Source organism: Cornus florida, unplaced genomic scaffold, assembly GCF_030987335.1.
Source record: "Cornus florida cultivar Cherokee Brave unplaced genomic scaffold, ASM3098733v1 CherokeeBrave_3.0.0_Hap2_Chr11, whole genome shotgun sequence".
Taxonomy (NCBI): Eukaryota; Viridiplantae; Streptophyta; class Magnoliopsida; order Cornales; family Cornaceae; genus Cornus; species Cornus florida.
The window spans coordinates 124,091,051-124,163,139 of NW_026775581.1; the positions used below are offsets into that span (position 1 = coordinate 124,091,051).

Sequence of the window (72,089 nt, forward strand, 5' to 3'; positions counted from 1 at the left end):
ACTAGGTAATAAACCTTCTTTGACCAATCTTTGAATCTCATTTTGATTGATTACAACCCAAAAATTGACACCAAAAACTACAATGAGTCAGGAATAACAAATTTTCTCTTAACATTCAATCTAGAGATGCAACATTAGTTTCTACATCCTGCAAATCTTAAGAGTTTGTGATTATAATATATTAACCATATTTCAATGCACCAGAAGCAATCGCATATCTATTCAATTTTATAAAACCAATTTTACAAAATAACAACATAGTTTTTATAAACCACAAGTGAAACAAGAATAAGATAGCGTCTAACTTCTGTGCATAAAGATAGTTCTCTAATACTAATATTCTCATACTCTCTAATTTCAGATGTAAAACTCCCACTGACTTAGCTATAACCTTGACATCAGGTCAGGTACAAATATATTCTATATCATCGAGGCTTCTGGACTCCTGAAATCCTTGCAACGAATTGCAAAAATGTTTAGTGGCTCCAGAATCTATCCATCAGGAATTAATAGATACAACCACATAACATGGCTCAATGATTAAATATATATTTTCCTATGCCACGTCATTGCTTAGACAGTTCGTCCTTTAGTGTCTTCGTTAGCAGCAAAAGAAACAATTTAATTTGCCCTCAACATACACTGCATTATTCCCTTTAACCTTTTGGATACCCATGTTTTGTGCTAACCTAGTCCTATTATCATCCTTCTTCTTTGCTTTGCCCGTCCACTTGGGCTTAGAAGAAGATGGTATAGACTAGGTTAGATTGATAGGAACGCCCATACTCTTGATTATCCCTTCATCTGTTACCAATTCTATAAGAATATCAGCGAGTGTGAACTCAAATTGATTCCTTATTTAGTTCACTCTAACAGAGTCGAACGAGTTTGGTAACAAAGCAATAATCATGTCAACTTGAAACTTACCACCCAAGTCAGCCCTATTAATCTCCAGCTAATTTTTAAATAATAAACAATCATTTTCCAAAGTTCCATTTCATACTGGAGTTCCTTAGGCTATCTTAATGCTATTCAAGTCTGACATAGTACTTTGGCATACTCTCTATCTAATCTCACCAAAACATCTTATTGACATTTAACATGATGCTTCAAGAGAAATAAAATAATGTAAATGTTAGTTTTGGAGCATATTCGAGGTAAACTCTAGAATATTACACCAAGTCATCTCATTTGCCCTATTTCACTTATTCAGAGCATTAATATTCTCTTGGGTATCTTAAAGTAAAAGGATTAGGTTTAGGAGTAATAAATACATTTGTACCCTTACGTTATGAATAAAATATCTAAGTTCCTTTCCCAGTCAATATTAATGAGATCCAGTTACATTGAATATGTAAGCAAGCAGATAAACTGGATTAGACATAATTAATCTTAATATAAATGCATTCATACAATATGCAAGGTGAATTATTAATACTGTCATGCATATTTAAAATTAAAATGAGTTTGTTTACCACATAATATAATAAATCTCAATCGAACAAGAGATCATTATCATTATTGGTGAACAATCATTTTTAATTAATGCGGGTCCCTCAACTCTATAGCATAATAAATCAACCAATCAATATGTCAATAACTTATCCTGTTGGAGGAGTTCATTATTACTATTGTTGAGATTCATTTACTATTAGGCAAGCACTTCCATTAAAATAGTATGTGGGTCCCTTAACCACTGCATGAAAAATCGGATAACCAATACGCCAATAACTTATTCGGTTGGCGAAGTTCATTATTGCTATTGGCAGGCAAATCTTATCATCTCCATATCTCTTAAGACAATGCCTTGTCTATCTATATGAAATGATTTCCGATTATGTTTAGCCTTTCTAAAATCACCTAGTGTAGACCACTCCGTTGGGGAGCCAACACTATTGATTTTAGATTGAGTGTATAACATTATTAATGCTCTAATGAAAAATAAAACATTAAATATCTTGTCATTATAATCTAGACTCTTTAAATCATGCGTAGGGCCTTATTTTTAAAGATCTAATTACAATGAACATTTAATATTTTTATTTTCATGAGACAACCATTCTTGTAATATTAAGACTCTTCAAATCATGCGTGGGGCCTTATTTTTGAAGATCTAATTACAATGGTGTTAATAACGAAGGCCATGGGGCAATGTATAAAAATCCCCGCTCCCACTCAATTTTTTTAATCATTCATAATTAGGGTTTTCATTTTATTCAAATACATGATATGATTCATGCTAAACGTCTTGATTTTAATCCAATTAAATTTAGAAAATATTTGGACTTAAATGATTCACTAATATTTTATTTGAGGCACACTTCAAAAATAATTTTTCGTTTCCCAATAAGTGCCCTCTAATTAATTAGTAATCAAATCCAATTAATTTTCATATTTTAACTAATATAAATCAAGCCATTTAAATTAATATCATGGATCCAATGCATGAACAATAATAATTAGTATTAAATTATTCCATGCATCACATATATAAATAAACCACAGATAAAGCAAATTAAATGGCCAATGTATTCAGCTTTTAACATTTAAAAACTATTCTTGCTGTGCGGGCGTCCTTCAACAGTCTGTAAACATCAATAGGAAGCTTGTACGCGTTAGGAGAAGTAAAATACTGCTTGAAACGAACCCCGAGGACCCCACATGCGTTCACACGCGCCTGAAGCAAGCAGAAAGACAACACACGAGCCCCCACGTGCTGGCACGCGCCAGGGGCACGTGGGACGCGCCTCCACGCGCCTGCACGCGCGTGGAGGAGTGTGGCTTTGGCTGGCGCGTGCATCTCACGCGCCAGCATGTTCTTTAAGTCCTTTCTCTTGGCGCGTGCTCCTCACACGCCAGGCTCACCATCCCTGCGCCACATGTGATTCTAGCCTCCTCCGACGCCTTTTTTCGCCGCCGGCGAAGCTTCGGTCACCGGAAAAATGCCGAAAAATTCCAGAAAAATCAGAAAAATTCCCAGAAAATTAAATTAAGACCAAAAAAATTCCAGAAAAATTCCAGAAAATTCAGAAAAATTCCAGAAAATTACTGAAGCATGATTTAACCCTTTTGGACCTTCTTGAAGCTTCATAGCATCCTTTAATGAATATTACATGGCTTCAAAAATATTTATAACTTGAAATACAATGAAAAAAAATTAAATTACATCATTGAATTTTCAAACGGCTAAATCAAAACCTTAATTACATTCATCTAAAGATAAAATTACATTCCAATAACCTATAAGCTTCATCCATGGCCCAATCATAAATCAACATTCATCCAATCACAAATATACATACATCATGATAATATATAAAAATATATATACATATGCATATATAACTTTGGATCCATGAATGATGATTTTCATAAAATCATGATCTCTAGTGATGAATCAAACCATGCTCTGATACCACGGTTGGGAAACGTGCAATATTTAAAAACTTTTCGAGGGATTTTAAATTTATAAATCTTGATTCATCATATAGAGACAAGTTTTATGCAAAAATAAAACATGATGTATCATTCAATTAAAAGATTGAATACTTACATCAAGGTTTGAGTAAACCTTAGATCTCTCCTCTAAAGTGAATGTTTTCACTTATTGTAGATCCCTTTTGCTAGACACCTTTTCCATGGATCTCTATCTTCTTGGTAATAGTCTTACCTTTAGAAATCACTTATAAGCCTCCATGAATGACCTTGGAAAATTAGGCTTATGGGAGCCTCCATTAGATGAGAACACTAACCCTAATTTTCTAGAGAGAGAAAATTTATTCCTTTTTCCTTCTTCCAAAAATCACCCACAAAATATACATAGACCATGTATATTTATAGGCAACATAAAAATAAAGAAAAGGAAGCAACAAATCCTTCTCAATCTCTAATTTATATGTCTCAAATCTAATATGATTCCAATATCAAGTTGGGGCTATGAGTGAGAATCCATTGGGCCTATTATTTTATTGGCTACAATGAATTAATAATTAGCCCGGTCCATGGACCCAATTCAATTAATTCATAAATTAATTTCTACTCCACTAAAAGAAATTAATTAAACTCCAATTAAATAATATATAACATTTAAGTCAATATTGCACTTTGACCCCTCTATTCTTAATTAGTTATCGGATAAATAAAGCCATCAATCTGATTACTTAATTAATATATTTATTTTGGTACCATTGATTATTTCTGGCTCGATCACAATAAAACATTTGTTTGACAAAAATAATAATTTAAATAAATAAATATATAATAAATCATTTTGTCTAAAAACACACGAAGGCCTTCGAATTTATTTTGTGATCAATCATAATCAATACAAAATAAATACAAGTAACAATGATGCAAATATTGAAAATATAACCCTCTAACTATTAATTACATAACTACCCAAAGTGTCGGTCTAAGGATCCCGAAAAATCCGCCGAACAAATCAAAGTAATTATTAAATAATAAAAGAGTCTATAATTTTCTCATGCTTAAGAGTCAAATGTCATGACGGTGATAGGGAGCAATTGCATACGACGGCTCTCGCAATATATCTCAACCTAATGCAGATCCAGTTCAAATCTTAATTAATTATGAGTCCATCCATAATTACCGACTATGAACCGTTTATGATTACTATTTATATATCATGCATTGATTGCCATCACATACATATATAAATATCTATTGTAATCAAATTGACACTATCAATTCTATAATGAATCAAAATATAATACATTGAATTCACCAATTGTATAAAACATAAATATTTCAGAAACGTCAGGAACATATGTCACTTTAATCCAAACAGGAATTTGCTATGCCTAGGCATATAAATCCCAACAAATATATGAGAATATATATATATATATATATATAATGAAAAGTAGAACAGACAACTAGTGGTTTTAAATTTTCAATCACATAATCAAAGTGATATAACTACGATGGATAATCAAAGTCAATATACAAGCGTGCAAGAACCACTTTTGCTCCGATTGGGCTTCAAGACATGACGGGCCGGCAATATATATATATATATATATATATATATATATATATATATATATATATATACACACGTATATATAGTAACAGTACAATTCCAAAGATTTAAGTAGTTAGTATGTTATATTTAAATACTTTATAAAAGTTCAATAATAATATTTAAAGAAGAATAACCAAAGCCTGATGGTTTAATCTCCTCGTTCTCAAAGAAGAGGTGAGGGATTTGAGCTAAATATTCATTTTCTTAGTTTAAGGGAATAAAAAGAAGAAAAATATCACCCGGACCTACCCTCAACAAATGTGATGGGTTCCATAGCTCAGTGGTGGTAGTGGGAACCACCACCCTTAGGAGTGATCCGTGCCTAAGATCCAGAAAATAATGTTATTTACACTTAATAACATAGCAGAGAGTAGAAATATTAATTTTTTAATGAATTGGAGGAAGAGTAATCAATATAATACTTCCGTCACTATATCTTTAATATATTTCATTTTGGATAATACTTAAATTTGGTGGGATGTGAATTAATGACAAATGAAGTAATATATAAGAATATATATAATATATATATTATAATTCATTTTTTTGATTTGATAATTATATTTTTTTATATATATTCTTATATATTACTTTTATCTTATATTTAAATAATTATTTCAAAAATAATGAGTCAAATTTTTTGAAATAGATATCTAATAATGAATGGAGGTAGAATATATTTTCAATAATTTCACTCATGTAGGGGCAAGATTGTAGTGTTTATATATATAAGTTAAATAAATATTTATTTATTTACTTGTGGGGCCCGCATGAGTTTTAAGTCAATGACTTAAGAGTCATTGTATAGCCTTTTATTCTGCTCTCTCTCTCTCTGTGTCCAGACTTTTTTTTTTTTTTTTTTGCAATTTCAAGCTTTGATCTAGCTCTATCCCTTTGAAATTTGGTAGAACCTTGTGAAGCAAAGTCGGAGAGCTTGTCAAGGCCTTCAATTTGATAGGAGCCAATCATCATTTGGTGCACTCTAGGGAGTTCAAAATTCTAGGGTTCTTGGGCTTGGATTTGGGGATTTTGGGAGTTTTCACTTCCATTGAGGTAGGGGTGTTCTAATCTACAATTTCTTAGTTTTTTTGTGAATTTTTCTCCTTAAATTTGATCCTATGCATGCTAATTTTGATTATCTAGTTTGTGGTTGAAGTATGTTTAATTAAAATGCTAAATGTGTTCCATGTGTTATTTGAATTCATATATATGACTAGATTTATTACGGTGATTGAGCATGTTTGGTGTTGACATATTGTATGTCCCAAGATTATGTATTTTATTTATTTATTTATTGCTTTGAAAGAAAATGATGCTATGGTCAATAAATAAATAAAAGAAATGATTGCTTAGAAATTTCTATTAAATTGTGATAATGATGTAAATGAAATGTGTGAGAACCTATGGTTGAATTGATAAATCGAAACATGCACATTCATGCATTCATTGGGAAAATGAAATTATTTTGAGGAAAATATTTTTTTAAAGGAGTTTGCGAAAATCGGACGCCTAGGAGGCGCCTAGTGGTCCGTGGTGTTAGTGTAGTCTAGAAGGGATCATGGTTGAGCTAACTAGGCCGGATGCGACGCCTTGGAGGTGCCTTGTGGTTGTGGATAGTTAGTCAACCCTCCATTCGTGACGCCTTGGAGGTGTCTTGGGTCGGATTACACTAACGGTTTTGGAAGTTGAAACGGAAATGTTTCGGAAAATGGGGAGTAACATTTGCATATTACACTTCATGACATTGTGGTTAACTTGTGATTGGGTGGTATTTGTTACATACTTGTTATTGTATTTGAGAGTGTGTGTTTCCTTATAGCATGATCCCTTTCACTTTTTATCTATTCATTGTATGGATTCACGGGGATATAAGAAGTGTGTCTTAGACACTTCCTACTGAGCTTATGCTCACCTTATTATTTCTAACATTTTTCAGGACATGGAAAAGAGGTGGCGGACGACGATCCACCACGATTCTAGACTAGCACGGAGACCTATTTTTATTTTTTTGTTATCTTTTGTATTAAAACTCTCTAATATTTTGTAAATGTAATATTAACTAACTCTTAAAACTTTAGTTTAATTAGTATAATGTTGTAAGCCATGGACTTTTAAATTCTAACTACGCTTTTTGGACTGTAACTTGATGTAACCAAAGTATGTTCCTTGTTGGATGAGATAAAGGAATGAGATTTTGTATGTATGTAGTCACTTTGGAGATGTGATATAATATATGTATATTGCGTTGGGACAGGATATGTTAGATTTAAGACCCAGTGAGGCCATTGTATTTATTTTTTTTTTTTTGTATTTCAACAGGTTGTTTAGAGACATTTTCTGCGGAGGTCATGCCGAAATTTTTTATAGATTTTTATTATTATTTTGGTATCCTTTTGGGTCGTTACAAAGATGATCCAAATCTCTATAAATTTATTATTGATATATTGGATACTCCTTTATGTTCATTTTTTTTTATCCCTCGGTAACAAGCCATGCTACGCAGCTGTTCTCATGTGACCCACATGCACTTATTTCACTCCCCGTTGATTACATCCACATGTAAGCCACTACCACAAATATGTGTGTGTGTGTGTGTGTGTGTGTGTGTGTGTATATATATATATATATATATATATATAGACACTGTGTCATACTGTCATGCATGATGCAAAAGTCCAACAACTAAAATTATCAGAATAACTTCCCCAGACCCCATTCCTGATTTCATGGAGGTCAAAATGAGTAGATCCATCTATTAAAATTTTCAAGTCTTTGTTGAGGTTTTATCTTTAATAGTACCGTTGTAGGATTGAAATATTTCCTTCCTGATTTAGAGTTAATTGATAGGTAATTAGTTACTTATTTTAGTTAGGTCCTATTCTATAAATTGGATGTAACACCATGAGTAAAAGGGATTGAATAGAGTTTTTAATTTTCATATTCTTTCTCTAAATTTCAAGATGGTATCAGAGCCCAGGTTGAACCGTACTTTTGAATCTCTTTGAATTTATTTTTTATTTTTAAAATTCTTTGACCGATACACATACGCATACATTCATACCCCATACCCATATAAACAGACCCATCACTGTTCTCACCGTCGACAAACATCGCTGGATCTGTCAGCCGCTGCGCATCCGAGCACATCGCCGGATCTCCATCTCGGCCTAAGTCGATCTCATCCCAAGCCGAAGCCGATCTCTGCCGAGATTGATTCCGATTGTCGGTCCCGCCGATCTCCTCGGTCACATATAGAGCCCACTACTCTCTACCATCCGCAGTCGCCATTCAAAAAGCCGCCGTTGCCGTCAGTTTGTCAGGCCGAGCCCGTGCTTCGCCTGTTCATTCTACCATCGTTCATAAACGGACCGTCCACAGCCGAGTTTTTCAAGGAGAAGACGATGCTGCTCGTTGCCATCATAAACCACTACCGTCGCCGGATCTTTCTACCGTCGCCGGTTCTCTCTGCAGTTGCAGCCATCCAGATTCCAGTTGAATCTGTTATTTTGCATTTTTTGTTATTTTGTTTTCATTTACATATATATATATATATATATACACAAAAAAAAAAAAAAATCAAAACCCTCTATTTGGCTACAAGTGTAATACTATTCCATTTCTGGATTAGTTCAAAACTAAACCAATTTTGTTACCTTCTTTGAAAAACTGGTTCTGTGATAAACCAGTTCAAAAAAAAAAAAAAAAAAAATTGGATGAAAAAAAATATTGAATTATCTGGAGCAGACAAATCTACCAACAAACACTACAAGAAAATTGACTTTTACAAGAAGCCATTTGTGTTGTAAAAAGTAATTTACAACATACAAGTAGTATGTTGTTGAATCCCTTGTTGTAAAAAGTACCTCGTTTTTATAAGATGTGAGACACCTTGTAAAAAAGAAGGATACCCCTTGTAAAAGTATTATCTACAACATTCCTTGGTATGTTGTAAATAGTTTCTATATTCACAAGGTGTTTTGCATGTTGTAAATAGTATTTTCAACAAGGTTTCTAGCCTTTTGTAAATAGCCCAACAAACAATTACGAGATTTATATGTTTATTGTAATTGCACTATTCACAAGGTCCTATGTCACATTGTAATTATCTTAGATGGATATTTACAAGGCTCACTTGCATGTTGTAATTTTTTCTTTTTTAAAAAATAAAAATAAAAAAAAAAACTAATTTCGCCCATTATTTTCCTCCTATACAAACTTTAACCTTTAACACGATAATAGTAATTGAGAAAACCAATCAAATAACCATACATAAGCATAACAAACAACAAAATACATGATACACAAAAAAAATTAAAAAAAAAATTTCTTAAACATGTACTTCACATTAATGCAAACAATTAACAATTTAAATTTTAATTCAAGATCAATTACAATGAAAATCAATATCTCAAATTACAACAATATATATATATATATATATATATATATATATATATATATATATATATAGTCAGCTAAAATCATGTCGAGTGTTTCTGGAACTTATTAGCTGGTCTTCTTATGCAACCACGACCTTCAAGAGCTTTAAAATGGGTGATCATGTTCATGCAAAAAGAATGATATAATAATTCAACCAACTTAATATAATATAAAAAAATTTCCAAAGAAGTTCGATCATCAACTTGATATAACATAGTCAACATATATGTTTATAATCAACATATTACTAATACTGCAATAGATTTCCTCAATCACATACTGCAACAAGTGTGTGTGCTTCCTTTAATCTCCTACAGCCACCTTAATTTTTGGATTCTCAACTTTTCAAACATAAATAATAATAATAATAATAATAATACAATATACTAATTAATAATAATAAAAAGGTCATTAGCCTTTTTTTCTTTCATTTTTTTTTTTTTTTTTTTTTTTTTTTTTTTTTTTTTTTTGTTAATCTAAGATGTTAAGAGAGTGAACTAGATTAAAATATATGTATCCTAATATGTTTGGATCATAAGTTTCTGTACAAGACTTAATAGATGTGGGAAGAGCTATAGACTTGGGTGGATTAATTATGTGAGGCCTGACCTCAAGCATGATGAGTTCACACCCCATGAAGAACAGCTTACGTGATACCCCCAGATTTTCGAATGCGGGGCCCATGCCCGATTACCCGAGGATATTAAACCAATTAGCAATAATCGAACACAGAATAATTATATCAAAAGAGATAAATAAAATTTGCTGAAATGAAAACTAAAAGAGTAATCCAATATTTGAAACCTCAGAATAAATAACTCCATTGATAAATAAGATATTTCAGATACAACTGATTCACCACGAACACATATCGTTCTCCAACTTATACAACTTGGGAATCCATCCAGTGGACCCCTAAAATAACCCACTGAACTCAAAAGACTGGAAACAAAACCCAAGTCTAAACACAAAATATATTCCAATGTCATCGGTGGAGTGAACAACTATATCTGCTCAGCACGATTAAGCTCTGCAGCCTGGAACTGATGAACACCTGTAAAGAATAATAGAAGAGTGGGTTAGGCCCACAAGCAAGTTCTAATCTAGCTGTAATCCATACAGTGACCCGATACGCAGATACATCGTAGATACCTCACAATATCTATCTAGTCCATACATATATATATCCACACTATGGGACATTCACTGAACTACAATAGGGGTCTCAACCTGAATAGAAGGCAACATGCGAAAACGCACCCAAAGGTGGGCATGAGTACCTAGACCTAACAGGGTACACCTCAACCTACTATAGCTAGCTACGCATCCACTGCATATATACGTCCTAACCAACGAGTCTGAGACTCAAGCTCATCTCGTGGTACCATAACCATATATTTAAAGTCCATTCAAATCCATCCATAGGAACTCCAATAAATCGTTCAGCTTATTCAGCTGCACAGACTTATATAAGAGATCCAGTAAGTTGTTCAGTTTATTCAACTACACAGACTTAAATATAAGGAGAATTATGTTTTTATAATTCGTACCCTTCTTCCCAAAATAGGTAGGACTGAGTATTTTGAATCAGTCTGTCCCTAGTATGTCACCGTCCCATACCGGTACATACAATCCACAAAATCCACCGTCCCATACCGGTACATACAATCCACAAAATCCATATAATTGATAGAACAGGCAAAGCTGTTCACCAATTAAAATCCATAAGGTAGGAATTAGCATTTTGAGCTAAACCATACCTAGTATGCCACTGTCCCATACCGGTGCATACAATCCTCCATATCCATGTAAATTACAACATTCAAATGATAAGCAAGTAATTTAGAATGCAAAACCAAACCCAGATAATTGACAGAATTTTAATGTGAGAATTCAGCAATTAAAATCCAATACATAATTCCAAATAATTGGCCAAATTTAATATAAGAATTCAGCAATTATAATCCAATATATGATTCCAAATAATTGACCGAATTAAGTATAAGAATTCAACAATTATGTTCCAATACATAATTCCAGGTAAATTACAAGGCATAAATAATAAGCACGTAATTTATAGTCCAAAACCAACCATCCATATCATTGCAAAATAGTATTTAGTATTTCAACAACGTAAAACCAAGCATTAATCCATGTAAAGTTTAATATTCCAACAACCACCTCCAAAACCATAATCCAACTCCAAGCCAAAATCCAGTTAATTGCTTAACTGTGTGTATATTACCCCAATTAAATCCTACAATACCATTCCGTTCAAAACCATGCAAACTACAGATTTATAACAGAGTAGTTTAGTAACCAAAATCTGAAACATGCATAGGACCAACTCTGTTCACTAGAAGACCCTAATATGCATTTAAAACAAGTTTTAAATTCATGCTATACTAATTAAATCACTAATTTAGAATTAGGTAATTTAAATCTTTTCCATCCGTTAATCGCATGCAAAATAGGTTTAATTCCGTATTATGCATTTTACTTGTCTACCTGTATAAACCACGCACGGAGAACCATTAAGAACACCCAAGTGACATGTTAAACACCTCAGTTTACTTCCAACTCAGTCCCAGACTCACAACCCTCCAACAGTAACAGGTAATTCGTAATAAAAAAAAAAAAATCAAAAATGAAATTCCAAGAGAGCCTGCTCAATTTTTGGAAAGAGCAGGCTCTTTTAGAGCCTTGAGCCAGCTCCATTACTTCATAGAGCAGGCCCTTTACCTAGAAAAGATGAGGGAGCCAGCTCCCTCATTCCATGGAGCCGGCTCTCTCCCCTTCTAAGAGCCGTCTCCAACCTCTGCAATTCCTGCGACTCTCTGCTTTGCTTTCGGTCACTTTCCACCTCTACCAGCCTTTCTATTTGGCTTTAAAACAAATCCTAATAGTCTTAATAACACCCAATAACATCTCAATGGTTTGTTTACAGTTCGTTGGAATCAATTACAGAGATTGGACTTTCAACAGTTTTAATAGGTATACAGAACCAACACTGAACCCAGATTTGCAACTACTGTAACAGAGTTATTTTAACACATATAGATTATCAAAATATCATATAATAAACATGTATTCTCAATTAACAATGAATTAAACCCTAGAGAACATCTAGGTGCACAGAACACAGGTCAGGGGAAAGAGGAAGAAAAGAACTCGCCTTTACAATTTTGGATGAAACCATGTCGCCGTCTTTCTAAGTTTTTCCGGCGATCTCGACTGCCGTCAAGGACTCTCCTACTCCGGTTCTAACCCTCGAATAGCCCTCAACCATCATCCTTGGTCCAGCCCAAATCCCTTGTGCCAAAACCTTCATCCCCTTTTCTTTAAACTCTCTGTTTTTCTCTCTAACTTATAGGTACGTGCAAACAGTTTTGCTAACCCTAACAGACCACTTTATTCTCTATATATATGCTAGAACAGAACCCCGTCCATATATAATTAGAGTAAAACCCTAATTAAATCCTAGTCGGCCCATAGAGCAACCTAGGTAACAATACTCAGCCGCCTATACTTGAATTGCTATCAAAACTATAATTGAACTTAAATAAACTAACTTAATTTTAATTAAACTAAATAAAGAATAACACAATTAATTAAAATAAACAAACAAATAAAGAATTACACCTTTAATTAAAATAAACAAACAATTAAAAAATAACACAATGAATTAAAATAAACAAACAATTAGACACATAAGCATATAGATACAAAATCAATTTAAAATGCACAAAAATAAAATTTAAATTCCATTTTATACCCTTTTGAAATTAGGGGTATTACAGCTTATTCTTGAGTTTCATAAAGCTATAGGAAGCAGGTGGGTATCTCTTTCTATATGTGTGTGGGTGTGTGTGTTTTTGGTTCTCCCATTTATTTTATTTTTTTATGGGGTGTTATGTTATTTGTTTGTCAACATTTTATTGAATTCAGAGGAACTAGAAGTGAAATCTTGGAAATACAAAAGCCCTGCCCAGATTTATTTTCAGTTTTCGAAAATAATTTTCAGAGAATAAAAATAGAAAATAATTTTTAAATTTTAAATTTTGATTAATTGAAAAAACTACAAAACTATTTTTAGAGAACAAAAACTCAGATATTTGTTTGGTTTTTTACCTACTAAAAAAAAAAAATTGACCTAAGAAAATTACACACCATTTATTTATTTATTTATTTTTGAGATGTTAACTTATACAATAAATTTTTTTATTATTATTCTGGCAAACTAGGGGGGAGGAGACTCGAACACGGGCACACCCATTCGAGAAACTAAATAATCAATCTACCATAGGCGCACCCGTTCAAGAAATTAGGCACTCTACCGACTAGGCTACTAAGTGATGACTAAAAAAAAGAGGTACATTATTAGGATGCGCATATATTGTGTTGCAAACTTGAACCTCTCTTCTATTTTGGGGCTTCTTCCATTCATAACATTAAATGAATATAGTGTTTACGTACATAATTGCGTGTAGTTTTTTTGTTTCCTTGAAAGGACAAACTAAACACTTTGCTAGCTTATAACTGGTAGCAAATTTTCTTTTTAAAGCTCATATAACAATCAAGGGAATTCCCAAAAATAGCCTACAAAGGGCATTTCCCCAAAAAAATAAATACAACTCATGAAAACTGTAATACCCCTAATTTTAAAAAGGATATTCCTGGTATTTAATGGTATTTAATTTATTATTTAAGTGCATTTTATTTGATTATGTGTCATTATTTTTTTTATTAGGTGCTTAATTGTTTTCTTTTGTGGTGATTTAATTTATTTAAATGATATTTATTTTTAGTTATTTGATTGGAATTACTTGTTAGTGTTTTAATTATTTAATTCGCATTAATGGTTTAAGTGTAATTGGTTTAGTTATTTGATTGGATTTACTTGTTAGTGTTTTAATTATTTAATTGGCATTAATGGTTTAAGTGTAATTGGTTTAATTATTCTATGTGTGTCTTATTTTATGTGTGTCTTATTTGGTTTAATTGGGTTTACTAATTATTATTTTGTTCAATTAGATTATTTGTTAAGTTAGGGTAATTAGGTAAATACATCTAACTAGGGTTTTAATTACAGTATAAATTAGGGTTTTATATTATAGCCGTCGTAGGTTTCTACGTTAATTGGATGGGCCGGTTAGAATTGTGAGTTGGACTTAAATGAACCTAGGGTTTAGGAAAACTCTATAAGTATAAGGTAGACGTCTGTGTAGGGTTTTTTTAAACAAAGCACACGTTTTGTGAAAGTGGAGAAGGAAAAACGCAGTTTTTCACATTCTGCCAAGGTTTAATCAAAGCTCCGATCCCGCTTCGTCCGTGGTCCGATCGAGCTGAATTTTGGAGGAGAGGTTCATGACTCAGTGACGCACAATCTGAACGGTGAAGATCAGAGTTTGACCTCGGGAATAGTGATTCGTACTCGTGAACAGTAACTGGGTCGCACGGGTTTTTTTTCCATTCTGCCCAGATTTCATCAAACATTCGATCCCGCTTCGTCCGTGGTCCGATCGAGCTGAAATTTGGAGGATAGGTTCATGACTCAGTGTCGCACAATCTAAACGGTGAAGATCAGATTTTGAGTTCAGGAATAGTGTTTCGTACCCGTGAACAGTAACCGGGTTTTGGAACTCGCCGGGATTTTTAAGAAGACGACGTTGAAACTTTGAACAAAAGTTTCTGTGGCAAGATTCTATCCTTACTCTTTCCCTTAGGCTTCATACTCTTTGCACTCTTAAATGATTCCAGGATTAATGAAGATTAAACCAAACTAAAATGATATCTGTTTTGCTATGAAACTGGTAGTTACAGTAGTGTTGTATGCTTGTTCAACCTAGACTAAGCATGTTTGTGGATGCATTGTGGTTCTGTGGTTCACGTTTTTCCTTACCACTGCTAGTATAAATTATTGGAAGGATGGGTCTAGATGATAGCTATCTTAACTTCTGTAATAACAACTGTTGGAACTTAAATACTAGGAGGATTTGAGTTTAACACTAGATCGGTTTTGTGGAACACTATAATTTGAGCATGTCTACATACATACTGTGAATATTGTTTTGATGCTTACATTATCACAGTTAGTATCAACTGTGGGGGTTAGGATTTTGTGATACATACCCTACATATCTGTATGTCATTTGTAAGGTGTTTAATGGAAGTTTTAATTAATTCTGTCTTTATATCAGACTAAAGGGAACAACTTAAATTGGGCATGTATATGTTGTTGTTGTGACCCTGTTTATCAATGCTTATTTTATCACTACTAACATTGAATGTTGGATGTTGGAATTTAGTTGATATATACTTGATTTATTGGTATTATTGACTACTGGAGGATTGGAAAGTAGGCACCGGTATGGGACGATGGCATACTAAGGATGGGTTTGGTTTTTAAATCAATACCATTACCCACCTACTTGGAATAAGGATGGGATTAACTAAAAGTTAAGTCCCGTGGATTTGTATTGTCATGGCAACTACTTGTTGAGCGGCAATATCAAGGATTTTGGATGGATTTTATATATGTACTATTATGGTGCCTCGGTATGAGCTTGAGCCTCAGGACCGATGGCTAGGGAGCGTATATGCATCGGGATGTGTAGCTGGCTATGATGGTTGGAGGTGTACCCTGTTTAGGTATAGGTACATATGCCCACTTCGTGTGCGTTTTAGCATGTTACCTCTATTCAGGTTGAGACCGGCCTGTAGTCTAGTGAGAGTCCTTTAGTGTGACTATATATATATATTTACGGACTATTAGCTACTGTTGAATTGTTTAGGATGTACATGCGTATCGGGCCTCTGTTTGGATTGTAGTAGTATAGAACTTGCGCGTGGGCCTGACCCACTTCTATTTTTCAGGTACACGACAGTTCCAGGCTTAGACGTGTTCGTGCTGAGCAGAGGTCTCTATTCACTCTTCCGACGATGTAGGGCTCTCTCTATAGTTTTATTTCTGGACGTTTATTACAGTTGTTCTATCTTCCGGTTGGATTTTAATAGGGGTCCACTAGAGATGGATTCCCAAGTTGTAAACTGATGGAGTTTTGGAGTTTGGGTTTGATGAATTTTAATAATTATAATATTTTGCGGATTCTATTTTTAGTTCCTTCAAGCTTTAATTTCATTTCTTAATTTATTTTGTATTCTGTGTTCATTATAAAATATTAATTGTTTGATATTCCCATGGGTTTGGGCCTGGGCCTGATCAACCCGTGTCTCGGATCCGAGGGGTATCACAGTTGGTATCAGAGCACTCCAGGTTCAAGTGTCTCTAGGATGTTTTCGTATTAAGTCTTCCGCGTAGCGTTTTCTCTTGAATAGAGCTTAAGTTAGGATTCATTGTATTCCTTATGGTTCGTATAGAAAGGGTACTGACGTCTGTCTTTTCGTGTTAACAGATGGTTAACGCTAGAAATGGACAGAACATGCAAGGAACTAGGAAGGAAAGGAGAACGACACGTAGGCAACAATATCTCCTACGACGTCAGCAAATGGAGGAAGAGCAGCAAAGGCTTGGGTTTCATGATGACATGGATCAGTTTCAGGAGGAACAGGAGAATGTTCAACAGACTCTGGACCAGGTCAGAGATCCAGAGATTCCTCCTCACCTCAATGACCTCGTTGCTCGGGCTATAGAGGCTAGGGTAACAGCTGCACTTCGAAATCAGCCTCAGGTACAGCCGGCACCTGTACCAGCACCAGTGGTTCAGACGGATTCTTGGGGAAAGGCTAGGAGCTCTTTCACAAAGGGGAGTCCACCTGTGTTCTCAGGCTCAACCGATGCGAGAGCAGTTCACCAGTGGAAACAGGATATTGAGCGTCATCTTCGTTTGGTTCAGTGCACGGAGGTTCAGAAGCAGATGCTTGCTACTTTCAAGCTAGTTGGGGATGCACTACAGTGGTGGGAGTCAGTTACCACCTCAGAGGAGAGGATGACATTGTCTTATGATGAGTTCAGTGCTCGCTTTGATGAGAAATATTTTCCCTATGCAGTCAGGGCAGCTATGAAGACCGAGTTTCTAAGTCTGCAGTAGGGAAACATGACAGTGGCGGAGTATGAGCAGCAGTTCACACGCTTGTCTCTCTTTGCACCGGAGGAGGTGGATACAGAGGAGAAGAAGCGCAACAGTTTTGTCAAGGGACTGATGTGGTCTATCAAGAGAGCTATTACAGATAGTCCAACCTATACTACCTATGCTCAGGTGGTAGACGCCGCTCTACAACAGTATCAGTTGACTGTGGACATCAAACAGGCTCGTGGTGAGAAGCGGGGAGATAAAGACTTTACTAATCAGTCAGCTGAAAAGGGGAATGGCAATGGTCACCGGCAGAATGACAAAGGCAAGTTCCAAGGATAACAGCCTTGGAAGAAGCACAAAGGTGGTTCAGATGCTCACCGGAATAGGGCACCTATTCAGAAGCAACAGAATGGGGGACCACAGGCAGGACAGGGTCAGCCACCGGCGAACCGACAGAGGAGGCCATTTGGTACTTTCCAGGGTAGTTGTTACACTTGTGGAGAGTATGGTCATACCACCAGGCAGTGTCCTAAAGCAGGACAAGGACAGGGACAGAGACAGTATGTGCAGCAGGGACAGAGGGCGCCAGTGCCTCTACTAGCTCCACAGGTTCCACGGATTCAGGGACAGACACATCTGGCTTTACCGGCACCACCGCACACTCAGGGACAGGCACCACAGCAGTTGCACTATGGCAGGGTGTATAACCCCATGCCACAGGATGTTCAGGCACCTTAGACTATTGAGGGTAAGTTTCTTATTCATGGTTTGCATGGACGTGTTTTATTTGATACGGGTGCTACACACTCATTTGTAGTTAGGACTTTTGTTGCTTTGTCTGGGATGAGGACGAGGGTATGCACTAGACCTCAGGGTATTTCTATACCATTGGGTGATACAGCTATTATACATGAGAGTGATGGGCCTGTGACACTAGATATTGGCAGACTCAGATTTCTATCCAATCTATTGGTCCTGGACATGCACACTTATGATGTGATACCTGGGATGGATTGGTTGTCTCATTACCATGCCCAAGTTGTTTGTTTTGATAGATCTATTATTTTTACCATACCTGGTCAGGATATGTATGTAGTAGCTATGCCACGTTCTAAAGGGGGCGATAACACCTATTTGTTCCATGTGGAGGAGGAAAATAAGGAGGGGATTACTGTGTCATTGGATAACATACCAATTGTACAGGATTTCTCGGATGTATTTCAGGAGATTCCAGGGTTGCCACCTAGTCACGAGATCGATTTTGTGATAGACTTAGCTCCAGGCACTGCGCCTATTGCTAGGGCACCCTATAGGATGGCACCGGTAGAGATGAGAGAGCTGAGGGATCAGATTCAGCAGTTACTCAGCCAGGGTTTTATTCGTAGGAGTACATCACCTTGGGGAGCACCGGTTCTGTTTGTAAAGAAGAAGGATGGTTCGCTTCGTCTGTGTATAGATTACAGGGAGTTGAACAAGGTTACGATTCGTAACAAGTATCCTTTGCCCAGGAATGATGACTTGTTTGATCAGTTAAGGGGAGCCACATATTTCTCCAAGATTGATCTGCGTTCTGGGTATCATCAGCTGAGGGTCAAGGAGCAGGATGTTCCTAAGACAGCATTTCTCACGCGATATGGTTCTTATGAGTTTCGAGTTATGCCGTTTGGGACAACTAATGCACCTGCAGTATTCATGGACTTAATGAATAGAGTTTTCCGGGCTTATTTGGATCAGTTTGTTATTGTCTTTATTGATGACATCTTGATCTATTCTCAGTCGGAGGACGATTATGCTAGACATTTTCGCATAATCTTGCAGACGCTTCGTGAGCACCAGTTATATGCCAAGTTCGAGAAGTGTGAATTTTGGCAGCGAGAGGTGAAATTTCTGGGTCACGTGGTGTCAGAAAAGGGGATAGCAGTGGATCCGGCCAAGGTTTCAGCGATGGTTGAGTGGGGACAGCCTACATCACCTACTGAGATTCGGAGTTTTCTCGGTCTGGCAGGATATTACAAGAGATTCATCCAGGGGTTCTCCAAGATAGTAGGACCACTCACTCATCTAACTAAGAAGGGTGTATAGTTCGTGTGGGATGAACACTGTCAGCGAGCTTTTGATGAGCTGAAAAGGAAGCTGACTTCTGCACCGGTTCTGGCTACTCCACAGAGCGGGATAGAGTATCTTGTTTACACGGATGCTTCGTTGCAGGGTCTTGGATGTGTATTGATACAGGAGGAGCGACCGATTTCTTATGGATCTCGGAAACTTAAGCCTCATGAGCTTAATTATCCAACACATGATTTGGAGTTGACAGCAGTGGTCTTTGCCTTGCGTATTTGGAGGCATTATCTGTTGGGTGAGTCCTTCAGATTATTCAGTGATCACAAGAGTCTGCAGTACTTGTTCACTCAGCGGGAGCTAAATATGAGACAGCGCAGGTGGTTGGAGTTTGTAAAAGACTATCATTTTTCTATACAGTACCATCCAGGGAAAGCGAATGTAGTGGCGGATGCACTCAGTCGCCGACCTGTTGGTAGTCTTTCTGCTCTATTCACTATTGAGTGGAATGCTTTAAAGAGTGTGGATGAGTTATCGGATACTTTTATGGCTTGCATGGTGGTTACACCTTCCATCATTCGCAGGGTTTTACAAGCACAACTCACCGATCAGCAGTGTGTCGACAAGGTCGCAGAGATAGCTTCCGGAGAGGTTCCATTCTACTATGTTGAGGCTGATGGAGGTTTAAGGTATAAGGGACGGTTAGTGGTACCTTCTGCTGATAATTTGAGGAAGGATGTGATGACTGAGACTCATCACTCTGAGTTCTCTGTTCATCCAGGAGGCGATAAGATGTATCAAGATATGAAGCGGCAGTTTTGGTGGGCAGGTATGAAGAGGGACATTGCTCTTTTTATTTTTCAATGTAGTACTTGTCAGATGGTTAAGATTGATCATCAGAAGCCGCCAGGAGCTCTACAGCCACTACCAATTTCGGAGTGGAAATGGGAGAGCATATCTATGGATTTTGTGGAAGGGTTGCCAAATTCTTTCAAGGGGCATAATTCCATATGGGTCATTGTGGATAGGTTGACCAAGTCAGCTCATTTCTTGCCTATTTGCACTGGCTACACTTCGAAGCAGTTGGCGAGGCTTTACATTTCAGAGATTGTGAAGCTACATGGCATTCCATTGTCTATTATATCGGACAGGGATTCGAGCTTTGTATCTGGATTTTGGAAGAGTTTTCAGCAGGCTTTAGGTACGGAGTTACACCTTAGTACTGCTTATCATCCTCAGACTGACGGACAGAATGAGAGGGTGAATCAGATTATGGAAGATATGCTTCGGTTGTGTGTTCTGGATTTCAAGGGCCACTGGGAGGAATATTTGCCACTTGTGGAGTTTGCTTATAACAATAGTTTCCAGAAGAGTATTGGTATGGCACCATTTGAGGCATTGTACGGTCGACCGTGTCGGTCACCTGTTTGTTGGATGGAGGTTGGAGAGAATCGATTCTTAGGTCCTGAGTTCATCAAGGATACCTCTGAAAAGATTGCTCTTATTCGAGATCACATGCGTACTGCCCAAAGTAGGCAGAAGAGCTATGCTGATCGTCGTACTCGGGCTTTGGAGTTTCAGGTTGGGGATCAGGTTCCACTCAAAGTGTCTCCTATGAAGGGTGTTATGCGCTTTGGGAAGAAAGGGAAGTTGTCACCGCGATTTGTTGGTCCATTCATGATTACGGATCGCATTGGAGCTGTTGCTTATCGATTAGCACTTCCGGATACTTTGGATCGCGTCCACAACGTGTTTCATGTTTCCATGTTGCGAAAATTTCTTCGAGATGAGGATCGGTATCAGCATATCGATGTTGGGGAGATTGCGTTGCAGCCGGATGCAACTTATTTAGAGCCACCGTGTCGTATTGTCGACCGACGAGATCAGATTCTTCGTAATAAGATTATTCCTTTGGTTCGTGTTCAGTGGAGTCATCACAATGAGTCTGAGTCCACTTGGGAATGAGAGGATGTCATTCGCTCACGGTTTCCTGAAATATTGGAAGAAGGTAAGAGTGAATTCCGAGGACGGAATTCCTTTTGTTAAGGGGGAAGAATGTAATACCCCTAATTTTAAAAAGGATATTCGTGGTACTTAATGGTATTTAATTTATTATTTAAGTGCATTTTATTTGATTATGTGTCATTATTTTTTTTATTAGGTGCTTAATTGTTTTCTTTTGTAGTAATTTAATTTATTTAAATGATATTTATTTTTAGTTATTTGATTGGAATTACTTGTTAGTGTTTTAATTATTTAATTGGCATTAATGGTTTAAGTGTAATTGGTTTAGTTATTTGATTGGATTTACTTGTTAGTGTTTTAATTATTTAATTGACATTAATGGTTTAAGTGTAATTGGTTTAATTATTCTATGTGTGTCTTATTTGGTTTAATTGGATTTACTAATTATTATTTTGTTCAATTAGATTATTTGTTAAATATTTAATGGTGAATAGGGTAATTAGGTAAATACATCTAACTAGGGTTTTAATTACAGTATAAATTAGGGTTTTATATTGTAGCCGTCGTAGGTTTCTACGTTAACTGGATGGGCCGGTTAGGATTGTGAGTTGGATTTAAATGAACCTAGGGTTTAGGAAAACTCTATAAGTATAAGGTAGACGTCTGTGTAGGTTTTTTTAAACAAAGCACACGTTTTGTGGAAGTGGAGAAGGAAAAACGCAGTTTTTCACATTCTGCCAAGGTTTAATCAAAGCTCCGATCCCGCTTCGTCCGTGGTCTGATCGAGCTGAATTTTGGAGGAGAGGTTTACGACTCAGTGACGCACAATCTGAACGGTGGAGATCAGAGTTTGACCTCGGGAACAGTGATTCGTACTCGTGAACAGTAACTGGGTCGCACAGGTTTTTTTCCATTCTGCCCAGATTTCATCAAACATTCGATCCCGCTTCGTCCGTGGTCCGATCGAGCTGAAATTTGGAGGATAGGTTCATGACTCAGTGTCGCATAATCTGAACGGTGAAGATCAGATTTTGAGTTCGGGAATAGTGTTTCGTACCAGTGAACAGTAACCAGGTTTTGGAACTCGCCGGGATTTTTAAGAAGACGACGTTGAAACTTTGAACAAAAGTTTCTGTGGCAAGATTCTATCCTTACTCTTTCCCTTAGGCTTCATACTCTTTGCACTCTTAAATGATTCCAGGATTAATGAAGATTAAACCAAACTAAAATGATATCTGTTTTGCTATGAAACTGGTAGTTACAGTAGTGTTGTATGCTTGTTCAACCTAGACCAAGCATGTTTGTGGATGCATTGTGATTCTGTGGTTCACGTTTTTCCTTACCACTGCTAGTATAAATTATTGGAAGGATGGGTCTAGATGATAGCTATCTTAACTTCTGTAATAGCAACTGTTGGAACTTAAATACTAGGAGGATTTGAGTTTAACACTAGATCGGTTTTGTGGAACACTATAATTTGAGCATGTCTACATACATACTGTGAATATTGTTTTGATGCTTACATTATCACAGTTAGTATCAACTGTGGGGGTTAGGATTTTGTGATACATACCCTACATATCTGTATGTCATTTGTAAGGTGTTAAATGGAAGTTTTAATTAATTCTGTCTTTATATCAGACTAAAGGGAACAACTTAAATTGGGCATGTATATGTTGTTGTTGTGACCCTGTTTATCAATGCTTATTTTATCACTGCTAACATTGAATGTTGGATGTTGGAATTTAGTTGATATATACTTGATTTATTGGTATTATTGACTACTGGAGGATTGGAAAGTAGGCACCGGTATGGGACGGTGGCATACTAAGGATGGGTTTGGTTTTTAAATCAATACCATTACCCACCTACTTGGAATAAGGATGGGATTAACTAAAAGTTAAGTCTCGTGGATTTGTATTGTCATGGCAACTACTTGTTGAGCGGCAATACCAGGGATTTTGGATGGATTTTATATATGTACTGTTATGGTGCCTCGGTATGAACTTGAGCCTCAGGACCGATGGCTAGGGAACGTATATGCATCGGGATGTGTAGCTGGCTACGATGGTTAGAGGTGTACCCTGTTTAGGTATAGGTACATATGCCCATTTCGTGTGCGTTTTAGCATGTTACCTCTATTCAGGTTTAGACCGGCCTGTAGTCCAGTGAGAGTCCTTTAGTGTGACTATATATATATTTACGGACTATTAGCTATTGTTGAATTGTTTAGGATGTACATACGTATCGGGCCTCTATTTGGATTGTAGTAGTATAGAACTTGCGCATGGGCCTGACCCACTTCTATTTTTCAGGTACACGACAGTTCCAGGCTTAGACGTGTTCATGCTGAGCAGAGGTCTCTATTCACTCTTCCGACGATGTAGGGCTCTCTCTATAGTTTTATTTCTGAACGTTTATTACAATTGTTCTATCTTCCGGTTGGATTTTAATAGGGGTCCACTAGAGATGGATACCCAAGTTGTAAACTGATGGAGTTTTGGAGTTTGGGTTTGATGGATTTTAATAATTATAATATTTTGCGGATTCTATTTTTAATTCCTTCCAGCTTTAATTTCATTTCTTAATTTATTTTGTATTCCGTGTTCATTATAAAATATTAATTGTTTGATATTCCCATGGGTTTGGGTCTGGGCCTGATCAACCCGTGTCTCGGATCCGAGGGGTATCACAAAAACCCTACACCCACCAATTTTTTGCAAACCAAAATAGAGCCCAAACAAAAGAACAAGACCAAAAAAAAATAAATGTAAAAAAATAAAATAAAAATAAAAAAAAGGTCTAGAATGACTTTTTTTTTTTTTATTGGCAAGAAACACATACTTTTTGCCCAGAATGGGCTCGAACCCCTATCATTCTCTTTGAGGACGGGGAGATTATACCACTAAGCTAAATGTCCTTTGGTGTTTAGAATGACTATGAACCAAGTAGCAAGGAGAATTCAGCAAATAAAGCCAACAAAACATCCCAGTGACAACAACAATAGGTTATAGCACAACATCCAGTAGAAGACTGAGCAACACTTCCAATACCACATTGTAAATACAACCTCCTCTACATAAAACCACCAAACTCAACTTTTACACACAAAAAAATCACCAACAGTCAAAGTGTACCATACTTCCTCATATGTAGTCATCCCTTAAAAACCTAACAACCGAAGGAACAAAACTTGGCAAAAATAAAATAAAATAGCACACAACATGAAAAATCAAGAATGAGTAAAAAGGGAAAATACCACTACAATTATCTGAAAATGTTGTCTGTCAAATTCCATCTCTCCCAAACAAGTGTTACTAGTGCTGTTATCTTCGAGTTTTTTGGAGGGAGAAAGCTCTATTCCTCTCAACCCTAAATGAAGTATATATAGGCAGCAAAGAGCAATTTATTAATAACAGAATCAAATTTTCAATCTCATCTCATTGCTATGCCTCTATAAGAGAAAGAAGAAGATGAATTTAAAAAACGGATAGTGTATATTAAAAGGCAATCAATAGTACAAGCATATATTTCTTCCCTTTATAGGATGGCATGAAAAAAATAGATAAAAATGGCATCATCTATACAGAAGTTGGAGCATCACTTGTAAAAATATGTGATTCTATCCTATGAGGTCATGACTTCTTTTGCTTGCTTCACTAAAATTTACTTAATTCAGAATACTTGACTACAGCTAACATTTCTTTAATGAATTAAATCTAGATCCTCTTTGTACTTCATAAAAAATAATCACCTTGTCATTTTGACCAATGAACAAATAGTTAATTAACATGAACCACTTGTAGGATCTATACTCTTGAATAAATATATCAGTCCCAAACCACCGTTGGGTTTGATCTGATGAGACTCTCTGCAAACAAAGATCATGTGTACAATTGACACACTATAAATAGTCATAGCATTCTCCAAGAGTTCTCCATTCATAAGAAAAAGAAATCCATAGTTCTATACTCACAAGTTCTCAAAAAGGGGGAAAAAAATAAAGATGGATTCTGCCAATTTATTTTTTGAATAGGACCAACTATTTGTTACATCGATTTTAGGTTCTCCAAGAGTTCTCAGTCTACAAGACAAAGGGCCTAGGGACGTTATATATATATATATATATATATATATATATATATATTACTTGAATACAAATAGAGAAATCCAGCCAACAAAAGAGAAACCCAGACATTAAAGAAATGCAAACTCAACCAACAAAATCGACAATAGAACGAGAGAAAGAAAAAGAAAAAAAGAAAATTGAAGCTATCTTTATAAAATTGAATATAAGATTAGAGTGAATCTTGTATTTTTTAAAGAAAAAAAAAAACCAAAAATCTTTGGGAGAGAGAGAAGGATGGATGATTACATGTAGATGCTGAAGATAGGTAGTAAGAGTCAAATATAAGGTACCGGGAGAGATGAGGAAGAGTTGATTTGCAGGTCTAGGGAAAGGAATTTGTGGCTGAGGAACGGATGATGTTTTGAACAGCCGGAGTAAGTTCAGTCATTTTAAGTTGGAGTTCTCCGTGTTTTCTCAAAGATGGAAACTCTATTCCCAAAACTCTAAGAACTTGTTCAAGCTGTTCTCTAAAACTCATACTTTAGTGATTGGATTTTTTGAGAACTATTCTCTAAAAAGAGATCCAAGCATATTATAAACCAGCTTTCTTAATTTTTGTCACTCAAAAAACATTTTAATTGGGATAATTGAGGCATTCAAAAGCTGTCTCATTGATCATGAACGATTTTTTTTAACTGTCATGTAGATTATTATGTACACCACGATTTTAACAACTTGTTTCCTATAGCAGTCCAAAATTGAAAATCCTTGCTTTAACATCCCAAATAAATATAAGAAGGAAGAATGGAGAAACACCAAATTCATAATAACCAATATCTTCAAAATTTCAAACTAAAATTCCCATTCACTAGCTTCAATTCAAAGTGCCTAATTGAATATGAGAAAAACCAAATAATTACTAATTAATTTACTGATAAAGAACAGAGAAAAAAAAAATGAAAACAAGATCAGTTTGTATATTGATTATGCAATTAGAAAAATAAGAATCAAAATTGATGAAGTCAGATTTATGCATTGGCGCCAAACCCTTATGCCGAGGTTTCCCCTATCTCTGCAACTCAATCTAAGTCGGGGATGGATAGAAATAGAGATGACGAGCAGAGTAAACGATCAAAGTGATCAAGGATCGACCGTAAGTACAAACATACAGACACACATATATACTTGTATAAATAGAGAGAAATAGATTGGAAACAAACCTAGCAGAAACGGCCATCTGCAAATCGCCTAACACGCTTTCGCTTCTCCAAAGGAGGATTCCAGACCTAGGGTTTCTTCTTTGAGCAGTGTTACCATTAGGGGTTAGGGTTTTCTTTGATGTCCAACTGCAAAAGCTTTAGGGAGAGAGGCTTTATGGCTTGATAGAAAGACGGAAACACATTTTCAGTACTGGTTAGGGCTTTGATCTGTCGATTATTAGTGTGCGTGTTTTGGGTGTGTGGTTATATACTAAATTTATATTTTTCATTTATTTTAATTTTTTTGTCAAGCCAAGTAGTGAAAATATCAGCGGGAATATATACACAGGCGATAGACATGTGCTCGCGGGAAATTGAATTAAAATTAGTGCTAAAAATTTTCAAATAACGTTGTATGTTTTCAATCTGACAACGCCCATGGAAGCATATTGTAAAATTTCTTTTTAACAAGGTGTAATTTTGCATGTTATAAATATTTCGTTGTAAATAATCATTTTTCTTATAGTGAAATGCACTCATTGCAACTAGCTTGGTCATACTAAGAGTCGCTATTTCAAACTTGTGGGATATCCGGAATGGTGGGATCATCGTCGTTGGAAGAAGAATTCCACAAAGACCTCCACTGCAACAGTTGTTAAGACAACAAATATTGGTGGTAAGAATTTCAATATTTCTACACATGTTGCTAATAGTGCATGGATAATTGATTCTGGTGCCACATATCATATGACATTTGATTCTAGACAGGTCTCACCTCTTAATTCATCCTCACACATATTTGTTTCTACTGCCAATGGGACTTCGACCCCAGTTATTGGGGAAAGATCTTTGACACTCACTGATAATCTGCATTTAGATTCTGTTTTAGTTGTTTCATCTTTAGATTCTAGTCTTTTGTCAGTTTCCCAAATAACCACAGCTTTATCTTGTGTTGTCATTTTTTGCCTAATTTTTGTGTGTTTAAGGATTTCCAAACAAAGCAGACGATTGGTTGTGGTATTAGGCGAAGGAAACTGTATTACTTGGACTTGATGTCCAATAGTTCCGACAAGCTATGACAAGCATTGACAGTGGATGGTTCTGAGGGGGAAATAAAAAAATCTGAAATATGGCTATGGCATCGACGTCTGGGGCATGCTTACTTTGGTTATTTGAAAAAATTATTTCCTAATTTGTTTGCAAAATTTGATGTTTCTAATTTCCACTATGATGTTTATGAACTAGCAAAGAGCCACCGTGTGTCGTATCTATTATGTTTGCATAAAAGTCCACTTCCTTTTATGATTATAGATTCTAATGTTTGGGGTCCGTCTAAAGTCACTACTTTAGATGGATCCCGTTGGTTTGTTACTTTTATTAATGATTGTACCAAGATGACCTGGTTATGCTTGATGAAATCCAAGGGTGAAGTAAACTTATTGTTTCAGAAGTTTCATAAAGTGGTTGTAACTCAATACAATGCACATGTTCAGGTTCTCTGTAGTGACAATGGTGGAGAATATCAGAGTTTTGACCTTCAGCAGTTTTTAGAAGCACATGGAACTATTCATCAAACCACTTGTTCCAATACAACCCAGCAGAACGGGGTTGCAGAGCGAAAAAATCACCACTTGTTGGAGGTTGTTCGTGCTTCATTGATAGAAGCACATATGCCATTATCGTATTGGGGAGAAGCACTTACCTCTGCAGCATATCTAATCAATCGAGTACCTTCCAGCTCTATTGACTTCCGGGCACCATTGCAGGCTCTCACTGACGCAGTTGTTGCCCCAACTGTCCCAAATCTACCTCCTCATGTCTTTGGTTGTGTAGCATTTGTACACCTCCATAAGTATCAACGCAACAAGCTAACTCCTCGCGCATTGCGATGTGTTTTTCTCGGATATGCTACTCATCAAAAGGGGTATCGCTGTTATCACCCTCCAACTCGACGAATGTTTATCACAATAGATGTTGTCTTCCATGAAGACTCGATGTATTTTTCTTCTGCGTCTGAACTTCAAGGGGAATACCAGAACGAAATTCAGACTCTAGATTATTACTATCACACTTTTGAGGACGACGATTCTAATGTTGATGACTCATAAGTTGGACCAACCAATCAGGAATCAAGTGAATTGGATTCAAGTGGTATAAGTTTGAATCAAAGTGGTGATGAACGCCCAGCAATGGAAAGTATGACGCCAACCTTAATGGAAAGTGTGGCTCCAAGCCCATCGTCGTCCGAGTTCGAGTCCCTCGCAACTGACATGTCAAACTAATCGCCTGCTGAGGATGTTCTTGAGTTAGTGCCTGAGCCACTCAGAAAATACTTACCACCGCATCACACAATAGGTATTCCTAAACCCACATATGAATCCGAACTTTCTAGTAAAGTTAAGTATCCCATGAGCAATTATGTGTCGAATCATCGTTTGTCAGAATCAAATTTGTCATTTGTAAATCAATTATCTACTGTATCTATTATGTGTCATTTGGAAAGCAGCTATGAACGAGCAGATGAAATCCTTGCAGAAAAATGAAACTTGGGAACTCATTGATCCTCCACCAGGAAAGAAACCAGTTGGATGTCAATGAATTTACACTATGAACTATAAAGCCGATGGCACAGTTGAACGCTTTAAAGCAAAATTGGTGGTGAAAGGTTACACCCAAACCTATGGCATCGATTACACAGAGACGTTCGCACCTGTAGCCAAAATCAACACGGTTCGAGTTTTGTTGTCTTTAGCTGCGAACTTGGATTGGCCATTGCAACAATTCGATGTGAAGAATGCCTTTCTGCATGGTGAATTATCTGAAAAAGTCTACATGGATCTCCCACCAGGATGCATGATACCCGAAAAGTATAGTTGAAAGGTCTGTAGGTTAAAGAAATCATTATATGGGTTGAAACAATCTCCAAGAGCATGGTCTGGAAGATTCACAAAGTCTATGATAGCCTTTGGCTACCGTTTGAGCAATTCCGACCACATGTTATTTTTGAAGAAACAACAGGGTAAGATCACTGCACTCATTGTATATGTAGATGACATGGTGGTTACAGGGAATGATCCTGAATAAATGAAGGCTCTCAAGAAGTACTTATCCAGAGAATTCGAAATGAAAAATCTAGGTTCTTTGAGATATTTTCTTAGAATTGAAGTATCTCGATTTAATAAAAGAATCTTTCTATCTTAAAAAAAATATGCCTTAAATCTATTACAAGAGACTGGCATGACAATATGTCAACCAGCTGAGACACCAGTGGAAGAAGGACTGAACTTATGTGTTGAGTCCAATCAAGTACCTGCTAATAAAAGAAGATACCAAAGACTTGTAGGGAGATTGTTGTACTTAACACACACGAGACCGGATCTGGCTTATGCATTGAACATTGTTAGCCAGTTTATGCATGATCCTAGAGAGCAACAATGAATGCAGTTATGCGCATTTTGAGGTATTTGAAATCTGCTCCTGGAAAAGGAATTTTGTTCACTAAAAATGTTGGTTATCAAAACTTAGATGCATATACTGATGTTGATTGGGCTGGAGCTATAGATGATCGGCGATCTACTTCTGGTTACTTTACTTTTGTAGAAGGTAATCTTGTTACATGGAGAAGCAAGAAACAAAATGTTGTTGCTTGGCTCGAGTGCCGAAGCTGAATTCAGAGGTATGACGCTTGTACTTTGTGAAACATTGTGGTTAAGACTACTCTTGTGGGATTTGGGTTATCTACCTAGGCAACCTATTCAACTATATTTTGATAATAAAGCAGCATGTAATATTGTCCATAATCCAGTTCAATATGATCGTACGAAGCATGTCGAAGTAGACAGATTCTTCATTAAGGAGAAATTGGATGGGAAAATTGTGGAGTTGCCTAAGATTCGAATTGAGGATCAACTAGCCGACATTCTCACCAAAACAGTCTCAAATCAAGTGTTTTCCAAAATTTTAGACAAGTTGGGCATGTGTGACATCTATGCACCAACTTGAGGGGAAATGTTGATATTTTATCTCTTATAGTACAGCTATAGGATTGAAATATTTATTCCTTGATTTAGAGCTGATTGGTAGGTAATTACTTACCTATTTTAGTTAGGTCCTATTCTATAAATTGGATGTAACACCATGAGTAAAAGGGATCGAATAGATTTTTAATTCTCATATTCTTTCTCTGAATTTCAAGAGCCTTTGCTTGGGAAATACTCTTATATACATGTATGTGTATGTGTGTATATATAGAGCACATATTGATCATGAAGCATCACTAGAAAATACTCTAGTAAAAATCAGTTTAGCTATCTATAGATTCCCCCATGGAACTTTCTTGGATGCACACTTTTCTGCCCGTTATCCTACTTGTTCTAACTTTCAAGTTCTTGTCAAAAACAAAACACCGAAACCTCCTGCCGAGCCCACCGGCTTTTCCGGTCATAGGGCATCTCCACCTACTAAAACAACCTCTCCACCGAACCCTACACAGTTTGTCACAAAAATACGGCTCCATCTTCTCCCTTCAGTTCGGGACTCGCCGGATTGTGGTGGTGTTATCACCCTTCGCGGTGGAGGAATGTTTCACCCAAAATGACATCGTCTTTGCCAACCGCCTGCCTTTTATGATACGCAAGTACATCGGCTACAACTACATGATGATCGTCGCATCCCCCTACGGTGACCATTGGCGCAGTCTCCGACGCCTCAGTGCTCTGAAGATCTTCTCAACCAGTCGACTCAACGCTTTTCTATCGATTTGAACGGACGAAATCAAGCTTTTGTTACGTAAACTGTACCAAAACTCATCCGAGGATTTCGCGAAAGTTGAGCTGAAATCAAAGCTTTCGGAGCTGAGTTTTAATATCACAATGAGGATGATTGTAGGGAAGCGGTATTTTGGAGAAGACATGGCAGATTACGAAGAGGCGAAGAAGTTCAGGGAGCTCATAAAAGAGGTGTTCGAGTACAGTGGTGTATCGAATCCCCGAGATTTCTTGTCAATTTTGCAATGGATTAATTATAAGAACGTGGAAAAGAATTTGGTGCGAATCAGTAAGAAGATGGATGCGTTTTTGCAAGGTCTGATTGATAAGCATCGACGCGATAAAAGTAAGGTTACTATGATTGATCACTTGCTTTCCTTGCAAGAATCATAGCAAAAATACTACATGGATCAGATCATTAAAGGGATTATAATGGTCAGTATCTTCAATTTTCTATCAAGACTATATATATATCACTATATTTAACAAAAAAAAAAAAAAAAGTGAGAAGGATCACTTAACATTTGATGGAATAGTAAGTTTAGGGGGTTAAGTATCTTTTTCATATTTTAGGGGTTTTTTGTGAGAAAGAAGAAAGCTCAGGGAGGGTTTAGTGCACTTTACTCTAAATTCATTAACTTGTAATGTGTCGATAATGTTACTTGCGGGAACAGACACATCATCAGTGTCAATAGAATGGGCAATGCCAATTTTACTTAACCATCCAGAGGTGTTGAAGAAGGCAAAAGTTGAGTTGGACAATCATGTTGGCCAAGATCGTTTGATTGAGGAGTTAGATCTCTCAAAACTGAATTACCTTCGTAATATCATTTTAGAGACTTTTCGTTTGTGTCTGGCTGCTCCACTTTTAGTACCACATATGTCTTCAGAGGATTGTATGGTCGGTAAATACGACATGCCACGCGGCACGATATTGTTGGTCAATGCATGGGCATTCATAGGGATCCTATGATTTGGGATGACCCTACAAGCTTCAAGCCTGAAAGGTTTAAAGGTAGGGAAGTTGAGGCACATAAGCTAATGCCATTTGGGATAGGTATGAGGTCCTGTCTTGGCGCAGGGCTGGCCCAACGTGTGGTGGGCTTGACTTTGGGGTTGTTAATTCAGTGCTTTGAGTGGGAGAGAGTAAGTGAGAATCAAGTTGATTTGACAGAAGGAAAAGGGCTTACCATGCCCAAAACTGAGCCATTGGAGGGCATGTGTAAAGCACGTGGCATGAAGAATGTTATTGTTTCATAAGCAGCAGGATGAAATTTGAATAATTTCTGTTACATGTTATAGATACACACACACACACACACACACACACACACACACATATTAAGTTTGTAATAGCTTAAATATGCATTTTACTACTGTTTCTTAACCATTTGCTTCTCGTGTGCGCTCTCTCTCTCTCTATCTATATATGAATATTTTCTTACTGTACTAGTTTTAAGTAGATCAGATACAAAAGTCATATTGTACTAGTTTACTTCATAAATGTAGAACAGTTATTATTTATTTATTTAAATCGAAAAATATAGATCATTTTGATGTGTAAATATACATATAAAAGGAAACGTAGGACCCAATAACACAATCCTAGTAACATATATAAAAATATTTTAGATAATTAAAGTCAATATTGGGTTTCCGATATTCATATATATATATTTTTCCGACATAGAAACACATTTACAACTTTATTTTTATCCTATTTTTTTTTTTAACATTAATCTTTTCCTTTAGAATGTAAAAAAATAGGTCATGATGAAATTACAACTTGGAACCCTAATCCAAGTGATCCTTACATATTTACCATGACTATTAGTTGTTCATTGTCGAACCAAGAATATCATGAATAGCTTCACTTAAATTTTTGCTTCTGAAACCGAGGGTCGATGATAAAAAAATATTTCAACTCGATCCAGAATTGTTTTGATAACCGAAATATGTCAATAATAATTTTACATCTCATATTCAAAAGTGAGCTATATCTATATATGCTATGGAACAGAGGGAGTAGTATAAAGATAAATGAAAAGTAGAACAACCGTGATTCTAAGTTTTCAACTATAGTATCCAAGTAATATTAATATTATAGTACATAATTAACAGTGTAGCATATAAATCTAAAAAGTAAGTGCAATAATTGTGATTCAAATGACTAGTATGTTATTATTCACAAAAAAAAAAAAAAAAAAAAAAAAAAAAAAAAAAAAAAAAAATTATAGTGTAAAAAAATCCAGATACATAAAATACAGGCAACAAGTTTATAAAAGTGCAATAATAAATATAAAGAAGAAGAAGAAAATAAAAAGCTACTGTGTCTGTAATTTAATTATTTTTATATAATTGAAAAGAATTTATGTTAAGTAAATATCATAAAAAATTATAATATCACCCTTTTTATAATATTTTATAAATTTCAAGACACTTATAATAGACTCACCATACTTTAAATTACTTACCATTCACAAGAATTCACTGGGCTGTTTATCTTGCTTTTATGTTTGTCCATGCTTGTGTTGCAGCCTTGGGCAAAAAATTACTACATTAATACAATATGGACCCTACATACCCACGGTAGGATAATGCTTGTGTCCAACACAGGTTAGATGAACTTCATCCAACCTGTTGACATGGCCCAATAAATTTAAAATAAGAATAATGATAGGGAGATCGAAAAGGAATCCCCGAATCAACACTGAATTTGACGTGATTGGCTATACTTATCACGTGTTAAATAATTATTTTTTGGAAACTGTTTAAGTAGATGAGATGAAATCATTCGGAGAAATCATTCGGTGACCCTATCATTTTCTTTAAAATAAATGTTCAAAAGCAAAAGTTACAATTAAGTTGGGTATTGCCAAATTATTCGGATTTAACCCATTCTTGTGAGAAATTTTTTTTTTTTTTTTTTTTCCATCTCTTCTCTTTTTCTTTCTCAAAGAAAGACCATCTGTAGTGTTCACCTCCATCATCTGAGCTTGTCGGCCTAACTTCAAGTTAATCATCACCAAGCTTAATCTACAATTGCCCGCCGTCCTTGCCGAGCTCATTAGTAGTCATCGCGTCATTCTTGCGCACCGGTAAAAGCAACCTTGCTTCTCACGGTACTGTTCAGCGTCGCTGCCGTATCGCCATTGCCGATCATCTTTACTCACTACTTCATCGCTGGTTCATGCCCACCGTCTGTCATTCCATTCAATCATCCATTCTTGCTTGTTCAAATTTGTCGACCGCAGACCTACTGCCATTCAGTTCTTCACCACCACCGAATTCCATTAACACAATTTTCGAACTGGGTTTTATTATTTGAAGCTTCGTTCGTTTATTGGATTGAGTTTCTGGAGTTTTGAACTGTCACTTGTTTGAAACTTGGTGCCGGAGTTAATGGAGGTTTGCAAGATTTGTTCAGGCTACTTGATTATAGAGTAGTCAGAAATGGGTTAAACTTGAATAATTTTGCAATACATAACTTAATCCTAATTTTTATTTTTGGACACTTATTTTAAATCTATTGGATCACATCAGAATTTCATTCAACCTAGGTTAGACACAATCATGATCCCCACGATATATATATATTTTCACATCTAGTCATCTCCACTCCTTTATATTTAGGGGTGAGCCAAAAATTTTAGGTAAAATTTGTATTACTAACTAAAATTTTATAAATTAATTATAATATAATTTTGTTTAATTACTTGCCATTTGGATATATACTTGAAGAAAATTCAAAATTTTAAAAATATACGACTTTAAATGTCGCATACATAAAGACGTCCCAAATCAACAACATCCCAAGCCTCTCTGTACCGGACCATGATCACCTCCAGTCCCACAGTAGCCCATTTCTCCTTTTTGTGTTAGTGAACAGTAGTTACTAAGGTGGGTAAAAATATTTATTTGCTTTATACACAATTTTCACACACGCATATATATATATATGTATGTGTATACATTGTTCACAAATACTATTTCTTCTTCCCTTCCTTACTTTCAACACTCTATTTCAACAACTCAAATCCCACCATTTTTTTCTCTCCCAAAATATTGATTTTGATTTCTTTCCGAAATCCCGCCATTTTAACAATCCAAATTTTGATTTCTTTCCAAAATATTATTTGTTTCCAAAATATTTCAAAAAACGTGCAAACCAGTGATGTTTGTGCTCTTTAGTCAGATAAGGAAAAACAGACAAAAAATCGAAATTTACATGAATAAAGCTTGGATCTATGAATGATGCTCTGGAATTTCTGCATAATAATTCAATGAAATTACATGGGTTTTTGGAGTGTGTTTGGGTTTTGAAGTGAAGTTTTGAAGTTCAAAAGTTACTGTAAATTCTTGGAGAGTCCATTAATGGAAGTTGATGAAGCTTTTAGAGAGAGAAAGGAAGAAGACGACATTTTGGAAGAAGACAGGTATTTTGGATATACTGCAGAACATCCCAAACAGTTTGTAATTTAAGTCAATATAAGTTGTACGCAACATTCAAACATAATCCTAATAGAAGTTCAAAAGTTACTGTGAGTCCTTAGAGAGTCCATTAATGAAAGCAGATAAAGTTTTTAGAGAGAAAAAGGAAGAAGACGACATTTTGGAATAAGACAAGGTATTTTGGATATATTGCATAACATTCTAAACAGTTTATAATTTAAGTTAATATAAGTTGTACGCAACATCTCAACATAATCCTAATAGATTATTTATACATAACATCCCAGCAGTTTGTAATTTAAGTCGGTATAAGTTGTAAGTAACATCCCAACATAATCCTACTTAACATTCCAAGCAATACGTATTTTGTATCCTAAGCAGTACTAACAATATTTCATACTTATGTTATACGTAAAATCCCAATAAGATTCTACTAAAAAAAGTGCGAACTAGTGATATTTGTGCTGTTTAGTCAGATAAGAAAAAACAAAAATCGAGATTTACATGAATAAAACTTAGATCTATGGATGATACTTTGGAGTTTCTGCATAATACTTCAGTGAAATTACATGAGTTTTTTTGAGTGTGTTTGGGTTTTGAAGTGAAGCTTTGATATTCAAAAGTTACTGTGAGTATTTGGAGAGTCCATTAATGGAAGCTGATGAAGCATTTAGAGAGGAAAGGAAAAAGACCACATTTTGGAAGAAGTATTTTGGATATAATATTTAAATGTGTTTATATATATTGAATATAATATTTAAAGTTTTTATATATAAAAAAATTTAGTTAGCTAAGATTTTTAATTGATGTGGTCAATTATCCTCCACTTATTTTAAAAGGTGAAAATGGTACACCATGTGATTGGAGGTGATTTTCACCCCTGTACATGCTCGATGTCGTATTCTAGAAGATCAGGATAGCTATTTTCCCGGGATCCCATACTTTATCTCACTCCCGTTAATTACGTCCACAAGAACCCACTGGCCGGCCAACCACCCCAAAGAAAGAGAAACACATTAATTGCGTCATGCGTGATTCAAATTGTTGGATAAACTTGTACCAACACCATTATTGATGTTACAAGTCAAGATCGGCAAACTAGTCATTTCTTTCAAAATTTGCTAGTCATTTATTTGCCAAATAGTCCACTACTCTTATAAACGTAGATATATCGCATTCTAAGAATGCAAGCACTTTAGCTACTAACACAGTATACAATAATCACGAATGGAACTTTCTTGTGCGTACGCTTGTCTGTCTGTTCTCCTACTCCTTGTTCTAGCTTTCAACTTCTTGTCAAAAACAAGAAGCAGATATCGAAACCTCCCGCCGAGTCCACTGGCTTTTCCAGTCATAGGTCATCTCCACCTACTAAAACCACCTCTCCACCGAACCCTACACAGCTTGTCACAAAAATACGGCCCCATCATCTCCCTTCAGTTCGGGACTCGCCGGATTGTGGTGGTGTCATCACCGTCTGCCGTGGAGGAATGTTTCACCAAGAACGACATCGTCCTCGCCAACCGCCCGCCCTTTTTGATAGGCAAGTACATAGGCTACAACTTCACAACCATCGCCACATCCCCCTACGGCGACCACTGGCGCAATCTCCGCCGCCTCAGTGCTCTCGAGATCTTCTCAACCACTCGACTCAACTTCTTTCTATCCATTCGAAAGGACGAAATCAGGCTTTTCTTACTCAGACTGTACCAAAACTCATCCGGAGAATTTGCAAAAGTTGAGTTGAAATCAAAGCTTACGGAGCTGAGTTTTAATATCATGATGAGGATGATTGCAGGGAAGCGGTATTATGGCCAAGACGTGCCGGCCGACTACGAGGAGGCGAAGGAGTTCCGGGAGCTGATAAAACAAGTGGTCCGGTACGGTGGTGTATCGAATTCGGGAGATTTCTTGCCGGTTCTACGATGGATTGATTATCAGAACTTGGAAAAGAATTTGATGGGATTCAGTAAGAAGATGGATGCGTTTTTGCAAGTTCTGATTGATGAGCATCGATGCGAGAAGAAAATAGCAACCATGATCGATCACTTGCTTTCCTTGCAAGAATCGCAGCCAGAATACTACACAGATAAGATTATCAAAGGGCTTATAATGGTTAGTCTATACTTCATTTTTATATTTTATATACACATATATATAATGAATGTGGACTTGGATGTACGTTGGAATTAAACAGATCTAGGTTAAGGGTTCAATCATTTCAGAGCCATATATTCTAATTCAACTTGGATTATAGTGAGTCCCAATTGGAGAGACAAACGATTGCCTTCGTCCTGTTGAATTCTAACTACTGATGATAAGTTCTGCAACGAGCAGAGGTTTTAACTAAAAAACAAGTTACATAAATTTTGTACACGATGTGTGAAACTGTCATGGAAAAAGGGTTGCAACGTTGGACACGACTTCTCAACATGATTAGAACAAAAGATGACTTAACCGAGTTTAGATTGACCTTATATGAATTTGACATAAACATGTCAATATGATTAATTCGTTTACTTAATCACGTTGCCCGTGTAACCCATTTAACTATAATTGTCGTAAACAAATTTATATTTAAATTCTGAAATAACTAATTAAACTTGCGTCTTATAATTTATTCTTTTTGTAGACTAGAGACAATTTAGTAATTTGATTAAATAAAAATTTTTATTGACATAAATAGGTCAATATGATTAATTCGTTTAGTTAATCACGTTGTTCGTGTAACCAGTTTAATTATAATTGTCATAAACAAATTTATATTTAAATTCTAAAATAACTAATTAAACTTGCGTCTTATAATTTATTCTTTTTGTAGACTAGAGACAATTTAGTAATTTGATTAGATAGAAATTTTTATTTTTCTAATATTTATTGAAACTTATATTTTTTTTAATATTTATTCTTTAATTGAGTATTATTAATAATTTAAGTAATATAATGTTTTATTTAGTAAATAGGTCTTTAAACGAGTTATATGTATAATTCATTTAATAAATAAGTCGGATTAGTGTTGGGAATTTCTAACACAAATATTAAATAAGTCGTCGAATTGAATTATTTAATAAAATATTTTTAAATTGACACGATTTAATTATGACTTACAAATACAAATTTACACGAGATAGGATACATACTAAATAATATATACTACAAGAAATTCGAGCTTTTGTGTCGGTCTAAAAACTTGACCTAGGCTGACGAATTCTAACCAGGGATGATAAGTCCAACTTGGATTATAGTGAATCCAATTGGAGGAGAGAGAAAAAAAAAAACAAAAACACATGAGCTATCATGACCTAGGATGACAAGTTCTTCAACGAGTAGCTTCTAACAAAAAAAAAAAAAAAACACAAGTTACATAAATTTTGTACACCTTGGCTGATGTGTACTGACAGCCACATGGGCTATCACATTATAAGAGATAAAGAGTGTATATGCTAAAGTAAATCACCATTTCCATTTTACTCTTTTTTACTTTTATTTTTATTTTTTAATATTAATTTTTATCTAACGAAAGGAACTTAAAAGAATTTGCGATATATTATCAAGGACGAATTTAGGAATTATCAATGGGGGAGCTATCGAAGAATGTGGATCGAAAGATGAAAGAGTTAAATTTTTTTAGAGGAAATACTAAAATAGGGTTAGAGGGAGAGAGTCTAGGTCACGTAAAAGACTAGGAATTTAGATATATTAGAGGGAGCTCTCTGATTTGTGCTCTGGTTTGTAGTCGGACTTTAGGACTTATTTAGCTTGGGCATGTTTGGTTGGACCTTTTTTATTTTAAAACTGACTTAGATCTTGAGCTTGTTTGGATGGGCTAATATTTGGGTTCAAGTCCACCCAAACCCCCCCAACCCAATCTACCTGTGTATATTTTTAATGGCTTTAATTATTTAACTTTGACAAACATACCTCACTATCATTTTCCATAAACATATGAGTAGAAAGAAATATTACTCTTACTAATGTAATTTACACGGATAAGGTTATCAAAGGGCTTATAATGGTCAGTCTATATTTCACTTTTATATTATATATAAACATATATATAATGAATCTGGACTTGGATGTCCATTGGAATTGGGAAATTAACTTAAACAAGAAACTTTATATATTACATTAAAAATTATCTTAGAATTTTCTTTTTCTTTCTCAAGGTTTCAAATAAACCCACAAAAATTCACATTATTGCACCCCACAAAGATCATAATTTGTTAACTTATAACGTGCAGGTGATGTTACTTGCCGGTACAGACACATCTTCAGTGACAATAGAATGGGCTATGTCAAATTTACTTAACCATCCCGAAATGTTAAAGAAGGCAAGAGTTGAATTGGACTCTCATGTGGATCAAGATCGCTTAATTGACGAATCAGATTTCTCGAAATTGAATTACCTTCACAATATCATTTTAGAAACCTTCCGATTGTGCCCGGCCGCACCACTTTTAGTACCACACATGTCCTCGGATGACTGTACCGTCGGTGGATACGATGTGCCACGTGGCACAATATTGTTGGTCAATGCATGGGCCATCCACAGGGACCCTAAGATTTGGGATGATCCTACAAGCTTTAAGCCTGAAAGGTTTGAAGGTGGGGAAGTGGAGGCACACAAGCTAATGCCATTTGGGATGGGTAGGAGGTCATGTCCTGGTGCTGGGCTGGCCCAACGTGTGGTGGGCTTGACTTTGGGGTCGTTAATTCAGTGCTTTGAGTGGGAGAGAGTAAGTGAGAAGCTTGTTGATATGACCGAAGGAAAAGGGCTTACAATGCCCAAAGTTGAGCCATTAGAGGGCATGTGTAGAGCACGTGACATCATGAAGAAGGTCGTTGTTTCTGAAGCAACATGATCATGTTTGAACAATTTTTGTAACATATTTTAAGTTTGTAATTGCTTAAATATGCACTTTACCGTTTCTTAACCATTTACTGCAGTGTTTTTTTTTCAAGTTAAAACAAATTTATTAGATGAAAAAGGAAGAATATACAAAGTGGGCGAACGGAAATGAGCCCAACCCATACAAAACGTAAGCAAATAGGCTCAGCCCAAAGCATAAGCCGAATGAGCTTCAAACACAAATGCAACGTACTCACACCCATTATATCTCATGAGAGTCAGAGGAGTGATGCTCAGAGCATTCATCTGCTTGAGGGCATGCATAATGTGAAACCCACATTTCAAGTGTATGAGAATGTGTCTCCTTCGCATTTCTTAAATTAAGAGAGCAAAAATTAGGGCAATGGAAGTACAAGAGGCTCTGGCAATCATGCATTTGAAACTTCTCTTGAAGAAGAAGCTAGCCACAAGATAAAACAATGAGTATAAACAAGCCGGAACTTCTTGGATGGGGAGTGCTGCCATAAAACTTTGTCCTCTCTGAGATCAGATTAAGAAGGGAGGGCAACATCATAATTCAAACACAAACACCGATCGAATATAATTGAGTAAATATTTTTTGAACTTACGTATCATAATTAACTATGCAGTGAGGCAAAGCCAAATGAAAAGTGTAAAATTCAGATACATAGAATACGTACAATAATTTTATAAAAGTGCAGTAATAAATTTTTTTTAAGGAAAAAAAAAAAAAAAAAAAAAAAAAAAAACCAAGACAGAAAAAAAAATGATGCACATTCATCATAAGTAGAACTTTTTGGAAGAAAAAAAGGAAGAAGAAGACGGGAAAAAAAAAAACGGAGTAAAACATATATATATTCATGCACGCACATATATGTATATATATAACAGTAAAAAATCATATTGTATGCCGTGTGCGGTGTGTGTCTATATATGTATATATACATATTATTCCTATTTATATGCATAATTTTTTGGGTAATGAATATTTAAAGACGCGATCGGGGACTCCAGTTTTGTTGGTGGTAGGAGTGTTTTTCATGGTGGCAAGAAGGGCGTGATTTAGTGGTTGGGTGGTGGAACTGTGATGAAGCGGCGGCGGTAGGGGTGATTGGTGGTGGTGATATATACATGTGTATGCCATGTGTGTGTATATATATATATGTGTGTATACACAGAGAGAGTCGGTACTTGTACAGACCGGAGAAAGGAGAGTTTTGTTAAACTGCTCTGAGAGGCAATGAGTGATTCATGCAGGGAGAGATTCGCTGTTATAGAGGAAGTTTTCCACTTGTCCATCATCATCATCTGCTTTCTGCCATTAGGTTTCGAGATCGAGTAGTAAATGGGGCATTATTATCCCATAGATTAATTAAGATCAAAACAACCTCTTGGAAGAACTAGAACCCCCATTCGTGTAATAGAGTTCTTTCAAATAAAACCATTCATTATGTTAGAGTCGTTGTTAATCCAGTTCCACCTAGGTTTCATCTTCTTATAAATAGCAGACAACTTATTGTGTTTGCCGCCATGGTACTAGGAGGGCAATTTTGAATTTTTTTTTTTTTTTTTAATAAATTTTGGTCAAAATGGCTTATTAGGGGTTTTTTTGCACCCAAAAAAATAGTAAGGGGATTTTTTGCACCCAAAAAAATAGTTTTTTGCAAAAAAAAAAAAAAAAAAAAAGAAAAAAACACTAGGGGATTTTTTGCTCCTTTTATATAAAGTGACACTTAACCCTTTTATAAAATATATATATATATATAATTTAGGGTAAATTGCATTAACATCCCCTTAGGTTAGGTCAAATCTCACATGGATAGACATTTAGATTTTAATTTGCACTCACATTAAGTAAAGTTGATTTGTATTTCACTCACAGATGCCAAATGTCACTTATCAGGCTGTCAAAATGCTTTTTTTCCGTGCAAAATGACTACGCAAACTTTTTTTTTAACACCACTATGCTACCCATTGACCTGCTATTAACTTAAAAAAATTGATGTTTTATTTATTAGGACACATTCTAAATTACATGCAAAATGCTAGAGTGAGAACCCATTTCAATCTCTAAATAGATATATATAATATATATGTGTGTGTGTCTTTTAACCAGCTTCAAGATTGATCTTTTTTAGTATTTGTTTGCAAAACTACCTCATTTTACACTTAATTAGATACATATACCATCCATTGTTTCTCTCTCTCACTAAAAATTAAGTTCTTCTCTCTCTCTCTCTCTATATATATGGATATATAGATATATGAAATCAAGATCTCTGTTTTGGAGGGACAATGTGGGAATCAAAAGTCCAAAAATTCTGAAAGTAGATCCAAATTGATGAACTAAGGATGTGCCTACTTGGGATTTGAACACTCTGTACTACAATTATTTTGGTTTTAAAGTAGAAGAGGCCAATCTATGTTTCTGATCCGTTAATTGAATTCATATTCCTTATGACACTAAGCATATTGTTTAATCTGTGAATTAAAATACACACACACACACCAATGCTTTAGATGGTATCGGGGATTTAATCTTTAGGATTAGTTTTTGATCATAAGGGCATATTTATGTTTGTACAATCACAATTCAACAATGTATTGTTACTGTGTTGTTGAGGGCTTAGGGTTAGTGGATTACAAATGATTGCCACTTATATATATATATATATATATATATATATGTAATTGGTAACTTTATCGGTTAAAAAAAAAAACGAAAAAGAAAAAGAAGAAGTCGTATGTAAATTAGTAAGAAAAAGTAAGAGATGTTTTTTTGTTGAAAATATATATTAGGGTAAGGTACAACAACACTTCTTAAGGTTTGTCAAAAGGATATACAGAGGAAAGTTTGTTTATTTTGAGACAATGACACCCCCTCAAGTTTGATAAAGTTACCAAAAATACCCCAATGGTAATAAATTGACATTTTTACCCTTTAAATTTTATATTGACCAATTTAAATATTGAAATGACTTTTCTAATCTCATACCCATAACTTATTCCCTTCTCTCCTCTCTGTTCTGTCTTCCTCCGCCCCAACACCAACACACACATACTGTGTAATTTACAGTATGCCAACTGTAGGTGCAAAATTTCTCTCTATTAAAAAAAAAAAAAAAAAAAATACAACTCACTCAGAACAAGCAAATATAATATTAAAAATTAAGTGTATAATGCTCAATTCTTTTATTGGAGGTCTAGACCTCTATTTATAAGAAACAAGGTGGTAGAATGATGGTAGGACTCGCATGGCTTATCCTCCAATCCATTCCATACATGATATTCTTTACAATTATAATCCTTTCCTTTTTACAATTCTTTCCATGTAGAACTTTTCTTGCGCAAAACTTACTTTCTTTGTTGATTCCTTTGTCTAGCAGGACTGGTCTACCTTTAATTAGGATTGGACTGAATGTGGGCTGATCCAGACGATTCGGTAAATGGGCTTGGAGTTCACCTTTGGCGCCCCGGGTTGTTGATGTCTGGGCTTAGTAAGTGGGCTGGATGGCCTGGGTCAGCGGTCTATATGGAAGTAAGACTTTGTCTGGGCTTGTTCCGGACTGGGTTCTCCCAATTTGGGCTTAACACCGATTGGGCCTTTGCTGTATATAAGATAATTTTGTAGTGTGATGACATGGACGATTCTTATTGGAGGGGGGATTTTTTCCTTCCACACTTTGCCCCCAATTTCTTCTTTAATTGGACTATGGCTCCTAATTAAAAGGGAATTGAAGTTACACGGTTGCCAATTGTTCAAAAGGAGGTTTAAAGTGTGTCCGTTGCCATTCTGACCAAAAGGCCTCTTCATAGTTCGTTCTTGACTCTGCGACGTTCACTGTGCTTTTTGCTTCAGCGTGATCTTAGGTTAGTTTCTCATTCATTTGTCTAATTTTCTTGCACATCATGAGCTCCTCACCGACCGTATAGACCTTGTAAATTCGGATTCCACACCTTTTTCTTCTCCCAATCTTATTAGGATCCCCCCCTAAGGTTTCTGACCTCGTTAAATTCACAAACGATTCAGTTGTTCAAATGGATGCATTTCCTTCACAAGCTGAAGTATCCACTTTTGGGTCAGATTGTGTGTTTACTAAAGAGGAGAGGGAGTTGATTTTGTCTGTTCGGAGTATCAAGTTCTCTATTGAGTCTGTATAGAGGATTTTAAGATTCCTAATGGGGTAGACATTGTCGAATACCCAGATGGGGCTGATTTCAGTTCCGGCGAAGGTGTAGGGGATGATGAATTGCTTCTATCAGTTGGGCATCTTAACGCTTTTGGGTTTCCTCTTTACCCTTTCTATCATCTAGTCTTCAATAAGTTAGGACTTGCCCCTCTCCAAGTAAACCCTAACTTTTTTCGAGTGGTCTCAGCACTTCTAGTTCGCTGAAGGTTAGAGAGTCTTGACTTAACTCTTGCTGATTTACTCATTACATACACCATCGCCAAACATGGAACTGAGCCTGGCCATTTCTACTTCACTTCCCCTTTTCAGCAGAGGATAAGTACGGACCTCCCTACCTCCGAGAAGAAGTGGAAAGAGAGGATAATAATTGTAAAGGGGAATTGGTCTGTGGATAAATCGAATACCTTCCCCATTCCTCGCAAATTTGGGAAGCTAGTTATAGAATATCTTCCCTCATTTCATAACAAGTGTTCTAGTTGTTTCCCATGCCAAGTTTTATTATTTCGTCATACTTATGAATTTCTTAGTCTTCTTTCAGCAACATTCCCCTCTTCCGCAGCTAAGAAGAGACTTGCTTTTCTCGAAGCACAAGTTTAGAGCGAGCCCCCTTCGGTTGAGGAGCTACTCACTTCATCCAACCTTCAAGAAATTGCTTCCAGTGCCGTAACTGCAGACCTTATGGACTTGGCACTTCCATCATTTGACAGCTTCCCCCTGACTGAGGAGGAAAAACAGAAAGCTGAAGCTCTGAAGAAGAAAGCTGCTGAAGAGCAACCACTGTTGGTCATTAGGTCGACTGAGCATGAGAAGGAGGTATATGAACCTCCTCTTAAGAAGACAAGATCAAACCCTCCTTCAAGCAGGAAGGGCAAAAATATCCCCAAAAGCAAGGGGAAGAAAGCTTGGGAAACTGACCCAGAGGAGGACATCCGGGCTTATGTTCAAGTCGAATCGGGGGAACCGTGGAGGCCTATCTTCTCAAGGGCTAACAAGTCAGTCCTTTACTGCGGGGATTCAATAGTCTCTGACACCTCTGCTGCTTTGGCGGTTGTGCGAGAGATGTGGCTACCCAAGGATGAAGAAATCATTGGGAATCTGGGGTTGGATTAGCTATTACCATCCGCCCCAGTTGATGTTGTGAAGGTTTATTCTTTTCCCTCCACTTACTTAGTTCTTTAGATTTCTTTTTACCACACACTTACTGATATTTTCATTATTGATTATGCAGAGTCTATACCAGACTATGGCACTGTGTGCCACGGCTAAAGCTCAGCCTCTTTTCATTAAGAAACTGGAAAGAGATCTGAGTAATGCTGAGAAGAGGGCTTCGTATTTTGCTATGAATGCAAAGAACGCTTCTGATGTGAGGGATGTCTATAAAAATTGCCTGGCAACTTCTGAGGCTGTAACGACCCGGTCATTTACCTTCCTTTCCTTTTTCTTGAAATTTTATGGATAAATTTTTTCCATTTAATTCTCTTTTCTGAGATCTGTTTCTCGTCGTTTAGTGTCATCTCGAGTGCTCAGAATTGGCTTCTGAGACTCTTTTGTGTGGATTGACAACTTCCTTTGAGGACCGAGTCATTTTCGCATTTTCACTTTTCGGGACACTATTCACTTTTGTCCTTTTCCCTATTTCGTCCTTTTCCCTATTCTGTCTTTTCCCCGTTTGCCAGTTTTTGGCACAACCTCACTTTTCATGCTCAAAGTTGGTTTTTGACTTCACGTGTCTTCATCTTTAGTGGTTTCCTCGAAATACGTATCTTTACTTTTGCAAGAAGGTATTCTGGTTGCTTCCGGTGTCCGTAGGGGTATGGATACACAATTCTTCAGAATCTTTTTCATTTCTTGGGGTGTTTTTCATAAATATCTTTTGAAGATATTTTATTTCAGGGGTATCTAAGAAAATATCTTTTGGAAGATATTTTCATTCTGGGGTAGTTTCGCAGTTAACCCTTTTTGTAGAGGCCATTGTACAATTAACGAAAGTTATTGCAAAATACCTCGTCTAGAGCCTGGATCCTCATAGGGGATTCATTTTCACATTTCATCAAGTCATGGACTCTTGGAATTCCGTTCTGGTCATTTTTCTCCAGTTTCAGAGTTTCTGGACCCGGTTGCCGCCGAACTTGTTCGGGGCATAACTTTCTGCTCGGGACTCGGTTTTTGACATCATTTCTTCTGTTATTCATATTTTCTCACTTTGAATCTTTTTTGTTCACAGAGTTTTTCCGTTTGAGCGCGTTTGCTCAAAATCCACTTTTCTTGACCCGGCGGGGCCCGTTCGGGGCACTTTTTGAGATTTCTATAAAAGGGGGATGAGATATTTCATTTTTCATCTTCCCCACTCCCCTTGCACGACCTGAAGCAACCATGGATGTCCATGGAGCTGCCACCTTCTCTCTCCTCCTTTGATTTACTTTTCCTAAGTGAAAAGTTTTCGGCCTTCACGCTTTTTGTTCCCCTCGACGTGTTCTACCATTTCCTCTTATTAGAATTCATTTTTTGACCATTTCTTGAGTTTGGGTTTGAAGTCAAGTTATGATTTTCATGGGGCTTCTTTTGGATTCATGTAGATCGTGTTGTCCCCGACAAAACCCTTCGGTTTCGGCGGATTCAGAACACTTTTCTTCCGGTGGGGATTTGGGATCTTCATCTCAAATTGAGGTTGGGGGTTTTATAATTTACTTTCTTGTTATATTACATGCTTGTGATGCTTATACAACTTGATTACATGCTTGGATGTAAAATCTAGAGATTTTATTATTTATTTTTCTTGTGAATGATTTAATTTTCCCGGTTGTCCATAACTTTGTTTAAACATGTGGTATGATAGAATATTACCCCTTGATATGTTGATTGACATATATTAAATCAAGATCATTTGGACAAGTATTGAAGATTTTATTTAATATTTATCTTGAATAAAATATTAAATCATGTGGCCTTAACTAGCTTGAAATCAATATGTGTTAGCATATTATATTAGGTCTTGGCATGTTCTTCAACATAGGTGAATTTGAGAGAAATTGGAAGTGTTTTGAAATCTAGTAATATTTAATTAATTAGATTAATTAAATTGCTCCAAGTGTACTATTCATCCCGTTGGAATTCCGACTTGAAATTCTTGATATGCATGGCATGTAGTTTCACATATATTAAATTTAGAATATTTGATTAGATTTTGAAACCTTTCAATTATTATTTTTCAAGTATTAAAGATTAATACATATGGCCGTAACTTGCATAGAATGTACCTGTATCATGCTCTTAAATCAAGTCTTGACATGTTTAATAACATACATTAATTTAAAATCATTTGGATGAGTTCCAAAATCTAGAGATTTTAATTAAATGAAATAATTAAACTCCATTCAATGGTTCTATGCACTTGATTAAGTTTCTAACCTTGTATTCATGATTTCCTTGATGATTTCCTTCATGTGTATTACATTGAGCATAACCGGATAAGTTTTGAAACTTATATTTATTTATTTTCCTTATATGGAACTTAGCTCTCATGGTTGTGTCGTGTATGAAATGAACTTGTAACTTGACAATGAACTTGGCCTTTGTGATACCCCCGGATTTTCGGATGCGGGTTGGCCAGGCCCACGCCCGATAACCCAAGGATATCAAATTAATTAGCAATTTAACGAACACATAATACAATATAGGAAACAGGAATAAATAAAATTTTGCTGAAAAGAACTAAAATGAAAATCCTTTAATGGAAAAAAACCTCCGAATAAACTTTATATGCAAGAACTAGTTTGAATACACCAACTTCTCATTTACTTCTAATACAACTCGGGAATCCATCTCGTGGACCCCTACTAAAAATATTCCAATACTGAACATGAACAACTGCAAAGAAAACCAACGATCATAATGAGAAGAAAATACTCCTACGTCGTCGGTGGAATGAGTAGTCATCTCTGCTCAGCACGAACAAGCTCTAAGACCTGGAACCGTCCGTTACCTGAAAAATAATAGTGGGTCAGGCCCACGAACAAGTTCTATCCTAACTACAATCCAAACAGAGACCCGATACGCAGATACATCCTAGACATTTCAATCATATCTATATAGTCCGTAATAGATAAATATCTATCCACACTACAGGACTCTCACTAACTATGCTGATGGTCTCAACTTGAATAGAAGGTAACATGCAATACGCACCTGAGTGGGTATGACTACCTAAGCCTAATAGGGTATACCTCAACCAACATAGCTAGCTGCGCATCCTACTGCATATACGCTCCCTAACCGTCGACTATGAGACTCAAGCTCAGATCGCGGTACCATAATTATATATATAAAGTCCGATCCTATCCAACCATAAGAAATCCAGCTAGTAGTTCAGCTTGTTCAGCCGCACAAACTAACATACATTAAGTGTATATACAACCCATCCAAATACAATGTTGAGCCGGTCAACTATTCGTCGCCAAAACACAACATATAATTAGGATTTAAATATTTTAATTAAATCCCTATCCTTCCTATTAACAGAAAATATAAACAACCATCCAATATGTCATTCAACTATTTAGTTGATAGGACATGAAACCATGTAGGATTTAACTATTTTAGTTAATCCATTCTGTATGTATGAATGGGTTGGAATTAGCGTTTTGATCTAATCCGTCCCTCCGTATGTCACTGTTCCATACCGGTACATACCATGCATATGATCCGTAAATGATGCAACAATATAAACAGTACATCAAATAAAGTCCACATTATCCATATAGTTGATAAACACATAATTTAAACAAGTTATCAACTACAAATCCAGAATCCATCCATGTAATCAAACAAGACAAAGTTTACTAATTCGTCAAGTTAAATTCCAGCATTCATCCTTGTAATTGACAGAAAATATATATTTAATTCTTCAATTAATTCCAGGCCAACATCCAATTAGATTGACAGAACCTAAGTACTAGTTCAGCAATTTAAGTCCAAACCCTAATCCAAGTAATTGCAGTGAAATGCTTAATGTTACCGCAATTAAGATTACAAGCTTAAATCCATGCATTCCAGAAAAGTATTTAGTATTTCAACAATTAACATCCAGGATATGCCTAGATCAAACTTGTTAATTAAATGATCCTAGCATGGCACCCCAACAAGATTTATAAATATATACATATTCCGTTAAATTGCTAAACTAAAAAAAAACAATTAAACTTCTTTCATTCATTAACAACCTGCACTGCTGTATACCTTCCCACGCTTAAACCCCTGAGTATAAAGACCTTAATTTATTAAACATGGCTCTAGTATAGCATAATATAATTCTTGGAATCCATGTTCCAACTCTTTTTAATTTCCAGACGCAGTTTGCACAATTAAGTCCTTTCGGTCCGCTAAGTCCGTAAACTGCCTGCGTCTTGCCTTAGATTTTTCTACGGTTTAAAACCTTAGCATATAAATAAATTAATACATCCTAGGGCTTTAATATTTCTTGAATTAATATATAAATCCATCTCCCTAACCCAAACACAGCTCAGAAAAATCACCATCGAACCAAACAACACACAAACAGCCCTAGAACACAAATAGGATAACAGAGCCTTCTCCAAATAAATGGAGCAGGCTCTAACCTGCCTAGAGCCGCCTCTTTTAGAGGTAGAGCCTGCTCTACTTCCTCTAGATCAGGCTCTACTCATGGGGGAGCCGTCTCCTCCCTTCGTGGAGCCGTCTCTTTCCCCTTTTGCGAGCTTCAGTCCGTTCCTGCTTTGTTTCAGTCCGTCCTCTTCACCTCTGGTCTATTCCTAACACTTTGTTGGTCTTTAAAACTGATCTTAGGAGTTTAATTAACACCCAGTAGCATCCCATCAGTTTGTTATAATAGTAGGAATTAAAACAACAACAAAAACAACAATCGTCTTAACACGCTTTTACAATCAAATACTGAATACAATCTTGCAACTACAGTTCCATTCCAACCCCTCTGCTCCTCTTCAAAACTGAACCTAAGGTCTTATAACATCCCATTAACATCCCCATGACTTGTTCATAATAGTTCAATTCAATTATAGTGTTTAAAACCTTAACCAATTAAACATGCCTCCACTCCAAACTGCAAACCAGAGGTACCAGAACTTTAACAGAATAATTCCACACATATAGACATCTGATTTAGCATATAACAAACATGTATAATTTAATTATTGATCAATTAAAACCCTAGAAACAGTCTAAGGATGCACAGAACACAGGCAACGGGAGAGAGAAAGGAAAGAACTTGCCTTTACAGTTTTGGATTCAAAACTCTGTTGCTGTCGTTCTAAGTTTTTCCGGCGATCCCATTCACTGTTAAATCTCCTATTGCTCCATCTTCCCTTCTCCTACGTCCATCCTGTAAGCCACGGCCAAACCCTCACCAAAGTAGCTCTGTTTGTTTCTCACGACCCCTCTCAGTTCCTCTCTGTTGTTCTCTCAATACTCTGAACGTAAATAAGGTCTGTGATTGCTAAAACCCTAAGGTAACATACTGATATATATATATATATATATAGACTTAATTGAAACCCTATTCCCTGTAGGATTAAAAACAGAGCCCTAATCTAAATACTAGTCGGCCCATAAACAGAGCCTACGTTTAAAATCTATGTCGGCTACACTTAGGTGACGTCTAAAAACTTACTTAACTTAATTACAATAATTTAAACCCAATAATGAAATTAACGCAACCAATACCAATAATCACCAATAAATCCATTCAGTCAAATAATAATAACATTAACACAAATAATTCAAATAATTACAAATAGGTCCAACAATTCAAATAATAAAATAAAAATCCAATTAATTTAAATATCACAATTACCAAATAAACCAAGGAAAAATAAAACAACTAACAAATCAATTTAATGTATAACCATTTAAATTCACCTAACACTTAATTTAATTCAGAAAAGCCTAACCACATAAATACCAAAAACAAATAAAATAAATAATGAAAACAATAAAAGAAAAATTAAAATTCCAATTATAACCTTTTTAAAACTAGGGGTCTTACATTCTTCCCCCCTAACAAAAGGAATTCCGTCCTCGGAATTCACGAAACTCTGAATTATTTTTATTAAAATTCATTTCCATTCTCATGTAGACTTTGCTCTATCAGTACGAATAGATTGAGTCATAACTTGGTAACTAACCCATGCCTTCCTAAGTATAGTTATTTATACTTTGGCAAATAAACCATGCCCCCTTGTTGTATATTGTGATAACCATTGCAAATCAACCATGCCAACAATTCAACCATGTCTGTGGCAAATCACCCATGCCACCTTAAGTATATTTAGTTATACTTGACAAATCAACCATGCCTTTGGAACCATATACCGATTTTAAACTTAACAAAGAACTAAATCTCACCTAATCCGAGCATGCATATCAAACGTATTAATTTAAAACAACCAATCCAGATAAACAAATGAACATGTCTTACATCATCCGGTTCACGTGACCCGACAGTCGAAGTCCTGTTGTACCGTATAATTATCCGAGTACATTAAGAAGAAGTGCCGATTTTAAATCGCAATTCATTCCGACAACCCTAACAGAAACCACTAAATCTCTGTCAGTACCTTAAGCTCTAGTTAAGTAAAGTAACACCTCCACAAAGATCAACCTTAATATTTGCAGTTATCTTCTTTAAGTTCCGTTATAATAGCCTGTGTCATTATTGTACAAGCAAAACTACAACTACGAACTCAACAATGAGTCGCAAGATATGAATATAAGATCAGTTGCTGAGAGCGTCAACCTCCCTATTCCTTTCCCCCGAACATAACTTAATGCAAAATGTGAATCATCACATGGGGACTTGTAAGTCGTCTTGTAATCCCCTCTATTCATACGAACTGATGACCCACCAGTTCGCAATAAACCAGAATTTTAGCTGACTTAATAAAGAAACGAACCAACATCCTAACCAAATCCAAATCCAAATCCGTGACAGGGTCTTATCAATTGAACATAGAAAATGTCTACAAGGGTCTCGTAATCTCGAATGGTCCATCGCGATCATATGAGAAATGGTATCCAAATCACCACGTCCTTCTGCTTGCCAATCCGCCAAACAACTGTTTCATACCATGAAGCATTTTATGATGCACCGGGATGAATAAAGAACTAAGAGATGTGAATCTCAATCCTTGTATCCTCCTTCCCGTTTGTCTATAGAAAATACCAACTGGTCTGGTACCACCAGCTTCCGTATGCACCCATTGCTTACATCAAAGCATTGTCAAAAGTTAACCCAGAAACTGTATCTATGCATCACCAGTTCGTGATAAACTTACCAATAATAAAATTAACCGGTAATTCCATTTATCGAAGGTCAACTCATTATGACTTTTCACACACACCGTGCATCGCTTCCTTATATGGGTGTTTAATTTCAACATCCTGTCCTTGACACACCCTACTTCCTTAATATAAGTAGTGTCAATTTTACTCCTTGTTTCGTTCCAAATGAATATGGAACTTTTCCCATTCTCCATATAGTCATCCATGTCCTAACAACAGCTAATTGTTGCAAATTATGACCCTAAAAATTTTCACATTTTATACAGTGTAGAAACTTTGGTTCCTCCTCTAAGTGCAACACCAGAAACCCCTCCAAATGACACCCTTGTGAATAGTGTCTTAATTACGAATAGACTGATGAATATTTAATCGGTCTACCCCCCTCTCTCGACGACATTTTACTAAATACTACCAGCACGAAATTCTCCTTCCGTCTTGGTGGTCACTTCAGAAATTTCCTTGAACCTTTTCCGCACCTTCGACACCTTTCACAAACTATGGTAGCATTTCAGCGGTCTTTATCTACCACAACCCCATGAATACAATCATAATGATATCCACTAATCCTAGGGTGTCGTAAAAGCAAATCCCAATCTAGTGTAAAGCACATCAAACCCATCGTTTTAGGTTAGTTGACGCGTACTGATAGGTTAATTATCCGATCCCAAGTAACATACCATAATGATACATATTCAGGTCCAATAGATTGGTTAGACTCATGTATATCTACTAAATCCCATGACCACACACTCACAAATCCTAGCGCACATAGCGCTATTACTCCGTGTTAGTAAAACAATAGTTGGCTGATCACATATGTGTGCCCCCAACTAAAGTATATTCCCAATCCGAACTAATTAACAAAAAACAAATGAAACACATAAGATACATACAATAACACAAATGAAACACATAAAATGCATACCATAAACAAAAATATAATCCTCCTCTAAACATTGTTCCTTCTAGAAAAGTAAGTCTCATTTGGACTCAACCTTACTAGATTGGTTCACCTTAGTTTAAAACTAGGGGTCTTCTAGAAATGTAAGACCCTTAGTTTTAAAAGGGTTATAATTGGAATTTTAATTTTCCTTTTATTGTTTTCATAATTTATTTTATTTGTTTTTGGTATTTATGTGGTTAGGCTTTTCTGAATTAAATTAAGTGTTGGGTGAATTTAAATGGTTATACATTAAATTGATTTGTTAGTTGTTTTATTTTTCCTTGGTTTATTTGGTAATTGTGATATTTAAATTAATTGGATTTTTATTTTATTATTTGAATTGTTGGACCTATTTGTAATTATTTGAATTATTTGCGTTAATGTTATTATTATTTGACTGAATGGATTTATTGGTGATTATTGGTATTGGTTGCGTTAATTTCATTATTGGGTTTAAATTATTGTAATTAAGTTAAGTGAGTTTTTAGACGTCACCTAAGTGTAGCCGACATAGATTTTAAACGTAGGTTCTGTTTATGGGCCGACTGGTATTTAGATTAGGGCTCTGTTTTTAATCCTACAGGGAATACGGTTTCAATTAAGTCTATATATATATATATAGCAGTATGTCACCTTAGGGTTTTAGCAATCACAGACCTTATTTACGTTCAGAGTATTGAGAGAACAACAGAGAGGAACTGAGAGGGGTCGTGAGAAACAAACAGAGCTACTTTGGTGAGGGTTTGGCCGTGGCTTACAGGACAGACGTAGGATAAGGGAAGATGGAGCAATAGGAGATTTAACAGTGAATGGGATCGCCGAAAAAACTTAGAACGACAGCAACAGAGTTTTGAATCCAAAACTGTAAAGGCAAGTTCTTTTCTTTCTCTCTCCCGTTGCCTATGTTCTGTGCATCCTTAGACTGTCTCTAGGGTTTTAATTGATCAATAATTAAATTATACATGTTTGTTATATGCTAAATTAGATGTCTATATGTGTGGAATTATTCTGTTAAAGTTCTGGTACCTCTGGTTTGCAGTTTGGAGTGGAGGCATGTTTAATTGGTTAAGGTTTTAAACACTATAATTGAATTGAACTATTATGAACAAGTCATGGGGATGTTAATGGGATGTTATAAGACCTTAGGTTCAATTTTGAAGAGGAGCAGAGGGGTTGGAATGGAACTATAGTTGCAAGATTGTATTCAGTGTTTGATCGTAAAAGCGTGTTAAGACGATTGTTGTTTTTGTTGTTGTTTTAATTCTTACTATTATAACAAATTGATGGGATGCTACTGGGTGTTAATTAAACTCCTAAGATCAGTTTTAAAGACCAATAAAGTGTTAGGAATAGACCAGAGGTGAAGAGGACGGACTGAAACAAAGCAGGAACGGACTGAAGCTCGCAGAAGGGGAAAGAGACGGCTTCACGGAGGGAGGAAACGGCTCCCCCATGAGTAGAGCCTGCTCTAGAGGAAGTAGAGCAGGCTCTACCTCTAAAAGAGGCAGCTTTAGGCAGGTTAGAGCCTGCTCCATTTTTTTGGAGAAGGCTCTGTGATCCTATTTGTGTTCTGGGGCTGTTTGTGTGTTGTTTGGTTCGATGGTGGTTTTTCTGAGCTGTGTTTGGGTTAGGGAGATGGATTTATATATTAATTCAATAAATATTAAAGCCCTAGGATGTATTAATTTATTTATATGCTAAGGTTTTAAACCGTAGGAAAATCTAAGGCAAGACGCAGGCAGTTTACGGACTTAGCGGACCGAAAGGACTTAATTGTGCAAACTGCGTCTGGAAATTAAAAAGAGTTGGAACATGGATTCCAAGCATTATATTATGCTACACTAGAGCCATGTTTAATAAATTAAGGTCTTTATACTCAGGGGTTTAAGCGTGGGAAGGTATACAGCAGTGCAGGTTGTTAACGAATGAAAGAAGTTTAATTGTTTTTTTTTAGTTTAGCAATTTAACGGAATATGTATATATTTATAAATCTTGTTGGGGTGCCATGCTAGGATCATTTAATTAACAAGTTTGATCTAGGCATATCCTGGATGTTAATTGTTGAAATACTAAATACTTTTCTGGAATGCATGGACTTAAGCTTGTAATCTTAATTGCGGTAACATTAAGCATTTTACTACAATTACTTGGATTAGGGTTTGGACTTAAATTGCTGAACTAGTACTTAGGTTCTGTCAATCTAATTGGATGTTGGCCTGGAATTAATTGAAGAATTAAATATATATTTTCTGTCAATTACAGGGATGAATGCTGGAATTTAACTTGACGAATTAGTAAACTTTGTCTTGTTTGATTACATGGATGGATTCTGGATTTGTAGTTGATAACTTGTTTAAATTATGTGTTTATCAACTATATGGATAATGTGGACTTTATTTGATGTACTGCTTATATTGTTGCATCATTTACGGATCATATGCATGGTATGTACCGGTATGGGACGGTGACATACGGAGGGACGGATTAGATCAAAACGCTAATTCCAACCCATTCATACATACGGAATGGATTAACTAAAATAGTTAAATCCTACATGGTTTCATGTCCTATCAACTAAATAGTTGAACAACATATTGGATGGTTGTTTATATTTTCTGTTAATAGGAAGGATAGGGATTTAATTAAAATATTTAAATCCTAATTATATGTTGTGTTTTGGCGACGAATAGTTGACCGGCTCAACATTGTATTTGGATGGGTTGTATATACACTTAATGTATATTAGTCTGTGCGGCTGAACAAGCTGAACGACTAGCTGGATTTCTTATGGTTGGATAGGATCGGACTTTATATATATAATTATGGTACCGCGATCTGAGCTTGAGTCTCATAGTAGATGGTTAGGGAGCGTATATGCAGTAGGATGCGTAGCTAGCTATGTTGGTTTAGGTATACCCTGTTAGGCTTAGGTAGTCATGCCCACTCAGGTACGTATTGCATGTTACCTTCTATTCAGGTTGAGACCCTCAGCATAGTTAGTGAGAGTTCTGTAGTGTGGATATATATTTATCTATTACGGACTATATAGATATGATTGAGGCGTTTAGGATGTATCTGCGTATCGGATTTCTGTTTGGATTGTAGTTAGGATAGAACTTGTTCGTGGGCCTGACCCACTATTATTTTTCAGGTAACGGACGGTTCCAGGTCTTAGAGCTTGTTCGTGCTGAGCAGAGACGACTACTCATTCCACCGACGACGTAGGAGTATTTTCTTCTCATTATGATCGTTGGTTTTCTTTGCAGTTGTTCATGTTCAGTATTGGAATATTTTTAGTAGGGGTCCACGAGATGGATTCCCGAGTTGTATTAGAAGTAAAGGAGAAGTTGGTGTATTCAAACTAGTTCTTGCATATCAAGTTTATTCGGAGGTTTTTTTTTTCCATTAAAGGATTTTCATTTTAGTTCTTTTCAGCAAAATTTTATTTATTCCTGTTTCCTATATTGTATTCTGTGTTCGTTAAATTGCTAATTGATTTGATATCCTTAGGTTATCGGGCGTGGGCCTGGCCAACCCGCATCCGAAAATCCGAGGGTATCACAGCCTTGATATGATCCTTGAAATAACTTGTTCGTAGAACATTTTGACTCACCTTGAAATCTTGATAATTCAATCCTTGAGTAGATTAAATTTTCTTATATGCTTCCATCGAGTTAATCACGCCTTGTTAGTGAATTCTTTTTAGACTTATGAATTTGACTTGAATTCCATGGACTTTATTCTTTTTATCAAGTATCGTGAACACTTGTATCTTGATCTCATTAATGTATTTAACGAACATGCACATTTGTCTTAGAATGGTTTAATTACACATGTGTTGCTTAGAAAGTAATTAAATCATGTATCTTATACTTGTGGTATATTTACTTCAATGAACTCCATGTGCTATGTATCTTGGTTATTGTCTATATAATTGCACACTATAATTTCTTGACATTTCACATGCCATGATAGTTGACGAACTTAGGGCATGACTTGTGTGTTCCAACATTTTGGTTGTGCATGAAACGTGGTTAATGCATTTATTGTATTTGATACAATCTTGGGTGCATAACTTGTTGATTTTGGGACTTGGGATATCAATCAAGAATTGTCATGGCTAGGACTTGGTTCTAGTACGGGGGATTGTCCTCCTACACTATGGTGCGCACTAGGGGAAAGGTACCCATGGGTTAGTAGCCCTAAAGTGATCTCAAGATTACGGTTTTAATCCGGGCGATATCCGAGTTTCCACATTGGTTGATTTCGCTCTTTAAATTTCAAGTTGCTATTCCTTGAAGATTTAAACTTGTCGTGTTATGTGAAATGCACCAATATTGTTAAATCGCATAGATTTTATGCTTTGTTCTTGATTCTATGTATAATTCATATATTGTAAGTTGGAATTCTCCAATCTTGTTTAATCACATAGATATTATGTCCTGTTTTTGATTTCATGTATTATTCCTATCGTGTTAATTGGAATACTCCAATCATGTTAAGTTGCCTAGATTTTATGCTTTGCTCTTGGTTTCGTGTGTTATTTCCGTCGTGTTAATTGGTATGTACTAATCATGTTAATTGCATCGATAATGTAATTCTTGTTAACTTGTATCTAAGTATCCTCCTTATCGTGTTATACAGATTATAGTAAACCTTGTTTAATTACATTAATAATGTGATTCATGTTAACTGTAAACTTGTTGTATTCATTGGATTGTTCCATTCTTGATTCGCTTCATATATGTAGATATATCATGATTCTTGTTGCTTATGCTCCATGGTAGCTCACGATGATCCCTGAATCTAATCTTTAACATAGACGTTAGGTGGCATGATCCCTTTTGAACTATATCATGTTAGTCCTAAAAATCTCTAAAGAAATCGAGTCGATGCATGCTCATTCTCTATGAGTAAACTTGTTTACTCACCCCGAAGTTATTGGGGGATTTGTTCAGGTATGAAGACTTGGTTCGTGATGCTCGTCGCTTCTTCGAAGGCTTATAGCTTTCGCATTTCCATTTCATGCAAGTGTTCGCATGAAATGCCATGTTTGTAACCTTTTGTATCAAACTTGTATTATTTGATTCTATTTATGTAAAGTGTGCATAAGTACAATCTTTTCATTGTATTCAACATGTACCAAATGAGGCCGGAGGCTAATGACATGTAACATGTATTCTATGCACTTTTGTTTTCAAGGCTAATTATGAAAATATTGAAAATTCATAAGTCTTTACCTCATAACTTTTGTATTGGGTGTGGGAATTCCATTCTTTCTTTTTCACAGGGTTTCTATGATCGTGTATGAGGTGTGGCCAAGGGCCAAACACCATTTCAATCTAAGTTTCACATTATGGTTTCATTTATAGCATTTTTAGGCATTTTTGGCCATTGAGAGGTCATATTTTGCATTCTTGGCATTTTGAAGCCGCGGACCATTGAAACACATCTTAAATGTCTTTCTACATTTGCGTGCATATCCACATTGCATATAACCCTTGAGCTTTAACTTTTGACTTATTTTTGGGTAATTTTATGAATTTTCATAGAAAATTCCTCCTTGGAGTGTTATTTGAAGTTCCTCCTTGTCTTGGCATGTCTTAGGTGCTTGAACGGGGCTAGAAAGTGTTTTCAATCATGTTCGGATCATGTAGGATGCATGTAGAACCTTAGAAATGGCCCAAGCACCTTGCATGCACCTTGCATACACCTTGTAGCAGCTTTTCCTAACAGCAGCAGAGGTGTCGGTCGGCTGATGGAGTTCCATCGGTCGGCTGATGAATCCCTCGAGACCATTCCAGTAGGCTTTTTAGGAAAAACCTTATGTCGGCCGGTTGACGATTGGGGTTCAGCCGACCGATGGTTGAGTTTTGGCCGGCTGACCATTGTATTTCAGTCGACCGATCCTCCCTGGAACCCTCCCCCTCTCAGCATCTATTGGACAGCTTTGTAATTCCAACTTTGGGAGATCATATCTCTTTCATTTCGAATCCGATTTGGGTCATTCTTGACTCTAAATTCAAGAGTTCAGAGTTAGCTATTCAATGGTACCAGCCACACATCATAACTCTATCTATGATGAGAGTTATTCCAGTTTTAGTAAGATAGGTTCATGGTAATTCTTAAACGGCGAAGGCCACCTTGTTTTAAATTCATATTTTGTCCGTTCGAACTCAGAATCAGGCGATTCTTGAGTCTAACCTTGTTCATATTTCGTTGTCTTTCCAATGGTATGCTCAGTGGCACCCATTTCAATTTGGAAATAACCATTTTGCCCTTGGTTCATTTCTTTTCAGATTAGGCATTCTTGCTTCATTTGTTTGGCTCATGTGAGTTTAGTGGCTTTATGGGGAGTCACTTCAGTGCCTTAGGGATGACGTACATCTCTTGAGGCCATTCTAATTCTTTTGCTTCCGCATCTTGGATCCGGTTCGGGTCATTATAGGACACGCTGGGTTGAAAAATCCAGGGTCGTCACAGGTGGTATTAGAGCGTCCGGCTTCGAATACCTTGGATGACGGGTTTTGGGTGCATATCATGCTTGCGTTGCCATGCTCTACGTGTTTAAATGCTTTTTGATAACATGCCTTGTTTGATAACATATTTTGTTTGATAACATATCTTGTTTGATAATATACCTCATATGATAACTTGTTCCCATACTCAGGTGTTTTGAGACGCCTATTATTTGTTAAGCATATCTTATGTGTATATATACTTCTTGATAACATGATTTAGGTGGCTATCATGTCCTAGTGTGATAACATGTCTATGTGCTACGTTAGCATGACCGTATGCGACGCATACCTTACGCTTTTCATTCACGTGTATTGTCATACCATGTACTTACGTGCTTCTTGATAACATGCCTTGATCTGATAACATGTTTGTTTACTTATGTGGCAACTTGTTTAAAAGCTTATCTTGACTGTCTGGTTTTGGCATTGTCACTTAGTATCTATCGTTTCCCTTGGATGCGTTCTTGTTTCACGAGTTTCTTCCTTGGATATGAGAAATTCATTCTGTAAGGACCCATGTAGGGAACCTTCTTGTCTGTTCTGTTGGTTGACACGAGTAAAGCTCATGTGAGCATAGAGGACTGCGATTCATTTCCTTCTCCTTGTCTGGTGGAGTGAGACGTGGGCCAAGGAGGCACCGTTTCATTTCCTTTTCCTTTGTGGCTTCTGGATTTAAGGCCTTAAGCGTAGTGGTGCCTAGGGCATTGTTGTTAGAGCTTTGGGATTAGTTACCCTAACTCTCACAGATGCCTGGTTCCCCCAGTACTTTTGGTAATGATCATTCCGACATTGATGTCATCCGTATCGATAGGTTTCTCAGAGTTGACCTGGTTTGGGGCATGTTATGGACTAGTGCCTTATACTGTTATGCTACCTTACTGACAAGTAAGTGTGGGCGGGTTTTATTTATTGTTTGTACTGCCTTGTCACTCTCTTTCCTTCTATCGTGTTTCAACATTTCATTGTCTTAGGATTCTCTCGGTGGTTGACGTTGAGCTAACGTGCCGAATCGTATGAGGTGTTGACTTGGTTCGTGTTTTGCGTTCCTTCAGTTGATCTAGAAACTTCTGGTGTTGTCCTTCAGTGCTTTATGAGCTGTCCTTCGTTTGACCTTTTGTTCGGTTCTACTCTGTTCTTTTCCGGTATGTTCTGAATTCGGGGACAAAATTCCTTTAAGGAGGGTAGGTTGTAATGACCCGGTCATTTAGCTTCCTTTCATTTTTCTTGAAATTTTACGGATAAATTTTTTCTGTTTAATTCTCTTTTCTGAGATCTGTTTCTTGTCGTTTAGTTTCATCTCGAGTGCTCAGAATTGGCTTCTGAGACTCTTTTGTGTGGATTGACAACTTCTTTTGAGGACCGAGTCATTTCCGCATTTTTACTTTTCGAGACACTATTCACTTTTGTCCTTTTCCCTATTCTGTCTTTTCCCTGTTTGCCAGTTTTTAGCACAACCTCACTTTTCGTGCTCGAAGTTGGTTTTTGACTTCACGTGTCTTCATCTTTAGTGGTTTCCTCGAAATACGTATCTTTACTTTTGCAAGAAGGTACTCTGGTTGCTCTTGGTGTCTGTAGGGGCATGGATGTACAATTCTTCAGAATCTTTTTCATTTCTTGGGGTGTTTTTTATAAATATCTTTTGAAGATATTTTATTTCAGGGGTATCTATGAAAATATATTTTGGAAGATATTTTCATTTTGGGGCAGTTTTGCAGTTAATCCTTTTTGTAGGGGCCATTATGCAATTAGCGAAAATTATTGCAAAATACCTCGTCTAGAGCCTGGATCCTCATACGGGATTCATTTTCACATTTCGTCAAGTCAAGGACTCTTGGAATTCCGTTCTAGTCGTTTTTCTCCAGTTTCAGAGTTTCTGGACCCGGTTGCCGCCGAACTTGTTCGGGACATAACTTTCTGTTCGGGACTTAGTTTTCGACGCCGTTTCTTCCGTTGTTCATATTTTCTCACTTTGAATCTTTTTTATTCACAGAGTTTTTCCATTTGAGAGCGTTTGCTCAAAATTCACTTTTCCGGACCAGGCTGGGCTTGTTCGGGGCACTTTTTGAGATTTCTATAAAAGGGGGATGAGATATTTCATTTTTCATCTTCCCCACTTCTCTTACACGACCTGAAGCAGCCATAGATGTCCATGGAGCTGCCACCTTCTCTCTTCTCCTTTGATTTACTTTTCCTAAGTGAAAAGTCTTCGGCCTTCACGTTTTTTGTTCCCCTCGACGTGTTCTACCATTCCCCCTTATTAGATTTCATTTTTTGACCATTTCTTGAGTTTGGGTTTGAAGTCAAGTTGTGATTTTCATGGGGCTTCCTTCGGATTCGTGTAGATCGTGTTGTCCCCGACAAAACCCTTCGGTTTCGGCGGATTCGAAACACTTTTCTTCCGGTGGGGATTTGGGATCTTCATCTCAAATTGAGGTAGGGGGTGTTATAATTTGCTTTCTTGTTATATTGCATGCTTGTGATGCTTATACAACTTGATTACATGCTTGGATGTAAAATCTAGAGATTTTATTATTTATTTTTTGTGATACCCCTGGATTTTCAGATGCGGGTTGGCCAGGCCCACGCCTGACTACCCGAGGATATCAAACCAATTAGCAATAAATGAATACAGAATACAATTAGGATAAACAGGAATAAATAAAATTTACGGAAAAGAAACTAGAACGATAATCCCAAAAACTGAAACCTCGAAATAAATTTTATAAATAAAGAATTATTCTGATACATCCAACTTCTCTATTTTTAATACAACTCGGGAATCCATCTGATGGACCCCTAATAAACTCCAACACTGGAAAAATAACAACTGAAGAACTCAATGCTAAACCATGAAAATAAAATCCTACGTCGTTGGTGGAGTGAATGACTGTATCTGCTCAACACGATCAAGCTCTAAGCCAGGAACCGATGAACACCTGTAAAAATAAGAGTGGGTCAGGCCCACATGCAAATTCTATTCTAACTGCAATCCATACAATGACCCGATACGCAGATACACCCTAGATATCTCAATAATAGCTATCTAGTCCATATATATATAAATATCCACACTAAGGGACATTCACTGGACTATATAGGGGGTCTCAATCTGGATAGAAGGCAACATGCAAAAACACACCCAAAGGTGGGCATGAGTACCTAGACCTAACAGGGTACACCTCAACCCATCATAGCCAGCTACGCATCCACTGCATATATGCGGCCTAACCAACGATTCTGAGACTCAGGCTCATATCGTGGTACCATAAAAATATATTTAAAATCTGTTCCTATCCATCCATAAGAAATCCAGTTGGCCATTCAGCTTGTGCTGCTTCTTTGACTCAACATAGATAACAAGTAATCCAGCTAGTCATTCAGCTTGTGCAACTTCTTTAACTTAGCAAAAATATAAGTAGGATTTATTTATAATCCATTCCCTTATTCCAATAGGGTAGGTCTTAGCGTTTCTGAGCTAAGCCATCCTAGTATGTCACCGTCCCATACCGGTGCATACAATCCTCCATATCCGTGTAAATTACAACAAACACATAATAGTTAGTAATTTACAGTCCAAAACCATTCCAAATAATTGCAGAAGAGTATTTAGTATTTCAGCAATTTAAATCCAAAACCATGTAAATTACAACATATAAATAAAAGTTTAGCAATTTACAGTCCAAACCATTCCAAATAATTGCAGAAGAGTATTTAGTATTTCAGCAATTTAAATCCAAAACCATGTAAATTACAACATATAAATAAAAATTTAGCAATTTACAGTCCAAACCATTACCCAAATAATTGCAGAACAGTGTTTAACATTCCAGCAATTTAAATCCAACCAATAATCCATCTAATTGCAGAAAAAGATTTAATACTTCCACAATTAGCATCCAGAGTATGCATAGATCAAAAATAATAAGTAAATGACCTTTTTATGCATTTAAAATTAAGTTTTATAAACATACTCAACCCCATTAAATTGCTAAAATTTAGTTAAGCAATTAATCCGTCTTCCCTCCGTTAACAGCATAAGAAGTTCATTAATTATATACTGTTTGTCCCCTTGACTTAAAGATCACTTAAATCAATTTAAGGTCTTAATAACACCCTAAATCACCCATTAAATCCCTCTGTGAAGTCCCATTAATTACCTAGAACAGTTCCACCTTCAAACAGTCTCAACAGTGCGTCAAAACGTAACTGGAAAACAAAATTTGAGAGAGAGCCTGCTCCAAAATTTTGGAGCAGGCTCTTTATACATGGGAGCCGGCTCTAAGGAGCTTAAAGCCGGCTCTAAGAGTGTGGGAGCCGGCTCTAAGAGTGTGGGAGCCGGTTCCTACTTCCATAGAGCCGGCTCTCACCTCCTCTGAGAGTCCCCTACTCAACTGCACTCCGTTTCTGACCCCTGCTTCAACTTCGGCCAGTTGCAACTTTTCTGTTTGATTTTAAAACTAATCTTAAGGGTCCTAAGAGTTTCTAGTATCATTTAATCCATTAGCTACACTAGTTAGCATCATTAAAAAATCTTAGAACACCTACCGATTAAACATGCTTAAAGACTAACACTGAAATTCAATAAGCACGAACTGAAACAGAATAAATTGTAACACATATTTAAACAGGATAATACTGACCCCATGAGTTTTATATATAATCCCAGTAGCATTCCCATATTTTGTATTCAATGGTTGCAACCAATTCCAGTATTTACAACCGTACTGATTTAGCATACTTAAAGAACAAAATTTAAACGTAGACATGTGCGAATTATTACAAAGTTAATTTCACCACATACAGATCATGAATATAGCATACAATGAACATATATGGTTTCAATTAATGATTAATTAGACCCTAGAGACTATCTAGGTGCACAGAACATAGGGTAAAGGGAGAGAGACAGAATAGAACTTGCTTCTGTGGTCTTTAAATAAAAACCTTGTCGCCATCTTCTAAGGTTTTCCGACGACGTCCAATTCACTGTCAATCTCCTATTGTGCAACCTTCCCTCCTCCTAGGCCCGTCCTTTAATCCGCAGCAGAAACCCTAACAACAAATTCCTCTGTTTTCCTTACAGTTTTCTCTCTCTGTTTTCACGTCCCTCTATATGCTCACTGTTCGTGAATAGGGTTGGTGCTTTTAACCCTAAGCAGATTTATAATAGTATATATAGGCATATATACCATACGTCTATTTGCATTAGAGATAGACACCCAACTAAACCCTAATCAGCCCAATAACGTGGTCCATCAAACTAAAACCCTAATTTACATTAAAATGAAATACATTAATAATTTAACCTAACAAAACATTTAAAAATTTAAAACTAATTTAATTAAATAAAAGAACATAAAAAAAAATAATTAACCAATTAATGCAAATAATTAGACAAAAACAAAATAATCAATTACACAACCAATCCAAGTAAAGAAAACAATTAACCAGTTAAACACAAAACAGAAACCACATAACACATATAGTCACGTAAGCACCTAAAATGCACAAAAAATAAAAATGTAAATTCCAATTATATCCTTTACAAAATTAGGGGTATTACATTCTTCCCCGCTAACAAACGGAATTCCGTCCTCAGAATTCATGAAATTCTGAAATATTTTCATTAAAATTCATTGACATTCCATTGTGGACGCTGCCTCTGTGTAGGAGTTCCACGAAATTCCAAAACCTCCAAGAAAATTTATGGGTCCAATATGAAGGAAACATAAAAATTATTCAACACATAAGTTGTATGTAGCAACTACTCATCCTTGCCCAATGTTTTTATACAGGGTAAAGATCCACAGTCCTCCAAGTTCTATAACATAGATATGTAAAACTTCTATGCATCCCATCCCAATATTTTAAAAACACTAATCGATAGGCTATCGCCTAAATGGAGAACCACCATCCATGAAACGTCAATTTAAGACATAATAACTGACCTTCCTCAAAAACGCACTTTTGCTTCTGATATAGAAGACATCCCAATCAACTATTTCCTGATAAAAAACGCTAAAGTAGGAGTGTAACAATTAACAAAACCTACTGCCACCTCCAAACGGCGTGCAATCCATTACAAAGAAGAGTATTTCTCCTTGATGTTTCCAGTAATGAAGCCAAGGTTTTATTGTACAACCCTCGCTACCATTTCAACCCAACAGATATGTGGTCGTGGTCATACAAACCTTCTTGTGTTAACAATATAAGAAGTGAAATAAGCACTTTCAACTTTTCATAAAAACCTAGGATATCTATCCCAAGTATTTCTTCCATGGTCAAATATATATTCTCGATAAATCCTCCGTCTAGAGATATGAAGCACAGCTATACCTCCGTGATCAGTGCAATGTAGAACTGATGCGAAGTCAAAAAGCGAACATTACGAGAATAAATGTCCATCAGCAAACGTGCTCAATCCACCACTCTTAATCCGTATGGAATTAAAATTCCAATAGATGTCGATATTCTCGACTAACCATCCACTCCTGATGAGTTCTACACCCCTTATCTAATAGGTATCACTCGTATAGACAGTTATATACATGTCTCTTTCCAAACCTGTTCACTAAAACTGACATTTAATGTCTTGATGTTCCTTATAATCGTCTGAGTGCCTCGAGAAAATCTTCGAATTTTACATCTCAGTCACTCCGACATCATTCACAGAATCAACAAACCCTTCTCCAGTACCTTAAGCTCTATCTGAGCAAGGTAACCCCTCAACTAGGGTCAGCTCCCATATTTGGAGTTAACCTTTTTTAGTACCTTGGAAATAGCAAGTGTCTTTATTATACGAGCTATAAATTCAACTACGAACTCAACAAAGAATCGAAAGACCTGAATATCCTATCAGTTATTGAGAACGTCCACCTCCCTATTCCTTTCCACCAGACCGAATTCAATGCAAAGCATGAATTACCACTTCGATGCGTCTAAGTCGTCCTGTATCCCCTCTACTCATATGAACTGATATCCTACCAGTCCAAAATAAACCAGGATTGAGCTGATTTAATATAGAAATTTACCAACATCCCAACCAAAATAAAGAACTAAAAGGTGTGAATCTCAGTCCTTATATTCTTTTTCTTGTTTGTCTACAGAAAGTACAAATTGGTCTGGTACCACCAGCTTTCCTAAAAACTAACCCTACCACTGTAGCTATGCAACACCAGTTAGTGATAAACATACCGATAAGAAAATCAGCCAGTAATTCCATTCAGCAAAAGTCAATTCACTATGACTTCCCACACACACCGTGCACCACTTCCTTATATAGACGTTCAGTCTCTCCTTCCTGTCCTTGACACATCCTATTTCTCTAATCTAGGTAAGTGTCAAACTGACTCCTTTTTTCATTTCAATTGAATATGGAACGTTTGCCCATCCTCTATATAGTCATCAGTGTTGTAACAACAGCTAACTGTTGCGAAATACGACTCTTAAAAAAAAAAAAAATTCCACATTTTATATAGTGTAGAAACTTTGGTTCCTCCTCCAAGTGCAACACTAGCAACTCCTCTAAATGACACCCTCGAAAAATCATGTCTTGATTACGAATAGACTGCTAAAGATTTTATCAGCCCACACCTCGAAAAATCGTGTATAAGGTGTGGCCAAAGGCTAAACACCATTTCAATCTAAGTTTCGCATTATGGTTTCATTTATAGCATTTTTAGGCATTTTTGGCCGTTGAGAGGTCATATTTTGCATTCTTGGCATTTTGAAGCCGCGGACCATTAGAACGCGACTTAAATGTCTTTTTACGTTTGCGTGCATGTCCACATTGCACAAAACCCTTGAGTTTCAAATTTTGACTTATTTTTGGGCAATTTTATGAATTTTCATGGAAAATTCCTCCTTGGAGTGTCATTTGAAGTTTCTCCTTGTCTTGGCATGTCTTAGGTGCTTGAACGGGGCTAGAAAGTGTTTTCAATCATGTTCGGATCATGTAGGATGCATGTAGAACCTTGGAAATGGCCCAAGCACCTTGAACACACCTTGCAGCAGCTTTTCCTTGCAGTAGTAGAGGTGTCGGTCGGCTGATGGCGCTCCATCAGTCGGCTAATGAATCCCTCGAGACCATTCTAGTAGGCTTTTTAGGAAAAACCTTGTGTCGGCCAGCTAACGATTGGGGTTCGGCCGACCGATGGTTGAGTTTCGACCGGTGTGATACCCCTCGGATTCGAGACACGGGTTGATCAGGCCCAGGCCCGAGCCCGAGGGAATATCAAACAATTAATATTTTATAATGAACACGGAATACAAAACGAATTAAGAAATGAAATTAAAGCTGAAAGGAAACTAAAAATAGAATCAGCAAAATAATATAATTATTAAAATTCATCAAACCCAAACTCCAAAACTCCATCAGTTTACAACTCGGGAATCCATCTCTAGTGGACCCCTATTAAACATCCAAACGGAAAATAAAGCAACTGTAATAAACATCCAGAAATAAACTATGGAGTGAGTCCTACATCGTCGAAAGAGTGAATAGAGACCACTGCTCAGCACGAACACGTCTAAGCCTGGAACTGTCGTGTACCTGAAAAATAGAAGTGGGTCAGGCCCACGCGCAAGTTCTATACTACTACAATCCAAACAGAGGCCCGATACGCATGTACATCCTAAACAATTCAACAATAGCTAATAGTTCGTAAGTGTGTATATATATATAGTCACACTAAAGGACTCTCACTGGACTACAGGCCGGTCTCAACCTGAATAGAGGTAACATGCTAAAAACGCACACGAAGTGGGCATGTGTACCTAAACCTAAACAGGGTACACCTCTAACCATCGTATCCAGCTATGCATTCCAATGCATATACGCTCCCTAACCGTCGATCCTGAGACTCAAGCTCATATCGAGGTACCATAACAATATATTTAAAATCCATCCTGAATCCTAGTAGTGCCGCTCAACTAGTTGTTGCCATGACACTACAATCAATAGGACTTAACTTTTAGTTAATCCAATTCTTAATCCAGAGTAGGTAGGTTTTGGTATTTTGAAACCAAACCATCCCTAGTATACCACCGTCCCATACTGGTGTATATTATCCAATCATCCAGTAGTTGATAATACAGACAACTACCATAAATATCAACTCAAACCATATCTCCCTTTCTGATACTAATAGTCATATTGTAAGCATCAATAAACACAGTCAACCATATCCATAAACAGGCTCAGTTTTATATCCATTATTGATACATCAATTAAGCACAGTCAAAATATTTTCCACACATGCTCAGTTTATTATGTTTCACAAAATCTGATTTAGTGCTAAGTTTAAATCTTATTAGCATCCAACATCCAGCAGTTGGTATTACAGTCAGTTAAGATAACCATTAACTATGTCCATTCCCCCAACAAGTGATACTAGCAGTGGTAAGATAAGCATCAATAGCAGAAACCACAGTATGTACATAAACATGCTTAATTTAAGTTGTTTTACAAAATTTCCTTTAGTGCCAAGTTTAAGACTTAATCTCATTCAACTCTAACACATCCCAGAAGAGTATAATTCAGATACATGCTCATGTTATAGAGTTTAACAAGTTCCAGTTATATCATCCGTCTCACAAGATTTCTATTGCAGAGAGAGTTAAACACTCCTAGCTTCACAGATTTAAACATAGTTTAAATACCTGATTAAGTCCCTACTGTCCAAGCTAATCTAAGCAAGTAGACTTAATTAACACCACAACATAAGCTTTAATCTAACCATATACATCAATTAAACCCTCCATAATCACTTTGCATTCAACTGAATACTCCAGAAATAACTACTGCATGCAAAACTTACTGGAGAACAAAGGAAAATATAAAAATTCGCCAAAGGAGACGTCTCCAAAAAGTGGAGCTGCCTCCTTTAGACCTTGGAGCTGGCTCCACTTTTTGGAGCCGCCTTCACCTAAAAAGGGAGAGCCGGCTCTCTCCAAGGGAGAGTCGGCTCTCTCCCTCTCTGTCTCGTTTCTTCGCCCTCTATCTTCGTTTTTACGCCTCTGCTACCTCACGCCATGATTTCCGGAGACTGTAACCCACTCCCAGTATATCCCAGTTCGTGCTTAAGTCCAGTTAACATTACACACATTGCTTTAAACAGAGGTTCATATAAGCAAACAACAGGTTCTTAACAGTTTTACAAAGTGTGAAAACTTACAGACCAGTTTCGGTTTAAGCACAAATAAAGAATATTTTAATTGATCTGATTAATCCTAAAATTGTTTAAGAATGCGAAGAACACGAAACCTAAGGGAGAGAGTGAGAATAGAACTTGCCTTTTGAGATTTTTGTTAAAAATCTCTACGTTGTCTTCTACGATCTCCGGCGATTCCTACGACAAACTTCCTCTGTTCCTCCTCTCTATTTCCACAGACGTGTTTTGGGTTTTGTTTGTTTGTTTTTTTTTTTTTTTTTTTAAAACCCTAGTACAACATTATTACATCTATTTATAAGGTTACACAAAACCTACAGCTAATTGCAGCCCTAATGTGAAACCTAATCGGCCCATAACACCATCTAAGTGAAAAAGAAAACATGTCGGCTACTTACCACCAATCCTACAGTAACGTGAATTTAGGAAAACAAGTAACTTTAATCTATTTTAATTAATTTATTTTAATTATCAATTAACAAAAAAAAAACTAAATAAAACAATTACACAAAAAAAATCAAAGAACACAATTAAGCAAACAAAATTAAACTAAGTAAAACAATTAAATAATTAAAGTCAATAAACAGGTCAACCAAACAACTAATTACAATTAAACCAATTAAATAAAATAAAAAAAATTAATGAAAAGAAAACAATTAATGAAAATACGTCAACTAACAACTAATTACAATTAAACCAATTAAATAAAAAAAAAATTAATAAAAAGAAAACTATTAATGAAAATACCGAGACTATCCTTTTGAAAATTAGGGTATTACATTATTCCCCCCTAACAAAAGGAATTCCGTCCTCGGAATTCGCTCTTACCTTCTTCCAAAATTTCAGGAAACTGAGAGCGAATGACATCCTCCCATTCCTAAGTAGACTCAGCCTCATTATGATGACTCCACTGGACACAAACCAAAGGAATAACTTTATTACGAAGAATTTGATCCCGACAGTCAACAATAAAACATGGTGGCTCCAAATAAGTTGCATCCGGCTGCAACTCAATCTCCCCAACATCGATGTGCTG

The 72,089-nt window shown here is 36.3% G+C and overlaps 1 protein-coding gene, 1 long non-coding RNA gene and 1 pseudogene across 2 annotated transcripts; 2 read left to right on the top strand and 1 right to left on the bottom strand.

The window, feature by feature from the left end:
• Positions 1-9,505: 9,505 nt before the first annotated feature.
• LOC132284872 (uncharacterized) lies at positions 9,506-27,085 on the bottom strand. Its single transcript, XR_009472390.1, has 4 exons — positions 26,833-27,085; positions 24,803-24,915; positions 10,094-10,538; positions 9,506-9,587 (listed from the first exon to the last, which is right to left on the bottom strand). It is a non-coding gene; the product is annotated as an uncharacterized LOC132284872 (long non-coding RNA).
• Positions 27,086-31,136: 4,051 nt separating this feature from the next.
• Positions 31,137-32,837, top strand: LOC132286773 (cytochrome P450 81Q32-like; annotated as a pseudogene).
• Positions 32,838-37,004: 4,167 nt separating this feature from the next.
• Positions 37,005-40,966, top strand: LOC132283549 (cytochrome P450 81Q32-like). The gene is made up of 2 exons (XM_059785512.1): positions 37,005-38,144; positions 40,271-40,966. Exons 1-2 carry the CDS (start codon positions 37,257-37,259, stop codon positions 40,889-40,891), a joined length of 1,509 nt encoding a protein of 502 aa, XP_059641495.1. The 5' UTR covers positions 37,005-37,256; the 3' UTR covers positions 40,892-40,966.
• Positions 40,967-72,089: the final 31,123 nt, after the last annotated feature.

Coding starts and splice junctions, on each gene's coding strand:
- LOC132283549 (XM_059785512.1), top strand. CDS start 37,257: ATGGAACTTTCTTGTGCGTACGCTTGTCTGTCTGTTCTCCTACTCCTT. Junction 38,145..40,270: donor TTATCAAAGGGCTTATAATG/GTTAGTCTATAC, acceptor TATAACGTGCAG/GTGATGTTACTTGCCGGTAC.